The sequence below is a fragment of the Cynocephalus volans genome, chromosome X, assembly GCF_027409185.1.
Source record: "Cynocephalus volans isolate mCynVol1 chromosome X, mCynVol1.pri, whole genome shotgun sequence".
NCBI classification, from domain to species: Eukaryota; Metazoa; Chordata; class Mammalia; order Dermoptera; family Cynocephalidae; genus Cynocephalus; species Cynocephalus volans.
The window spans coordinates 130,139,444-130,211,532 of record NC_084478.1 but is presented as its reverse complement, the minus strand read 5'-3'; positions in this window follow the sequence as shown (position 1 = coordinate 130,211,532).

The window sequence follows — 72,089 nt, the reverse complement described above, 5'->3', positions numbered from 1 at the left end:
AGCAAAGTTGCAGGATACAGATTTAACATACAAAAATCAATTGCTTTGTTACATATTGGCAATAAACTAGGGAATTTGAAATTAAAACACAATACTATTTTTCTGGCTATTGTAAATAATGCTGTAAAAAACATGGGGGTACTGGTATTTCTTTGACACACTGATTTTAATTTCTTTGGATACATACCCAGAAGTGGGTTTGCTGAATCATATGTCAATTCTACTTTTAATTTTTGAGGAATCTCCATAGTGTCTTCCATAATGGCTGTACACTCCCACCAACAGTGTACAAGGGCTCCTTCTTCACATCCTCACCAATACTTGCTATCTTTTATCTTTTTGATAATAGCCATCAGGTCTGAGGTGATATCTCATTGTAGTTTAAATTTGCATTTCCCTGGTGATTAGTGACCTAAGTGCCCATCAACATATGAGTGGATAAAGAAAATATGGTATATATACACATACACAATGGAATATGAATACTATTCAGCCTTTTTAAAAAAGGAAATTCTGTCATTTGAGACAACACTGATGAACCTGGAGGAAATTACACTAAGTGAAATAAGCCAAGCACAAAAAGGCAAATACCATATGATCTCATATGTGGACTCTAAAAAAGTAGAACTCATAAATGTAGACTAGAATATGCCTTACCAGAGGATAGGAGAGAGGTTGGATGGGAAATGGGGAGATGTTAGTCAAAGGCAACAGAGTTTCACTTAGAAAGTAGAAATATATTTTAGTTATTTATTGCACAGTCTATATTTCAAAATTGCCAAAAGGGAGAAGATTTAAAAATTTCTCACCACAAAGAAATGATAAGTATGTGAGTTGATGAATATATTAATTAGCCTTTTTGAATAATTCCATAGTGTATACATATACCACAACATCACATTGTACCCCATAAATATATGCAATTATTATTTGTCATTGTAGGACTGGGCAAAGACTTTATGAATAAGACCCCAAAAGCACAAACAAAAAAGAAAAAATAAACAAATGGGATTATATCAAACTAAAAAGCTTCTGCACAGCAAAGGAAGCAATCAACAGAGTGAAAGGACAAACTACCAAATGGGAGAAAATATTCACAAACCATACAGCTGAAAAGGGTTTAATATTTGGAATATACAAGGAACTCAAATAACTTCACAATTAAAAAAACAAAAAATCCAATTAAAAAAATGGGCAAAGGAGCTGAATAGACATTTTTCAAAGGAAGACATACAAATAGCCAACAGATACATGAAAAAATGCTCAACATCACTAATCATCTGGGAAATGCAAATCAAAACAACATTGAGATATCATCTCACCCCAGCTAGACTGGCTATTATCAGAAAGACTGAGAATAACAAATGCTGGTGAGGATGTGGAGAAAGGGGAACCCTTGAACATTGTTGGTGGGACTGTAAATTAGTGCAGCCATTATGGAGAACAGTATGGAGGTTTCTCAAACAACTACACATAGATATACCATGTGATTGATCCATCAATCCCACTTCTGGGTATATACCCAAGGGAATAGAAATCATCATGTCAACGGGATACCTGCACTCCCATGTTTGTCACAGCTCTATTTACAATAGCCAAGATATGGAACCAACCTAAATGTCCATTGAGAGACAGCTAGATAAGGAAACTGTGGTATATATACACACTGGAATACTACTCAGCCATGAAAAAGAATGAAATTCTGCCATTAGCAGTGACATGGATGAGTTTGGAGAAAATTATGTTAAGTGAAAGAAGCCAGACACAGAAAGAGAAATGTCCTCACTGCATGAGGACCACATGTCCTCACTCATAAGTGGGAGATAAGAAAGAAAGACCATATAAAATTTTGAACTTTCAAAAGGAGAGAACAGACCTATAGTTACTAGAGGTGGGAAAGAGGGAGGGGGAAAAGGGTTAGGGAGTAATTGGATAAGGGACACAAAGGATAATTACGATTTGTAATAATATTGATTTGATCACATGTTGTACACAAATACTGATAGTTAACTCTGTACCCCATAAATATGTATAAATAATTAAATTAAATTGAAACACACACACACAATACCACTTACATTAGCACCAAAAATGAAACAATCATGCATAAATCTAACAAAATATGCACAAAATCTCTATTTGGAAAACTACAAATCTCTGCTTAAGGAAATTGAAGAAGATTTATATAAATGGAGAGATATTTCATGTACATGAAGAAGACTCAATATTGTCAAGGTGTCAGTCTTTCTACCTTGATCTATAGAATTCATGTGATCTTAGTTAATATTCCAACAGGTTTCTTTGTGGATATAGACAAACCGATTCTAATGTTTATATGGAGAGGCATGAGACGCAAATAGTCCACATAATATTGAACGAGAAGAAAAAACATGGTGGATTGACACTGTTTAATTCCAAGACGTACTATAAAACTACAGTAACCACAACATTGTTGTATTGGTGAAAGAAAAGACAAATAGATTAATGGGTTAAATAGAGAGCCCAGAAATAGACCCACACAAATATAGTCAACTGATCTTTGACAAGGAGCAAAGGCAATTCAAGGAGAAAAGATAGTCTTTTCAATAAATGGTGCTGGAACAATGGATACCCCCACTCCCCCCCAAAAAGAATTAGACAGAGATCATAGGTTTAAATGTGAAATGCAGAACTTTAAAACTCCTAGAAGATAACAGGATAAAATCCAGATGACCTTGAGTTTAACAATGATTTTCTAGATACAACACCAAAAGCATGGTAAATTGGATTTCATTGAAATTAAAAACTTCTGCTCTGCTAAAGACACTGTTAAAAGAATAAAAAGACAAGGCACAGCTTGGGAGTAAGTTTTTGCTAAACACATATTTGATTAAGGACTGGTATCTGAAATATATAAATAACTCTTAAAACTCAACAATAAGAAAATAAACATCTCAATTTTAAAAATAGGCAAAAGATCTGCATAGACACCTCACCAAAGAAGATATGCAGATGGCAAATAAGCATATGAAAAGATGCTCAACATCATATGTCATCAGGGAATTGTAAATAAAGATGAGATACCACTACCTACATATTAGAATAGCTAAACTTCAAAACACTGATAACACCAGATGCTGGAGCAACAGGAACTCTCATTCATTGCTGGTGGGAATGCAACATGGTGCAGCCACTTTGGAAAATAGTTCGGCAGCTTTTTACAAAACTAATCACACTCTTACCATATGATTCAGCAATTGTGCTCCTTGGTATTTACTCAAATTCGTTGAAAAGTTATGTCCACACAAAAATCTATGTACAAATGTTTATAGCAGCTTTACTAACAATTGCCAAGTCTTGGAAACAACCAACAGGTGAATGGATAAGTTGTGGCACACCCATAAAATGGAATATTATTTAGCAATGAAAAAGAAATGAGCTATTATGCCATGAAAAGAGCAACCTTAAATGCATATTGCTAAGTGGAAGAAGACAATCTGAAAGAACTACATACTGTATGATTCTGACTATATGAAATTCTGAAAAAGGCAAAACTATGAAGACAGTAAAAAGATCTGTGGTTACCAGGGATTTAGGGAAGGGACGGAGGGATTAATAAGTGGGGCACAGGATATGTTTAGGGCAGTGAAACTATTCTGTATGATAGTATAATGGTGGATACATGTCATTATACCTTTGCTGAAACTCATAGAATGTATAACAGAGTGAATCTTCATGTAAATATAGATTTTAGTGAAAATGGTATGTCAACGTTGGCTCAGAATCGTAACAAATGTACAATACTAATAATGCAAGATGCTAATAATAGGGGAATAATAATAATAATAATAATAATAATAATATAATGTGTGTGTTGGGGCAGGGTGGTGGCATAGAGAGGGTATATAGGAACTCTTGGTACTTTCCATTCAATTTTAGTGTATACCTAAAACTGCTCTAAAAAAAATAAAGACTACTAATTTAAAAATATTGTTGCTGAAACTTCAGACAACCCTGCCATTGTGAAGTTCTGCTTCTGTTATTCATACTGCAAATGGCACATCACTTACATAAGGAGTAGCCTTATCATATATTTTAATATATGTTTATAAATATTTCAACAAGCAAGCTGTACATGCATTTTACTAAAATATGCAAAGGTCATTTCTCAAGTTCTTCTGAAGTGCTTGAGGTGGTGTGGAAACACAACTGAGGTCAAAATCCTATCCTTTTTCTTGAGCTTTTGATGAAGCTCTTAGAAGAGGCAATCTCGGGCTTTCTGGAGGGTAGGTAATCAAAGGCATACATGGCCTAAGGACTTGGAGCTTTCTAAAGGGCAGAAGCTTTATAAGATGCAGCATTTGAGCTTTAATAAAACAGCCATGAATACATGTGCTGTTTCTTATTCTCCAGGGCTGAATGTGCTTTTGGTGTGGAAATTACATTGGCACCTGAGCAGCTGGGGAATTGGTATGCAGGGCTTTGTCTGTGGGCTTAAGTAGAGGAACAATAGGAATCATAAAGAACGTGTTTGGTGAGTTAGTTTTGTTCTGGGTCACCTGGAATCCCAAGGGTGTTCCAACTGCTTGAAGCTGTAAATGACAGGTTCTTTTTTCCACATTCTTACCTCTCTCAGTGAAATAAAAGTTCCTTGATTTGATACGCATGTTTTGAAATTGTGTTTTTAACAGATAATCTGTTAGAAATAAAAAACAAACAAAAAGAAAAAACAAAAAAATGCTGTAATGTGGAGGTGCTATAGAAAGACAGCTTCTATTGTCTTGTTTTTTCATGACCCCTCAAAGGCAAAGTGAAGGCAGCAGTGCCTAGAATAACTGCACTCTGCCAACAAGAAAATTGCTCCTGAGTTTTGGTATGTTTTATCTTATTTGTCCTTAACTTTTGAGATATGAAAATGAGCAAGTGTACAGCTAATTCACAGGTGCATGGTGAGATTATAACAGATAAAGACCAACAGAAAGTGAAGGTAAATGTTGTGAAGTATCCAAATCAAGTATGTAGGTAAAGTGAGCCCAAGATTCAGCTCAATTTAGCAAATATGTATTGAGCACCCTATTAGGTATTCACTAGGAAGCACAAAGTAGCTACCTTTTGGTTTGGAATTTCGAGTTGTGCTAATTTGTTTTTTGTCAAGCATCTAGAATGTGCCCTATGCAAAACGGTGATGTAGGTAGTTTGTTCTTGTGTCTCTCCTCCCAGTGTGTCCCCATACTACCTTCCTGCTGCTTCCTTTTTGACTGATATCTGGGCCTTTCCTTCACTGATTCTCCCAGATTTAAGGCCCCTGTGTTGAGTTGTGCCTTAATGGGACCTTCACTCTCAGCTGCATAAGAACTTGCTACTACCATGTTTCCTGGCCCCATTGAAACACACAAACATGATTCTCATATTCTCAGGACCAGACTCTGTACCTCCTTAAAGTAGCAGTTGTCTAATTTGAGAGACTATCATATGATTATAGTAGAATCCTGAATTGTAAGAATGGGGAGCCACCTCTCATTGGAGTGAATGTGACAAAAGTAGTTATATATCCCAGAATTTGTGGCAAGTACCCCACCATTCTGATGCCAACAATTATCTGTGCTTTGAGGAGTTAATTTTAGAACCTGGAGATTCTTTTAATGTGTATACTATTTCTCTAAGTGGCTGATGGTTTGATATAATCCCATTTGTTTATGTTTCCTTTGGTTGCCCGTGCTTTTGGGGTCGTATTCATGAAGTCTGTGCCCAGTCCTATTTCCTGAAGTGTTTCTCCTATGTTTTCTTTAAGAAGTCCTAAACTACTGTTTTTCTTCATTCTTTCATCATGCTTTCTAAATAAAAATCAGCAGTACTATAAACCTATCTGCTCCTCTTCCTGTGGCTTGCTAATTTGTCTGTTCAAATAGCCTCCTACGCCCCATTAATATGGTCCTACTGACTCCAGAATGTGTAAAATTTAGCTAGTTCCTGGTAGTAAGCAGGACACTCTCTTGCCACTTGAAACTGCTTCTAGAAATTCACTAATTTAATGTGCTAGATAGAGAAAAAGGAAATGAAAGCTTTGTGCTGGACTCTGTATAGCATGCTTTTAAAATTTATTAGCTCCTTTATCCCCTCACATCACATCTCTAAGGTAGGTACTATTATATACTTTAATTCATATGTGGGAAAACTAAAGCATAGAGAGGTCAAGTAACTTGGCCAAGGTTAAAAAAAAATTGGCAAAGTACTGTGGCAAAGATTTAACTGCTCATCAGGTCCATGTGCTCCCCCACATTATTCTAGGCTTTTTGCAGTTAAGCAGGACCATGCAATTAATTATGGTCTATGTGCTGCAAATAGAAGCTTGGGGGCTTCAGAACTGGGGCAAATTCATCCCTCCTGAGGCGTAACTGCTGATGTAAAGCCACTATTAAGGCTGGAGATTTTCCAATAGATTATCCATCCTATCCTTATTATGAGAGATTAATAAGGAAAGCACCTGATTACCTGTGAGCATATTTTCATATTTTAGATTAAAAAATACATTTTCTAGTCTCAAGCATTTTGTTTTTACATTGAAAATGCATTTGGACTACTGTACATTTTTATACTTTTAAAAAATTTGCTGCATTATAAAAAAGACTGCCATTAACAGCTTTAGAAAGCCTCCACTTTATGCATTTTGCTAGCTTCTTTCCACTAGGTCTAAATTAATCAGCTAGTTGATTGGGTGTTGCTTATTAAAAAGGAAGAAAATGTATGCAGTAGTTAGAAGACATCTTGGTGCATTTCTAAGCTGTGTTTGGGCATTGACCTGGCTCTGTTGATCTTCATAGAACTAACTCATTAGTAGAAAGCATTATTCTCAGTGAAACTAAGATATACATTTGCATAATTTTTAGATCTGTGCTTTTTATTTACTCAATTATATGTTGGCTTGATCACAAAGTTGTTAAGCTGTTTTCGAGAAGTATTTGAGAGCCATCTTTATGCCGTGTAGCTTAATCTTATTCTGAAGAAATTCAGTTATACTGACCATTAAAACATCACATAATCCAAAGTGTCTACAGTTGGTTGACAAAACAATCTGATTTTATTTATTGCTGGTGAATTGGTAATTTGTTGGTTAGCTAATTCAAGTGTCATGAATAGCCCTGTATGGGGATAGTAGTAAAATATGAGACCCAGTTCTTTCTTCTGAAGAATATTCAATTTAGAAAAATTTAAGAATTTAACAATGCTTTAGGTTTCTGTTACTTACTGAGCTGTTATTTGAGTTGGAAGGTGATGGCCACTCTAAAGAAAGGAATTTGGCTATTCGGGGTCTTTTGTTGTTCCATATGAAAGTTAAGATTGTTTTTTTCCATTTTTGTGAAGAATGTCATTGGTATTTTGACGGGGATTGCACTGAATCTGTAGATTGCTTTGGTAGTATAGACATTTTCACAATGTTAATTTTTCCAATCCAAGAGCATGGAATATCTTTCCATCTTTTTGTGTCTTCTTTAATTTCTTTCAGAAGAGGTTTTGCAATTCTCATTTTAGAGATCTTTCACCTCCTTGGTTCAATTGATTACTAGGTCTTTAATTTTTTTGTGACTGCTGTAAATGGGCTTACTTTCTTGATTTTTCTTTCTGTTAGCTGATTATTGGAGAATATAAATGGAAGAGATTTTGTGGTGTTTACATTGTATCCTCCAACATTACTGAAATTATTAAAGTGCTCTAAGGGTTTTTTGATAGAGTCTTTAGATTTTTCTATATATAGTATCACATCATCTGCAAATAGGGACAGTTTGGCTTCATTTTTTCCAATCTGGATGCCCTTTATTTTTTTCTCTTGCCTGATTGCTCTGGCTAGTACTTCCAGTACTATGTTAAATAGGAGTGGTGACAGTGGGCATCCTTGTCTTGTTCTTGTTCTTAAGAGAAAAGCCTTCAGTTTTTCTCCATTCAGAATGATACTGGTGGTGGGCTTGTCATAGATGGCTTTTATTGTTTGGGATACTTTCCTTCTATACCTAATTTGTTGAGAGTCTCTATCATGAAGGGATGTTGAATTTTATCAAATACTTTTTCAGCATCTATTGAGATAATCATATGGTCTTTGTCCTTGAGTTTGTTGATGTGATATATCACATTTATTGACTGTCGTATTTTGAACCATGCTTGCATCGCTGGGATGAATCCCACTTGATCATGGTGCATAATTTTATGTATGTGTTTCTGTGTTCTATTAACTAGTATGTTATTGAGGATTTTTATGTCTATATTCATCAAAGATATTGGCCTGGTGGGTGAGGGTGAACATCCTTTCTAGTGAGTCTTTCTTCAAGGGACAGTCCAGGGGTTGGCAGAGGGAAGGAGAGGATGTCACCAAGTCTCTACCAATGGCTGGGTAATGCCATACTGCTGCAATTCTGACAGCTTAGTAGATTTCTAGAGTGTTCCTCGGGTTCTGAGACAGTTGATGACTGACATTGCCCCTTTAGTTGTCTCACTGAGGCATTGTGCAGTCACGTCAGCAGCTGAAGATTGCTTACATTTCAACAAAATGCTCTGCACATTCTGTCTGACCTGCCCCAGCTGCACCTACAGTTTAAGTCAGAACTTAACTTGGGTGGCATTTCAGCTCATGGTTTGCAGCAATTAACAAGGAAATCTGCCAGTTACTGTTGTTGTTGATGGAAGGATTTCCTTCCTACAGGTAGCCAAAGGCCAAAGATGGATCCCTCCTTAAGCTCATTAGATTTGAGACTTGCTGTTAAAGAAAGGCCTTTTTAAGTAACTACAGTAGCTGTGACTCAACTGCCAGGTGCCTGGCTACTTCCTGTACATCCCATGGAATCCTCCCCACCCTGGGAAGCAGGTGTTACTGCTCTTATCCCTGTGAGGAAACAGAAGCCGAGAGAGGTTAAGTAACATGCCCAGAGTCACACAGCTAGGAAGTGGCTGGGCTGAAAGCCAGTGTCAGCAGTCCGCTTGCTGCCCCCTCCATCTTGCCCACTGTGCCAGAGTGCCTCGGGCCCTGGGGTCATGTTGCCTCAAGTGTGGAGGTGTTATGGTCTCATGAAAATCTCTACAAGGCCATTGAACTCTGTGCCTAGAATTGAGTGGGGGGAGTCCAAGGACAGGTGGCAGCATGTCTGGGGAAAATGCGATACAGAGGCTGCTTTGTGTGTGCACCTCTCTCCTGACCTCCCGGCACCGCACCCCAAAGGAATAACTGCAGAGATCAAATGCTAGGCACAAACCAACATGTGTCTCTATGAAGATGTCAGGGCTGAAAAGCCTCAGTCTTGTGCTGTGCTATGTGGGCAGTGGATTCAGACTGTGAGCTCAGGCCCTCCTTGGTGAGCACTTTACTGTGCTTCTGCCTGGCCCCAAGAGCCCCAGGACAAGAAGCCAGCTCACAGTCTCTGCACCTAAGGTTCGGCAGGTTACCCTGACACCAGTGTGTGCTGATGTTGGCTCTCCCATGATCTCAGTGCACTCTGTGTGGAACAGAATGTTGACAAGCTGACAGGTCACTTGCCTGGCTGGGCCCTTTGTGAGATCACTGGCTGGGTGTGTTCCCAAGCAACCTGAGCCCCTTTGTGATGTCCTACTGCTGGATTATCAAGGGGCGCTGTGGGACATACTGCAGTCTCATGTTTACATGAACAGAGGACAAGCCATCACTTAGTATGGCTAGTGATCCCAGAGGCCGGGGGCATGGCTTCAAAACAGAGCCTTTTCCTCCAGAAACAAGGGCTCCTGGGACAGACGCAGAGAACCATCATCACCAAGCAGATCCTTCCTGTGCCCAGTACTACTGCCCAGTACTAATGTCAGGTGGGAACTACAGCTTCGGGCTGCTGGTGGAAGAAACTGCTTTCCAGGCTTTGAAAGAAGAGCCTCAGTTCAGAGGGCGGGGACCTCAGCTCAGAGGGCCGGGACCTGCCCACGACATCCTGCCAGAGGCAGAAGATAGTTTCCCTTCTCTCCCCTTCCCAAAAAAGCTGTGGAGAATCATCAACAGCAACCAGTTTGCATCAATTTGGTGGGATGATGGTGGGACTTGTATAGTGATCAATGAAAAACTGTTTCAAAAGGAGGTCCTGGAAAGGGACAGCCCTAACAAAGTGTTTCAAACAAAGTGTATGAATAGCTTCATCCGCCAGCTAAACCTCTATGGCTTCAGCAAAATGCGTCGGGACGTTCGCATGTCATTCTGCCTCACCAATGTTTTCATCCTGGAAAGACCAGTCTATGTCAAGAGCAAGGTAATGAATGACAAACCTTCTAAGAGGCTAAGTCGGTGGGCTCTGGGGTTGGGTCGGGTGGAAGTGCCAGGACTGCCTCGTGGGATTTGGGTGACCTCGGGCCGGTACAGAACTGTTCCTTTACCTGTTCCTTTTCCGGGTGGTGGTGACAGTAACTTAAGAGTTAACGGCGTGGGGGTGGAGGGTGTGGCTGAGAATGGTGCCAGTCCATCTGGAGTGTGTAAAAGATTACAGCTGTTCAGTCACTCCTACCTGGGGACAAATGTCACCTTGGGGTTGATGTGCCCCCATGACTCCATAGAGCTTTAAACCGTAACGTAGGCTGGCGTGGGGAACCTTCCCTGTTGAAATATCAGTGTGCCCCCACCGGTGTTTGGAGAAATGCTAAGCCTAAAGTAGGCGAGGAAGCCAGTAGAAGGTGGCATGAATGTGCATGCTTGCCTAGTCACTGTCCTCCGGTGTGGAAGAGCCTGTGACCAGAGACTGCCAGTCAGGGGTTCACTCTGTGGCTGGCTGATGCTGCATGATGAAGCCATCAAATCTGCTTTACTCCCCATCTGCAGCTTCAATGTTCCTTTTCACTGGCCTTGTACACTTTCTAATTTGCCATGTTAGGCATTTTCCAAGGATGCAGTGCTCGCCATACATGGCCGAGTCTTGAGGATGTAAAAACTAGTCCCCAGCTTCCTTTTGGGACTGTGACCTTTTCCTAAAGGGCCTCCCAGGACCACTAGAGTTGTGTTGCACAGGGTCGTAGATTGTTGATGGTTGCAGTCAATTCTTGTGACTCAGAGTTTCCTTTTCTTTTTCAACTTTGAATCTCAGTTGCTGTTCTACTGTAATCCCAACTTCAAAAGAAACTCCCCTCACCTCCTTGTGAGGATGAAGAGAAGGGTGGGTGTTAAATCTGCATTAAGGCAGAAGGGGAGCCAGCCAGAAGCCCTGGAATCCCCTCCAGCACTTACAGCCACCGAGCAACAAGATCCAGCATCTCCAAATGAGGATAATGAAGAGATACCGAAGAGCCAAGAGTTTGACAGTCCTGCCACCCAAGTCAGGAGTGACTCTGCTCCGCAAGGAACTCTTGTGACAGCGCCCGAGCCCACCATGGCAAGTGACGATGATCCAATAACCCAGCCAGCCATCAGGCAGCCCGAAAGCAGCCAGAGCCACATTACTCCGTTGGGGGATGTCACCCAGATGGATTCCTATAGGCCAGTGGTGGGTGTGCCTGCCTTGCCCCCCAGGATTCTCAACGTGCACACTGCACAGCTTCCTTTGCCTGGACTGCTGCCTTTCTGCCATCACTGGGTGGCTGTGCCCGCCGTGGCTCCTGGGCCTGTTGCCTTCATGTCTGTGTTGCCTCAACCCCCAACACCAGTTTACTGCTGTCCCAACTGCCATTGTGTGTTAGAACTCATGCCAGCCACTGGCAGGCCCCAGGGGTACCCAGAGCATGCAGACTAACACGGGTAAGGAGAGCATTTGATGACAACATGTGCTGGTCAATAAACACGATCAGAAAATGAGTCATTTTCTGTCTGCTCAAAACGGTTGCTCGTCTCTGTCATTTTTCTTCTTCCAGAGTCAAGGGCCCCCTCAGGTGTCTTTTGCTTGCCTGGTAAAGACTTGAGAATAACCCCACTCCCTGGCATAAAGCAGGTGCCCAGTAGATACTCAGGCAGGATGTAGGTTTAACTGAGCCTCTCGCACATCCTGCCTCCACTCACTAAAAGGTCTTTGCAGTGCTTGGAAAGTGCACACACCCAGCGGCAGTGGCCAGATGTACACAATGACAAGTGCTCCTGGCCATCCAGACACAATTCCCTGCCATGCTGCAAAACATCTTCTGGTTGCCAGTGGCCCCTCCTCCTCCCTGGAGAGCTTCTTCCAGTACTTTCCAGTTACCAGTTTGTATTTTCAGCCTCTCCACTCCTTAATAGAGCAGCAAATCACACATCATTTTACTGTAAGGCAGAAAGGAATAGCTGCTGGGATGGCTGATGCGTAAGTCTGTAAGATCACAGACTCCTTTTCTGACCTTTTTCATGGATACTTCTCTGAAGTGGGTTACACGTCTCCTTGCTGTCATAAATAGGAGAGATGCTACACCACTTGTTCTCTCCTTAATGATCTGTGACCTGGTGTTTTCTGGGCAATGATGGCTCAGGGACCCCCCCCACCCACAGTGGCCACTGAGACATGTCAGCACATTGGGTGGATGATCAGCCTAAGGCTCTAGGCCTTTCTGTCAGCTGCTACCAAACCACCTTCGGTGGCTGGCCAGTTTTACACAAGATTCAGACAGAGCCTGAGGACTAGGCATGGCATGGTACACAGACATGGCTGACTGACAGCGATGCTTTGTTCTGAAAATGTGCTGTGTCTCAGCCGAGTGAGACCTTCATAAGCCTGCCTGCTAGATAAGGACACAGACAGTAGAATCACTGCATTAGGGAGCGTGAAGAGCACGGGAGGAGAGAGGGAGCACCAACAGCTGACACGAGGCTGCAGAGGGGAGGCAGAGCGAGAAAGGGGAAGAGCCAGGCTGGAACTCCTGGGCTTTCAGAGGGACAGGGTGGTACCAGTGGGCACATTCACAAGTACTGCCAAGGAGGGGGTGGGAGGACGTGGGTGAGTTGAGCAGAAGTACAGGGAAGGCTCTGTCCCCCAGCTCAGCAGCTCTGCTGTGTTCCTGGTGATGGGTGGTCACATCACTCTTCTGTTGGTCACAATCCAACAGCTAGTGGAGATCAAGTGGATCTTTTGAGAACCCAACGACATAGCCCCAGAGTGAAGGAAACAAAAACTGACAGACTTGAAGCAATAGTTCTACAGTAGTAGTTGGAGACTCCAATACCTCATGTTAGGAGCTAAATTGTGTCCCCTTCCCCCAGTTCGTATGGTAAAGTTCTAAACCCCAATGTGACTGTATTTGCAGTTAGAGTTGTCAGGGAGGTAATTAAGGTGAAATGGGATCCTAAGGTTGGAACTCTATTCCCATAGAACTAGTGTTCTCGTAAGAAGAGGAAGAGACACCAGATTTCGACTTTTCTCTCTCCACCGCCCTCCCCACACACACATTAGAGAAGAGGCCACGTGAAGACACAGTAAGAAGGTGGCCATCGGCAAACCATTAAGAGAGGCCTCACAAGAAACCAGATTTTCTGGCACCTTCATCTGGTGCTTCTGGCCTCCAAAGCTGTGAAAATATAAATTCTTGTGGTTTACACCTCCCACTCTGCTGAACTTTGTTATGGCAGCCCTAACAGACTAGTTCACCCTACTCACAATAATGGATAGAAAAACTAGACTGAAGATCAACATGGAAAAGGAAGGCTAGAACAACACTATAAAATAACTAGATCTCACAGACATCCATAGAACACTCCACCCAACAGCAGCAGAACAAATTTCCTCTCAAGTGCACTGCATTAGTCTGTTTGTGATGCATATACATGAAAACCTAAAACTGAGTGATTTACAAAGAAATGATATTTATTTCTTTTAATTTCAGAGGCTGGGAAGACCAAACTCCAGGGAACACATCTGGTGAGGGCCTTTATCTTGGTGGTGACTCTCTGCAGGATCGCATGGTAACCAGGGTGTCACATGGTGAGAACGGGCTGAGCAAGAGAGAGCTAATCTTCTCACTCTCCTTATAAAGCCATCATAACCACACTCATGATCACTCAGTTAACCAGCAGTGCATTAATCCATTCCCAAGGGTACAGTCCCCACCATTCTGAAGGCCCACCTTTCAGTTACCATAATAGGAATTCTCACCCCCTTAACACTGTTACAGGGGAGACTAAGATTCCAATACATGAACTTTTGAGGACACATTTAACCCATAGCATGAACCTAGAACTTCCTCCAGGATTTGCTTCTTTCTCCATATGTCACACCATGAAACTTTCTCCACATGTTACACCATAAAACACCCCTCTGTAAACTTGAAAAGGTTCCACTTGTACAAAGTATGTTCTTTGACCAAAATGGAATGAAAATAAAAATCAATAACAAATGGAAATTCAGGGAATTTGCAAAAATAATAGAAATTAAGCAATACAACATCTGTTTTTATGCTAATACCATGCTGTTTTGGTTACTACAGCTTTGCAGTATAATTTTAAGTCAGGTAGTGTTATACCTCCTGCTCTATGTATTTACTTTTATGTTCAGAATTGCTTTGGCTATTTGGGATCTGTTCTTGTTCCATATGAATGTTAGGATTATTTTTTTCTATTTCTGTAAAAAATGTCATTGGTATTTTGGTGGGATTGCATTGAATCTATAGATTGCTTTGAGTAGTACAGACATTTTCACAATGTTAATTCTTCCAATCCAAGAGTATAGAATGCCTTTCCATCTTTTCTATTCTTTTTAAGGACATCTTAATCTCTCAGCAGTGATTTATAGTTCTCATTGTAGAGATCTTTCACCTCCTTGGTTAAATTGATTCCTAGGTGTTTTCTTTTTTTGGTGACTATTGTAAATGGGCATCCTTCTTGATTTCTTTTTCTTCTAATTCATTATTGAAATATAACAATGCTACTGATTTTTGCATGTTGATTTCATATCCAACAACTTTACTGAAATCATTTATTAGCTCCCTACAATGAATACACAAGAGGAAAGAAAACCCACTTGTAAAACAAAAATGCAACCAAGAAAATGAAAGAAATGATATCTTACCAACCCAAAAAACCAACGAACATTGAAGACAAACCATAAACAGGGAAGTAAGGAACAAAAGATATTTACAACTTCCAAATGGAAATAGATAAAATGCCAGGAGTAAGATGGTACCTTTCATTAACAACCCTAAATGTAAATAGATTAAATCCCCCACTCAAAAGACACAGACTGACTGATTAGATTAAAAAGGGAAAACCAACTATATGCTGTCTTCAAGAGACTCACCTCATCTGTAAAGACACATACAGACTAATAGTGAAGGAATGGAAAAAGATAAACCACACAAATGGAAATCAAAAAAGAGCAGGAGTAAGTATTCTTATATCAGATGAAATATACTTTAAACCAAAAAACATAAAAAGAGACAAAAAAGCTGCTATATAATAATAAAGGGATTTATGCACCACAAAGATATAACAATCATAAATATATATGCAAGCAACACTGGAGCACCCAGATATATATAGCAAACACGATTAGACCTAAAGAAGGAGATAGCCCCCAAGATGATGATGGTTTTTGAGGAAGCTGTGAGGCAGACAAGCACATCTGTGATGATGGATCAAATGTATGGATCAATTTGTTTTCCTCCAGCTGGAGATGCTTAGCCACAGCTTATATAAATCCTCTCACATGCTGCCCAGGGATCTTTTGTTAAGCCGTGAGCTCCAGGCTTGTTCCTCACCCTTTGGAGAGGATGTCCTCCAGGGCTAGCTATACTGAGGTCCTGGGTTGGTCTAAGCTCATGGAGGACAAGGAGGGCTGTGCCAGGCTGAGGCCTTAATATCACCTTTCCAAAACAAACAAACAAACAAACAAATAAACAAAAACCTTCATTCAAGACTTGTGGTTTCTGGTCTGTCATTGAAGGAGCTTGGAAATCATCACTCTCCTCCTCACGGCAGGGAAAAAAGCTGAACAAACAACAAATCAATAGCTCTTCTCAGATTTATTAGAGAAGTGAGGTTACAGGGCAAACCACTGCCCCCAAAATTGGAGCGACAGACAGGTGGATACAGAGAATCACAGCTTACCAGAATAGAAGCCCAGAAGCAGAAACCAGTTATGGAGCCAGGGGTGGGGCAGAAAACTTAAAATGTCATTAATAAGTTGCTGGAAAATCAGTGAAAACAAGCCTGAGAGTTAAAAACTCCAAGGGGCCCCAGTCTTAGGTTGTTGTTTTATTAAACTTTATTGAGGTATAATTTACATACCATAAAATTCACCCATTTAAAATGTACAATTCATTGGTTTTTAGTAAATTCACCAAGTCATCCAACCATCATCACAGCCCCAGTTTTAGAACATTTCCTTCACACGATAACATCCTGTATGCCCACTTATAGTTAATCCATGTTCCCAGCCCATGCACATGCAAGCACTAATCTACTTTCTATCTCTAATGATTTGCCTTTACAGAAAATTTCATATGAAATGAATCATACCGCATGGCTGATTTGTTTGATCCACGCTGTACCATGTTCCTGTAGCTCTTTCCTTTTTATGCCTGAGCAGTATTCCATTGCTAGGATATAGCATATTTTGCTTATCCATTGACCAGTTGATGAACATTTGGGTTGTTATCATTTTTGCAATTATTGTGACTGTGTTGTTTTGAACATTCATGTACAAATCTTCGTGTGGACATATGTTTCTTTTCTCTTGCGTAGTGGAATTGCTGGTTGCATGGTGATTTCATGTGCAAATTTTGAAGATATTTGGTTGTTTGTCTTACAAGGATACTTCAAAAGTTCATGGAAGGATTCATATTTTTTTAAGGAATTTATTTTTTAATTGAAGCATATCGATTGTACATACATATGGGGTAAAGAGTTATATTTCAAAACATGTGTAGCATGTGTGATGGCCCAATCAGGGTAGTTAGCATATTCATCATCATAAAAATTTATCATTTCTCTGTGGTAGGAACATTTTATATGCTCTCTTCTGTCCATTTGAGAATATACAATAATTTATGGTTAATTGTAGATGGCTAGCAATACTGTGCACCACTAGAACTTATTTGTCCTATCTAGCTATAATGTTGTGTCCATTTACCATTGTGTCCATTAATTCCCCTCCCTACTCCCCTTCCCACCTTCTAGCAACCACAATTCTACTCTGTACTTCTGGAAGTTCAACTTATTTTTTTAGCTACCACATATGAGTGGCATACATCTTTCTGTGCCTGACTTATTTCACTTAACATAGTGTCTTCCAGGATCATCCTTGTTACCACAAAAGACAGGATTTCATTCTTTTTCATGGCTGCATACTATACCATTGTGTATATATACCCCATTTGACTTCTCCATTCATCTGTTGATGGACACCTAAAGAGATTCCATATCTTGGCCATTGTGAATAATGCTTCAATAAACATGGGGTGCAGATATCTCTTCAGTAGGCTAATTTCCTTTCCTTTGGATAAATACCCAGCAGTGGGATTGCTGGATCATATGGTAGTTCTATTTTTAGTTTATTGAGAAACCTCCATGCAGTTTTCCATAATGGCTGTACTAATGAACATTGCCACCAACAGTGTATAAGTGTTCTCTTTTCTCTGCATCCTTGCCAGCATTGGTTGTTCTCTGTCTTCTGATAATAGCCAGTCTAACTGGGGTGAGATAATACCTCATTGTGGATTTGATTTGTGGTTTTTTTTTTTTTATAATTAGTCATATTGAGCATTTTTCATATACCTCTTAGCTACTTGCATGTCTTCTTTTGAGTAATGTCTATTCAGGTCATTTTTAATCCATTTTTAAATTGGAATTTTTTTTTTCTTTTTCTGTTGAGTTGTTTAAAGTTTTTGTATATTCTGGATATTAATCCCTCATCAGATGAATAGTGAGCAAATATTTTCTCCCATTTGGCTTGTTGCCTCTTCACCCTTGATTGTTTCCTCCACTGTGCAGAAGCTTTCTAGTTTGATATACTCCCAGTTCTTTATTTTTGCTTTTGTTGCTTGTGCTTTAGAAGTCCTCTCCAGAAAATTTTTGCTCAGACCAATGCCTTGGAATGTTTCCCCTAAGTTTTCTTCTAGTGGTTTTATAGTTTCAGTTGTTACATTTAGTTCTTTAATCCATTTAAATTTGATTTTGGTATATGGTGAGAGACAAGGGTCTAGTTTCTTTCTACTGCACATGAATATCTAGTTATTCCAGCACCATTTATTGAAGAGGCTGTCCTTTCCTCAATGTGTGGTCTTGGTGCTTTTGTCAAAGATCAGTTGGCTGTAGATATGTGGATTTATTTCTATGTTCTGTACTCTGTTCCATGTGTCTGTTTTTATGCCACTACCATGCTGTTTTGATTACATTAGCTTTGTAGTATATTTTGAAGTAAGTAAGTAAGTATAATGCCTTCAGCTTTGATCTATATGCTCAGGATTGTTTGGCTATTTGGGTTTCTTAGAGGTTCTGTATGAATTTTAAATGTATTTTTTCTTTTTCTGTGAAGAATGTCATTGGCATTTTGATAGAGATTGCATTGCATCTGTAGATCACATTGGGTAGTAAAGTCATTTTGACAATACTCATTCTTCCAATTCATGAAAATGGAATGTCTTTCCATTTTTATGTGTGTGTCCCCTCTAATTTCTTTCATTAGTGTTTCGTTGTTTTATTGCAGAGATCTTTCACTTTTTTGGTTAAATTTTTCCAAGGTATCTTATTTTTTTGTTAGCTATTGCAAATGGAATTGCTTTTGTATTAGTCTGTTTTGTTTTGTTATAACAGAAATACCTGAGACTGAGTAATTTATAAGGAAAAGAGATTTATTTGGCTTATGATTCTGGGACAGCTGCATCTGGCATAGGCCTCAGGCTGCTTCTACTCATGGCAGAAAGTGGAAGGCTGCCAGCAGGTACAAGCAGATCACATGGTGAGAGAGGAAGCAAGAGAGAGAGAGAGGAGGTGCCAGGGTCCTATAAACAACAAGCTCTCACAGGAACTAATAGAGCTAGAACTCACTCTTTACCCGCCCCCCCCCCCTGGAGAGCATTAATACATTCATAAGGGATCCACCCCCATGATTCACTCAGTTTCCAACACTGCCACATTGGGGATCAAATTTCAACATGAGTTTTGGAGGGAACAACACATCCAAACTCCATCAGCTTTCTTGATAACTTTCTCTACTAGTTCACTTTTGGTGTATAAAAATGCTATTTATTTTTGAATGTTTATTTTGTATCCTGCAACTTTACTGACTTCATTCTTGAGTTCTGTGAATTTTTTGGTGGAGTCTTTATGTTTTTCTGTATATAAGATAATGTCATCCACAAATGGGAACAATTTGTCTTCCTCTTTTCCAATTTGGATGTGCTTTATTTGTCTCTCTTGCCAAATTCCTCAGGCTAAAACTTCCAGCATCATGTTAAATAAGAATAGTAAGAATGGACAACTTTTACTTTTTGCTGTTCTTAAAGGAAAAGCTTTTGTCTTTTCCCCTTTCAGCATGATGTTAGCTGTGGGTTGGTCATATGTGGCCTTTATTTTCTTGAGATACTTTCCTTCAATACTTAATTTGTTGAGATTTTCTTATCATGAAGGGATGTTGAATTTTATCAAATGCTTTTTTCTGCATCTATTGAGATAATCATATAATTTTTGTCCTTCATTTTGTTGAAGTGGTATATTACATTTATTGATTTGCATATGTTGAACCACCCTTGCATTCCTGGGACAAATCCTACTAGATCATAATGTCTAATCTTTATGAAGTGCTGTTGAATTCTTTTAGTGAGTATTTTTGGAGAGTTTTTGTAATTATGTTTACCAGTGACATTGGCTTGTAGTTTTCTTTTTTCATTATTTCCTTGTCTGTTTTGGTATCAAGATGATGCTGGCCACCTAGAATGGGTTTGGGAGAATACGTTCCACTTCAATTTTTATGAATAGTTTGAGAAGAAATGTTATTAATTCCTTAAATCCTTGGTAGAATTCATCAGTGAAGCTCTCTGCTCCTGAACTTTTCTTTGTTGGGAAACTGCTGATTACTGAATCAATCTTGTTACTCATTATTGGTTTGTTCAGGTTATCTATTTCTGCTTGGTTCTGTCTTATTGGTGGTATGTGCCCAGAAATTATCCTTTTCCTCCAGATTTTCCAGTTCATGGGCATGTAGTTGTTCATAATAGTCTCTCATGATTCTTTGTATTTCTGTGGTGTGAGTTGCAATGTCTCCTTTTTTTTGTTTGTTTCTGATTTTTGTTATTTGAGTCTCTTCTGGTTCTTAGCTGACTGTGGTCAGGTGCTTCACTTCTCTTTCTTTCCCATCATTCCAAGTTTCTGAATCTCAGGGGAGGTTTCCTCACATTTTCGCTGAACTCTGGTATTTTCTCCCAGGAACTCTATTTAACATGTGACTATCCACTTGTGGATTTGGGCATTTTTGTATCAAGGGTGAAAGCTGGTTGCCTCTAGTCAGCTATCTTGAACCTTCTCATTCTGTCTTTTAATTCTATTTTTCCATGAACTTTTTTTGAGGTACCCTCATATTATTGAGTTTAAAAAGTTTTTACATCCTGGGAATAAGTTCTCTATTGGACATATAACTGAAAATATTTTTTCTCAGTCTGTGGCTTCTCTTTTTATTTTCTTCATTGTGACTCTTCCAGTAAAAACAGTTTTAAATTTTGATGAAGTACAATTTATTGATTTTTTTTTGCATCAATTGTGTTTTTGGTGTTGTATTTAATAAAACTTTGCTTAAGCCAAGGGCATGAAGATTATCTCCTATGAGTTAATTTTTAAATATGGTCTTAGGTTATGATACAAATTCATATTTTTGCAGACTAATACCCAATTTTCCAGCACCATTTGTTAAAAAGACTACCCTTTCCCCATAAAATTAGCAAATTTAAAATTGTTGAAAATTTCAAATCTTCAATTTGAAAATTATGTACATTTTCAAATTTTTGAAAATCAGTTGACTACAGAAATATGTGGGCTTATTTACGTCTTGTCAATTTTGATACACTGATCTATAAGTGTACTCATGCCAAAACTATATTGTCATGATTACCATATCATTATCCTAGATTTTGAATCAGGAAGTGAATGTTCTCCAACTTTTATTTTCCAATATTTTGAGACTCTTCTGGGTCTTTTGAATTTTAATATAAATTTTAGAATCACCTTGTCAATTTCAGCAAGAAAAGTCTGCTAGAGTTTTTATAGGGATTGTATAGAAAGAATTGACATCTCGACAACATTGACTGACTCATGTACAAGGTGAGTATCTCTCTTTAGGTTTCTTTCAACTCTTCTCAGCAATGCTTTGTAGTTTTTTTTTTTTTTTTGGGTATTTTTTTATTGTGATAAAATAAGCATATGATAAAATTTACCATTTTATCATTTTTAAATGTACAATTCAGTGGCATTAATTACACTAATGTTGTGCAACCATCACTGCTGTTTCCAAAATGTGCAAATGTTTTATTTATTTATTTATTTTTTATTTTTACTTTTTTTTAAATTTTATTTTGTCGATATACATTGTAGCTGATTAATGCTCCCCATCACCAAAACCTCCCTCCCTTCTCCCTCCCCCCCTCCCCCCCAACCATGTCCTTTCTGTTTGTTTGTTGTATCAACTTCAAATAATTGTGGTTGTTATATCTTCTTCCCCCCCCCCCGGTTTGTGTGTGTATGTGTGTATGTGTGTGTGTGAATTTATATATTAATTTTTAGCTCCCACCAATAAGTGAGAACATGTGGTATTTCTCTTTCTGTGCCTGACTTGTTTCACTTAATATAATTCTCTCGAGGTCCATCCATGTTGTTGCAAATGGCAGTATTTCATTCGTTTTTATAGCTGAGTAGTATTCCATTGTGTAGATGTACCACATTTTCCGTATCCACTCATCTGATGATGGGCATTTGGGCTGGTTCCAACTCTTGGCTATTGTAAAGAGTGCTGCGATGAACATTGGGGAACAGGTATACCTTCGACTTGATGATTTCCATTCCTCTGGGTATATTCCCAACAGTGGGATGGCTGGGTCGTATGGTAGATCTATTTGCAATTGTTTAAGGAACCTCCATACCATTTTCCATAGAGGCTGCACCATTTTGCAGTCCCACCAACAATGTATGAGAGTTCCTTTTTCTCCGCAGCCTCGCCAGCATTTATCGTTCATAGTCTTTTGGATTTTAGCCATCCTAACTGGGGTTAGATGGTGTCTCAATGTGGTTTTGATTTGCATTTCCCGGATGCTGAGTGATGTTGAGCATTTTTTCATATGTCTGCTGGCCATTTGGATATCTTCCTTAGAGAAATGCCTACTTAGCTCTTTTGCCCATTTTTTAATTGGGTTGCTTGTTTTCTTCTTGTAAAGTTGTTTGAGTTCCTTATATATTCTGGATATTAATCCTTTGTCAGATGTATATTTTGCAAATATTTTCTCCCACTCTGTTGGTTGTCTTTTAACTCTTTTAATTGTTTCTTTTGCTGTGCAGAAGCTTTTTAGTTTGATATAATCCCATTTGTTTATTTTTCCTTTGGTTGCCCGTGCTTTTGGGGTCGTATTCATGAAGTCTGTGCCCAGCCCTATTTCCTGAAGTGTTTCCCCTATGTTTTCTTTAAGAAGTTTTATTGTCTCAGGGTGTATATTTAAATCCTTAATCCATTTTGAATTGATTTTAGTATACGGTGAGAGGTATGGATCTAGTTTCATTCTCCTGCATATCGATATCCAGTTATCCCAGCACCACTTGCTGAAGAGGCAGTCCCTTCCCCAGTGAATAGGCTTGGTGCCTTTGTCAAAGATCAGATGGCAGTAAGTGTGTGGGTTGATTTCTGGATTCTCTATTCTATTCCATTGGTCAGTGTGTCTGTTTTTATGCCAGTACCATACTGTTTTGGTTATTATAGCTTTGTAGTATAGCTTAAAGTCAGGTAGTGTTATGCCTCCAGCTTTATTTTTTTTGCTGAGCATTGCTTTGGCTATTCGTGGTCTTTTATTGTTCCATATAAATGTCTGAATAGTTTTTTCCATTTCTGAGAAAAATGTCTTTGGAATTTTGATGGGGATTGCATTGAATTTGTATATCACTTTGGGTAGTATGGACATTTTCACTATGTTGATTCTTCCAATCCAAGAGCATGGAATATCTTTCCATCTTCTTGTATCCTCTCTAATTTCTCTCAGCAGTGGTTTGTAGTTCTCATTATAGAGATTTTTCACCTCCTTGGTTAACTCAATTCCTAAGTATTTTATTTTTTTGGTGGCTATTGTAAATGGGCAGGCTTTCTTGATTTCTCCTTCTGCATGTTCACTATTGGAGAAAATAAATGCTACTGATTTTTGTGTGTTGATTTTGTATCCTGCTACTGTGCTGAAATCATTTATCAATTCCAACAGTTTTTTTGTAGAGGTTTTAGGCTGTTCGATATATAGGATCATGTCATCTGCAAACAGGGACAGTTTGACTTCATCTTTTCCAATCTGGATGCCCTTTATTTCCTTCTCTTCTCTGATTGCTCTGGCTAGTACTTCCAACACTATGTTGAATAGGAGTGGTGAGAGTGGGCATCCTTGTCTAGTGCCTGTTCTTAAAGGAAAAGCTTTCAGCTTTTCCCCATTCAGGATGATATTGGCAGTGGGTTTGTCATATATGGCTTTAATTATGTTGAGATACTTTCCCTCTATACCTAACTTATACAGGGTCTTTGTCATGAATGAGTGCTGAATTTTATCAAATGCTTTTTCAGCATCTATAGAGATGATCATATGGTCCTTGTGTTTGAGTTTATTAATATGGTGTATCACATTTATTGATTTGCGTATGTTGAACCAACCTTGCATCCCTGGGATGAATCCCACTTGATCGTGATGAATAATTTTTCGTATGTGTTGCTGTATTCTGTTTGCTAGTATTTTAGTGAGGATTTTTGCATCTATATTCATCAAGGATATCGGCCTGTAGTTTTCTTTTTTGGTTATATCTTTACCTGGTTTTGGTATCAGGATGATGTTTGCTTCATAGAATGAGTTTGGGAGATTTGCGTCCGTTTCAAACTTTTGGAATAGTTTGTAAAGAATCGGTGTCAATTCCTCTTTGAATGTTTGGTAAAATTCTGCTGTGAATCCATCTGGTCCTGGGCTTTTCTTTGTTGGGAGCCTTCTGATAACAGCTTCAATCTCCTTTACTGTTATTGGTCTGTTCAGATTTTCTACGTCTTCACGGTTCAGTTTTGGGAGCTTGTGTGTGTCCAGAAATTTATCCATTTCCTCCAGATTTTCAAATTTGTTGGCGTACAGTTCTTTATAGTAGTCTCGAATGATTCCTTGTATTTCAGATGAATCAGTTGTAATATCGCCTTTTTCATTTCTCATTTTTGTTATTTGAGTCTTCTCTCTTCTTTTTTTTGTTAGCCATGCTAATGGTTTGTCAATTTTATTTATCTTTTCAAAAAACCAACTTTTTGATTCGTTGATCTTTTGAATTGTTTTTTGGTTTTCAATTTCATTCAGTTCTGCTCTGATCTTAATGATTTCTTTCCGTCTGCTAACTTTAGGATTGGATTGTTCTTGTTTTTCTAGTTCTTTAAGGTGAAGTGTTAGGTTGTTCACTTGCCATCTTTCCATTCTTCTGAAGTGAGCATTTAATGCAATAAATTTTCCCCGCAATACTGCTTTTGCAGTATCCCACAGGTTTTGGTATGATGTATCATTGTTTTCATTAGTTTCAATAAACTTTTTGATTTCCTGCTTGATTTCTTCTTGGACCCATATGTCATTAAGTAGAATGCTGTTTAATTTCCATGTGTTTGTATAGTTTCCGGAGTTTTGTTTGTTATTAATTTCTAGTTTTAATCCATTGTGGTCTGAGAAGATACATGGGATAATTCCAATTTTTTTGAATTTATTGAGACTTGATTTGTGACCTAATATGTGATCTATCCTGGAGAATGATCCATGTGCTGATGAGAAGAATGAATATTCTGAGGTTGTTGGGTGGAATGTTCTGTAGATATCTGCCAATTCCAATTGGTCTAGAGTCTTGTTTAGATCTTGTGTTTCTCTACTGATTCTTTGCCTAGATGATCTGTCTAATATTGACAGTGGAGTGTTCAGGTCCCCTGCTATTATGGTATTAGTGTCTATTTCCTTCTTTAGGTCTAATAGAGTTTGTTTTATAAATCTGGCTGCTCCAACATTGGGTGCGTACATATTTATGATTGTTATGTCTTCTTGATGGATCAGTCCTTTTATCATTAAGTAGTGTCCCTCATTGTCTCTTTTTATGGTTTTTAGTTTAAAGTTTATTTTGTCAGATATAAGAATAGCCACTCCAGCTCGTTTTTCTTTTCTGTTTGCATGGTAAATCTTTTTCCATCCTTTCACTCTTAGTCTGTGTGAATCTTTATGGGTGAGGTGGGTCTCTTGTAGGCAGCATATAGTTGGGTCCTGCTTTTTGATCCAGTCAGCCAGTCTGTGTCTTTTAATTGGGGAATTTAAGCCTTTAACATTAAGAGTTGTTATTGAACGGTGTTGATTTATTCCTAGCATTTTATTGGTTGTTTGGTTGTCTTAGGTGTCTTTTGTTCCTTGCTTTCTGATTTACTGTTTGGTTTCTTTGTTTGTTGGTTCCTTAGGTTGTAGATAGTGTTTTTGTTAGCTTGTTTTCTCTTCATGAATGCCATTTTTATTGTACTAGCGGGTTTAGATTTTTCTTAGGTTTTTATGGCAGTGGTAGTTATTTTTCAGGAACCAAACCCAGTACTCCCTTGAGGATTTCTTGTAAGGGTGGTCTTGTGGTAGTGAACTCCCGCAGTTTTTGTTTGTCTGAGAAATATACTATTTGCCCCTCATTTCGGAAGGATAGCCTTGCAGGGTAGAGTATTCTTGGCTGGCAATCTTTGTCTTTTAGTATTTTGAAAATATCATCCCATTCCTTTCTAGCTTTTAGGGTTTGTGATGAAAAGTCTGATGTTAACCTGATTGGGGCTCCCTTATAGGTGATTTGACGCTTCTCTCTTGCAGCTTTTAAGATTCTCTCTTTGTCTCTGAGTTTTGCCAGTTTGACTATGACATGTCTTGGAGAAGGCCTTTTTGGGTTGAATACGTTTGGAGATCGTTGAGCTTCCTGGATCTGAAGATCTGTGATTTTTCCTATACCTGGGAAGTTTTCTGCCACTATTTTTTTGAATATGTTTTCAATGGAATCTCCATTTTCCTCCCCTTCTGGAATACCCATGACTCGGATATTTGAGCGCTTGAGGTTGTCTGATATCTCTCTCAGATTTACTTCCATGTCCTTGATTCTTTTTTCTTTCTTTTTGTCTGCTTCTGTTATTTCAAACAGCCCATCTTCAAGTTCAGAGGTTCTCTCTTCAACTTCGACAAGCCTGCTGGTTAAACTCTCCGTTGTGTTTTTTATTTCGCTGAATAACTTCTTCAGTTCAGCAAGTTCTGCTACATTTTTTTTCAGGACATTGATTTCCTTGTATATTTCCTCTTTCAGATCCTGTATACTTTTCCTCATTTCATCATGATGTCTAGCTGAGTTTTCTTGTATCTCATTCAGTTTCCTTAGAATTATCACTCGAAATTCCTTGTCAGTTATTTCAAGGGCTTCTTGTTCTATAGGATCTAGAGTATGAGATTTATTAACTTTTGGTGGTGTACTTTCTTGATTTTTTGTATTTCTGGTGTCTTTTTTTTGGTGTTTATTCATTGTTGCAGGGGGTTTCACAGTCCACCGGTTTAAGACTAATGACTAACTAGGATGTTGCTGTGGTTGCCAATTTGGTATGGCTCCCGCCGTGACTGCTCAGTTGGCCTCTAGTGTCTTGTGTGTGTGGTTGCCTCGGGTCTTGGGCTTCTCCGGGGATCCACCTTTCTGGTCAGCTTGTACTCTGCTGGGCTGGTGGATCACGTACCACAGGGTGTGTGATCTCTGTTGAGCTTTCACTTTCTGTACAGGACTTCTCCCCGTTCCGTGTGCTCTGGCCCAGGCTGTTAGATCGTGCAGTGGCGACCCCACCGGGTGTGTGGTTTCTGTCCAGTCTCCGCCTCCCTGGCCGCACGTCTCCCCCCTCTGTGCACACTGTGCTGGGCTGGGGCGTGTCTTCTGCACCCCTCGTCTATCAGCTGGGCCTTCAAGACCCTGCTCAGCACCGCCTCGCCCAGGAAGTCTACCAGGTTTCTGCTAGGCACAGACGACTGGTCTCTCTGGGTGCCTTTGTAGCACTGTGTAGATCTTTCTCGGGTCTTGTTCACCTTTGTATCCCCCCGGTATAAACCGAGTCTAGTGCCCGCCTGCAGCCTGCTCTCCGGCAGGTTCAAGCGGACCTGGGAACTCTCCTACCACACTATTCCCAACCAGAAATTCGTTAGGCTTTTTTCCAAACTGGTGGTCGCAGAGATGGTATCTGCCTCCCAGTAACAGGAAGTTTACCGGGGCCGGAGTCCAGGGTGTGGTGGAGTGACAGTCGGCCCGCCCGTACTTCCTAGCCCTCCCAACACTGGTCCGGACGCCCCACACCCCCAGCCCTGCCAGAGAACCGCGGAGGGAGTGGGAGAGGAGGTCGGCCCGCAGGGTCCGGAAAGCCCCGCGCCAGGCCAAGCAAATGGGCTCAGTGATGGCCGAGCAGGGCAGAGCTGCCCGCACCTGGGAAAATGGAGGCAGCACCGGGGCAGTGAGTGGCCTGGTGGTGCAGGCGGGGAGCCGCGTGGGCATCCACTCCCTGAACAGAGCTGTGCCAGGGATCACTCACAGTGCTGTGCCAGGTCGGGCGCTCGCTCTGTCTCTGGTTTGTTGCCTTCCGTGTTCTCGGCGCTGCCGCCTCGGGCTGTTCAGTCGCGGCGGCGCCGCTCGGGCACTCCCAGGAATCTTCTTTAATGCCGGCCTGAAACCTCGAATCCTGAATAGGGCAGCTGGCCGCCTTCAGCGCGGCCCCGGCCTCCGGGATCCTGGCTGCATCCACAGCAGCCCTGGCGCCGTGTTCCCTGTTTCAAGACTCACTTTTGCAGCTAAGAATCAGTTCTTTTCCTGCTCCACACTTCAAAGCTGTTGCCTGTAAATGAGGCAGCCTCTCCTGCCGGGGGCAAAGTGGTGTTGAGCCCCCACGACCGGCCAGCAGCAGCAGTCCTCCCTTAAGAGATGGCCAGAGGAAGGTCCACAAGTTTCCCGGCTGCCTGAGGCCCAGTGGCCACCTTTTCCACCTCAGCTACTCCGCGCCAGCTGCTGCAGCCGCCGCCATCTTGAAACTCTCTGCTTTGTAGTTTTCAGTGTATGAGCTGTGCACTTCTTTTGTTATGTTTCTTCCAAAGTATTTTATTATTTTTGATGCTATTGTGAATGGAGTGGTTTTCTTCATTTTGCTTTGGTATTATTTATTGCCAGTATATAGAAATGAAGTTAATTTTGTATATATCAATGTTATATCCTGCAACCTTGCTGAACTCTTTTAATGGTTCTAGTAGTTTTTGGCGAATTTGTTAGGGTTCTCTACATACAGAATCATGTTGTTTATGAATAAAATCAATTGCACTTTTTCTTTCCAAGTTTTATTAAACAGTATCAATTCAAACTTCACTGGCTACACTCACCCATGCGTGATATGGGGTCTCTATGCTCTTGGAAACATGACCCAAAAAGTGCTCCAGTGAAATTTATACTTACTTCCCTGGTCTAGACCTTGGGAAGCCATGGAAGGCCAGGGCCTACAGCAGCATCTGTGGTCCGTAAATTCTGGCACTGGAGATGTGTAGGTGCTAAATACAGAGTTCCTATTCATTGCAATTCCACCGAAAACTGGAAACTTATGGCCACCTGACCCTTTGGTTCAGGAGATGGTACATAAGCAAACACTCTCCACACTAGTCATGTTCCTCCAAGGACTGTCCTGCAGTGTCCCTGTTTCCAGTACCTGGCTTGTCTCCATCCTAGAGTGGTACACACAGAACTGTCCCTGTCTTTTTTTTTTTGACACTGCCTGGTTCATGACACAGTCCTGGGCTCCATCTCAGCCCCATTCTGCACCCATGACCCTACCTGGCCTGGATGGATCCAGTGGGCACTCCTCCTTATGTCTCCCCTAGGTCAGCAGATCCTCACCACAACCTACATCCCTCAGGGAAACAAATGCTCTCTCCTGCCTGTCTCCTTTCCAAATATTAATATGAGTCTTGGTGTATTCTGAGAATGGGGAAGTGTTCTGTTGACCAACACATCTGCCATCTGCTACAGCCTTTATTCTGCTCAGACTTTCTGTGTGCAGACAACATGGCCCTAGCTGGTTCTGTTCATGGCTGACATGACACCCCTGACCCACTTCTCTGGATCAACCTCAGAAACCAAGCTCTTATAGTCACCCAGTTAAGGTGATCAGTTAGTCTAAGGTTGGGCATTACAAAGGGGATCATAATCATAGTGATTTGTCACTCATTCACATGGCAATGGTTATTATTTGCCAACCACTAGGAGACGCACCAAAAAGCTAAGTCTTCTCTTGCCAGTTCTACCTGAAATGCAATACCATGGTAGGGGATTCCTAACTGGGAAATTTCAGTGAAAGATAACTACACGTGAGCATCAGCCCCAGGTTCTGAGCAGGACTTAGTGGGGAGACAGGAAGAGCCAAGCCCCAAGTGGGCAGACTGAGGCTGGATACGAGAGTGTGGGCACAGCAGTAGGGGTGATGGGAGGTCAGGGATGGGCCCAGAAGAAACCCCCAGCCCCAACAGGTCATTTGGACTGTTGGACTCCACCTTGTGGGGACTACTGTGCTGACTTGCAGATCCAAGTAAAATGAAAAGAGCTACAGGGCATCGGGGGGAAAGATCACAAATGCCTTCTGACAGAAGAGAGTGTCCAGACAGCCATGGGTGTTTGAAGCCCTGCCATGCTGACTTCCCCAAAATGCCAGGAGCACAGCCCAGCTACTGGAACAGCAGGTCTCTTCAGTTCCCTTTAAGTTCAATTGCCTGGCTGGCTCACAATCCAACAATTAGAGGGTGGTGGGAAACATTCAAACTTTGGCTGTTTTGGTAGTAAGGGAGGCATGAAAATGCCATGGGGGTTTGATGCAGACAGGTTCTGAATACTAGGCTCTTGGAGCTGGCAGCTCTTCATTTTTTCCACAAGGGAATACTGAGCACGTACTATGTCCCGGGCACTGCTCTAGGATCTGTGGATACGGCACCGAGCTCGTTCTCTACCTCCAAGGAGTTTCTACTCTAGTTGGGTGGTGAGGGGGGAGGGCATAGTAAAGGGTGCAATAGTTTTCATGGTGATAAATGCTATGGAGACAAACTGAATCTGGAGAGCTAAGTAAGAAGTGTTAGGGATGGGGAAGGAAGAGGGATTACGATTTTACAAAGGGTATTCATAGAAGGTCTCCCAGGGAAGGAGACACTGGGAGGGAGACCTGAGGATGTGTGGGCAGGGGTACTAGCAGTATTACAGGAGCAAGTGTCAGAAAAGCGCGAAGGCATGCAGTAGCTCAGATCCCTGCAAGAGAGAGTAAGAGGCAGGGGTCCAGGGAGGCTGGTCTGAGGGTCTGGCGAGCCAGGTGAAGGTTGTGGCCTGGCCCTCTGAGCAATGGGCTGCCTCAGAGCCAGGTCAGCTGCCCTGTGCCATGAATTGGCATATTGGATGCAGGTTTCTAGCCCAGGTTTTTTAAAATTTAATTTAATTTAATTTAATTTAATTTAATTTTATTTTTTTAAATTTTATTTTGTCGATATACATTGTAGCTGATTATTGCTCCCCATCACCAAAACCTCCCTCCCTTCTCCCTCCCCCCCCCAACAATGACCTTTCTGTTTGCTTGTTGTATCAACTTCAAATAATCGTGGTTGTTATATCTTCTCCCCCCCCCCGCTTTCTGTGTGTGTGTGTGTGTATGTGTGTATGTGTGTGTGTGAATTTATATATTAATTTTTAGCTCCCTCCAATAAGTGAGAACATGTGGTATTTCTCTTTCTGTGCCTGACTTGTTTCACTTAATATAATTCTCTCAAGGTCCATCCATGTTGTTGCAAATGGCAGTATTTCATTCGTTTTTATAGCTGAGTAGTATTCCATTGTGTAGATGTACCACATTTTCCGTATCCACTCATCTGATGATGGGCATTTGTCTAGCCCAGGTTTTTGACTTGACCTGGGGATTGGAGACAGAATGTAGGTCTAGGTATCCAGAGACCACTCTTTTGGGTTTAAAGATAGAGAAGGCACTTTTGTCATGGAACAGGCAAGGCTGCTGGCCTGCCACTGTGGCACCACTGTGGTGGGCAGGAAAATGATGCCTGTCTTGTAAAGACGACACAGAACAAAGCAGATGCCATCTGGCGACGCCAGGTACTCTTGTTACAGAGCGGACCCTGTGTCTTCACCAAGGGGCCAGCCACTTTAACCCAGAGCCAGACTTCTATCATTGGAAATTCACCTCATGGGAAGACCAGAAGCAGGTTTAACTTTTGGGGGTTAAAAAGTAGTCAGAGGTGGCGCTGTGTGCTTCCTACTGCACTCCAGCAAGAGGCATATAACTTCTGGTCTTTCCCGTCTAGATCAGAGTGTCACTGATCAGTGAGTTCAGATGCTGACAGCCTGATTCCTCCGCTGTAGAGTCCTTCACATACCTTTCACCAAACAGTTTCATACATTGATCATCACGGACTGCATCAGTTATATTGCTGGGTGTTGCAGATGCATGCTTCTTGTTTCTTGATTTGTTTTGTTTTGTTTTTCTATTACTTCTTTCACTTTCCTCAGCTGGAATTATCCAGTAAGGAAGAATTTTCCCTTATCAATTATGGCTATTGTGTTATCCTGAAATACAGTTAGCACATGAAAAGCAAAACAAGAGTTTAATTCTTTCCCCTGAATGGTCAATTCTCAGAGTAATGAGAATACTTACTTACCCTTGTTATTTCAGATGGAGTCCAATGGATCATTTTTATGAATAATTATTTTTTGGAATATTGGAGATCTATATGCAGAAGAATGAAGCTAGACCCCTACCTCTTACCTATACCAAAATCAACTCAAAATGGACTACAGACTTAACTGTAAGATCCGAAAGTATAAAATTTCTAGAAAAAAACATAGGGGATACACTTCAGGACGTAAGTCTGGGCAAAGACTTTATGAATAATCCTTCAGACGCACAGGAAACAAAAGCAAAAATTAACAAATGGGATTATACTGAACTACAAAGCTTCTGCACAGCAAAGGAAACAATCAACAGAGCAAAAAGACAACCTACAGAATGGGAGAAAATATTTGCAAATTATGCAACCAACTAGGGATTAATATGCAGAATATACAAAGAACTCAAACAACTCAATTGTAAAAAAAAAGAAAAAAAACTGATTAAAAAATGGGCAAAGGAACCAAATAGACAATTTTTGGAAGAAGACATACAAATGGTCAAAAGGCATATGAAAAAGTGTTCAACATCACTAATCATCAGAGAAATACCAATAATGAAAGCCACAATGAGATACCATTTCACCCCTTTTTGGCTATTATCAAAAAGCGAGAAAATAACAAATGCTGGTGAGGATGCAGAGAAAGGAAAACTCTTATACATTGTTGGGTGGAATGTAAATTAGCACAGCCATTATGGAAAACAGTATGGATATCTGTCAAACAACTATACCTAGAAGTACCATATGATCCAGCAATCCCACCAGTGGCTGTATTTCCAGAGGAATGAAAATCCGTAAGAGAAGGGACACCTGCACTCCCACATTTATTGTGACTTTCTGCACAATAGCCAAGAGCTGGAACCAACCTAAATGTCCTTCCACAGATGATTGGATAAAGAAAATGTGATATATATACATAATGGAATACTGCTCAGCCATACAAAAGAATGAAATTCTGCCATTTGCAGCCACATAGATGTATTTGGAGGAAATACATTAAGTGAAATAAGCCAGGCATAGAGAGAGAGAAAGACCACACGTTCTCCTGCATATGTGGAAGCTAAAAAAGTTGATATCATAGAGGTAGAGAGTAGATTAGTGGTTACTAGAGAGTGGTGGGGGGAAGAGGTAGGGGACACAAAGCACAGTGTATCTTTGAATAACTAGTCAAGATGATAGTAAATGTTTCTAACACAAGGGAGTGACAAATGTTTGAGGTGATGGATGTACTGAGCACCCTGATATGATCATTGGAGACAGTAAAAATGTATCCAATTATTGTATTGTACTCCATAAATCTATACAATTATCGTGGGTTGATTAAGAAAAATAAATTAAAAAGAGAAAAAAGAGACAGAGAGTAGAATAGTGATTACCAGGTTCAGGGAAAGAAAGTGGGAAGGGGGGTGCCAGGGAAAGGTTGGTAGACTGGTTCAAAGTTACAAAGTTACAATTAGATAGGAAGAATAAATTCTGGTGCCCTAGGGTGACAATAGCTAATAATATTGCACTGTATATTTCAAGAAAGCCAGAAACAAGGATCTTGAATGTTATAACCCCAAAGAAATGATAAATGTTTAGGTGACAGATGTGCTAATTATTCTGATTAAATCATTATACAATATATGTATGTATTGAAACAAGAAATTGTACCCTATAAACATGTACAATGAAAAAAACAAAAATTTAAAAAAGTAGATTTTTTTTTTTTTTTTTTAGAGAAGGTTTAGGTTTACAGCATTATTGAAAAGATAGTACAGGGAATTCTAATTTATTCCATACCTAGTTTCGCCTCTTACTATCATCTTATGTTAGTATTGTGCTTTTGTCACAACTGATAAAAGAGAAGACAAAAACAAGGACACTAGAGGAATTTGAAAGCTTTGGTACCTATAGCTAGAAGAAATAAAGTCCAACTTCTATCCAGAATCACATACTTCCTCACAACAGAATTCTAATTACCGCTGTTTCTATCACTCTATACAACACGTGTGGTTCTCTACAAAAAAATTGCAAGTGACACCAGAAGGTAAGAAAATACAATGTCTAAAGAGACAAGGCAAGCATCAGAACTAGATTCAAATATGGCACAGATCCTGGAATTATCAGACAGGGGACTTAAAATAACTATGTTTAAAATGTTTAAAAAAATGGGGCTGGCCAGTTAGCTCAGTCAGTTAGAGCACGGTGTTATAGCACCAAGGTCAAAGGTCCAGATCCCCACCGGCCAGCCACCAAAAAATAAAATAAAATAAAATAAAATGTTAAAAAGCCTTACTGGAAAGTGTAGACAACATGGAAAACCAGATGGGTAATGCAAGGATAGAAGTATTGCCTTCAGAAATGTCCAGAGTATGGGGAACTGGACAGAACACAAGGCATGTTTTTATTTTCAACTAGTAAATTCCAAAAAAAGAAGTGATGTGGGGGAAATCTATAGACTTAAAAAGACTTAAGGGACATCAACAATCACAATGTATAGATCCTATTTGCAAATGGATTCAAAGAAACTCCACTTAAAAGAAGTATATGAGCACAAGATACATGTGACAAATAAAAGAACACTTGGTTATATTAATGACTAACTTGAATGTTTAGAAATGATAACCATGCTGACTTTATGTTTTATAAAAGAGTAGATATCTTTAGAAATATGTACTGATGTGCTTAGAAATGAAATCCTATGGTGTCTTGGATTTGCTTCACATTATTCTAGCTTCTCAGATGCAGAGGAGGTTGGTGTATAGTTGAAACCAGATTAGCCATGTGCTGAAGATTATTGATGATAAGTTTCTGGTATATTGGATTCATTATACTATTTGATCTACTGTTACATGTTCTTGAGACTTTTTGTTTTTCTTACAAATATGATATTAAATTTGAAATCCTAAATAAAATGGATTATTGTAGTGGATTGAATTTCTGTCACCCCAAAACTCACTGAAGCTTGAATTGTGTCCCCTAAGTTCAATGTGTTAGAAGCTTGGCCTCCACTGCGACTTGTTGAGAGGGTGGGAAATCTTATTATGAAAATCCTGTTATGGTAATTTATCCTAAAAAGGTGGAGCCTAGAAGAAGTGATTGGATTGTAGGACCATGCTGTAGCGAATGGATTAAAAATGGTGGTTGGGGCGTGGCTCTGAGGGCTTTAAAAGAAGAGGAGAATCTCTCTCTCTGCTCTCTCTGCTTCCACCATCCTGCAATGTGAGACCCCTGGGTCACTGTCGCCACTACCAGATGGACTTTGGACTTTCCCGGCTCAGAAACTGTAAGCAATAAATTTCATTTTCTTTATAAATCACCCAGTCTCAGGTATTTTGTTATAAGCAACAAAAACGGACCAACACAATTGTATTTTAGAAAAATAAAGTACAGGAATAAATTGGTTCACAAAGAAAGGAAAACTTTTAAGCAAACAATGCAAAATAAAACCATTCTAAGTTTAAGCCATATTCAAAAGTTCTTGGACAAGGCAGCTTTGCAAGTCAGTTCTACAAAGTTGTCAGGGAAAACTCATTACCACCTTAAGTAAATATTTCCAAAGCATACGAAAAGTTGGGCAATTATTCAACTCATTTTCCCAGGCTAGCTGTCTTCCATTCAAATACCAGAAGAGGACACCACCTTGAAAAGAACACTTGAGCCAAGCACACACATAGAGATAAATATCTAAATTAAATTAATGGCATATTCAATACCTCAGTGAATTAACAGGCTGTATCCAAAGAACAAAAATATGATTTAATGTTAAGAAAATATTTTTAATTATAATTTCCTACATTAGCAATTGAGCAGAGAAAAAAAAAAACCATTTGATTTCATCAATGAGTATAGAAAAAGCTTCTGAAAGAAATTCAACACAAGTTCATGGTAAAAATTTTCAGCAAAATAAGAATAGAAGGGGATTTTCCTCAAATTGACGGCCAATACACATAAATATAAAATGTTACAAGCATTCTTGTTAGGTACTTATGCTATCACCTCTGTTTTGAGAGTCCTAGACAAATTGGGGTTCCAGTACCAGTGTAGCTAGCAACACTGCTCTAATGGGAAATGAAAAAGAGCTAGATGTGGGTGTTTGCAGTGCGCCATTTACAGGATACCTCTTTTACCTGGTGGACAGTCTAGTACCTAGTTGTCTGACTAGGTACATGAACAGGGAGTCCCTCACGTACACACTTGTTTGCACTGGCAAAAGCCATTGTGGCTATACAAGGACTGATAGATTAAGATCACATGTACCGTATCCACTGATAGGAATGGAATACTGCAAAAATGTCAATTACCCTTTTTTAGAGATTTACAGATTTAAGGCCCTAATTTGCCAAGTTGACAGTCAAACCTGGGCTTCTGTCTTCCACTCCCAAAATCAACCCTGGAAAATCATAAAAGGCAGAATAAAACAAACAAACAAACAAACCAAAAACAGTATCAATAACAAAATGTAAACAACAGAACAGGAGAAAGCTCTGGGGAATAACAAAGACTGTTGAACTGGTACTTGTGCTTGGGGTGAGGAAAGCGGCAGGGAAGGTGGGAGGTCCGCAGACTGCATAGACGACACGTGGCAGGACAGGTAGGAAAAATGTTTAAACTTCTGCTTGTATTTCATTGTGGAGAACTCAGGTGGTGCCTCAGACCACAGGGGCCAGTTGTCATGTGGTCAGGAGGCAAATAGATTTGATTGAGGCAGTATGGCTCTAGAGTCTGCACTAATAACCACATAAAACCACCTTAGCAGGTGAAGATTGGCCTTTTTCAAAATGATCATGTTCATGGAAGATAAAGAATGGACTAGAAACAGAGTACCGAGCATTGGAGTGAATCAGACACAGTAAGGTTAGGCATGATTTCTGACTCTGAATGAGAGTGAAAAAACGGAAATCACTGCGCTGAACTATGAAATGTTAGCCCCGACTTAAAAAGAGCAGAACCTCCCCAAATCCCCTCTGGTGCTCAGAGTCCTCAGTGTAAAAATAATCTTTTAGAAGGGAAGGGCTCCGGAGTCTGCGTCTGTCTGGAGAAGAGACCCCGTGGGAGGGAGGGGTGCTGCTCCTGCGACAGCACACCACGGTCACCGGCACATGGAGCCCGGGACCCACAGGCGTTCTCCGCAAAGGTTGCAGCTGGTTACATGCTCAGAGTGGCAGGGCCGGGGCATTTCCCGCCGAGCATTTAATCAAGGAGCCAGGCGCTGAGATGAGGACCCTCGAGAGTGAGGACTGAGGGGCACACCCGCCCCAGATACAGAGCCCCACCATACCCAGCTCAGCCCCTGCTGTCAGCCCTAAAGACCCCGGAAGAGTTGTCAGGTTGACCACTCCCCTCCTCCAAGGGCACCTCAGGGGACTCTGGGAGTCAGAGCCTTGGTCTGAGGTGAGAACACTCAGGTGGGCAGAGGACAGGGCTCCAGGCTCTGCCCAGAACCAAGGTGAGGCCCCTGAGGGTGAACTAAGGGGACCCACAGAGTCCATTCCAGCCCGGCACTCCCCGGGCATGATGCCAGAAGTGACGTCCTCTGACTTCCGCCTTGGGGCTGTGAGAGAGGGAAGGACCTTGTTCTGAGATGTGCCCTACAGATCTGCCAAGGGGACAGGGCCCAGACCCTGCAGGAGTGAGGTGAGATGCTGAGGGAGGACCGAGGGGCTCTGAATCATCCAGCTGTGCCCCTGCTGTCATCCTGGACCACCCAAGGCAGACTTGTCAGGCTGAGCCCCCCTCCCACTTCTGCCTCGGGAGATTCTGGCAGTCAGAGCTTGGTGTGACCAGGCCTACTTGAGTTGAAAGAGGAAGGTGCCCAGGCCCAGCTTGAGTCAAGGGGAGGACCCTGACGGTGAACTGAGGCAACCCACAGAGTCCCGTTCCATCCCTTCTGTCAGCCTGGGAAGCCGCAATCATGGAGTGGATGGGAGGTCTTCTGACTTCCGCTTTGGGGTGAATGAGAAGGAAAGGCCTTGGTCTGAGGTCTGTGTTTCAGATCGCTGGAAGAGAGAGAGGGCCCAGGCTCTGTAGGAGTCAAGGTGAGACACTGAGGGAGGACTGAGTGGACCCACTCCACCCTACAGGGGCCCCGGCAGAGTCCCGTTCTGCCCTGCTGTCCTCCTGGAAAGGCCTGGGAGTGTTGCCTGATGTATCGTCCTCTGACTTCTGCGTTGGGGATCAGGGAGAGGGGAAGGCCTTGGTCTGAGTGCGCCTACAGGTCCGAGAGGGGAAAGGTTCCAGGCTCTGTAGGAGTCAAGGTGAGACGCTGAGGGAGAACCCAGGGGCCCTGAACCATCCAGCTGTGCCCCTGCTGTCATCACTGGACAACCCGGGGCACACTTCTCACCCTGAGCCACCCTCCCACTGACACCTCATGGGACTCTGGGAGTCAGAGCTTGCTGTGACCCTGCCTACTCGTGTAGGGAGAGGGTGGATCCCAGGCCCAGCCAGGCATCAAGGTGAGGACCCTGAGGGTGAACTAAGGGGAACCACAGAGGCCATCTCGCCCTTGCCGTCAGGCTGAGAAGCCCTGGGTACGGTGGTGGATGTGACATCTTCTGACTTCCACGTTAAGGGCTCTGAGAGAGGGGAGGGCCTTGGTCTGAGGTGCGCCCTTCAATTCGGCTGAGGGCAGAGGGCCCAGGCTCTGCAGGAGTTGAGGTTAGATGCTCAGGGAGGACTCAGGGGCCCAGAGATTTATCACTGCCACTGCTGTGAGTCTTGGGAAGCCCTGGAGCATGGCGGTCTAATGTGATCTCCATGGATTTTCCATGAGTTCTCAGGGTGGTGAGGGCCTTGGGGTGAGGGGGCCAGACTCAGATCAACAGATGGCAGAAACTGAGACTGTGCCAGGCACCAAGGAGAGAATGCAGAGAGAAGAGGAAGGGCACATTAGACTCCAGAACAAGGGGGACCCAAAGAAGCTTGCCCCTGCTGTCAGTCTTGGAGCCCCTAGACCAGATGTCCTAATAAGGCACCTCCTGAATGTGACATCAGGAATCTAAGGGTGGAGGACTCAGGTCAGCAGATGGGAGGGGCCCATGCCCTGCGAGGAGTCAAGGGGAGGACTCAGAAGGAGGACTGGGGGGACATTAAACTACAGAACAAAGGGGGACCTCCTCCACTGTTTTGGCCCTGGGGGTCCCCCGGTAGTGTTGCCAGATTGACTGCCTCTTTGTTTCTGCCTTCATAGGGTCAGGGAAGGAAGGGAAATGGTCTGAGGAGTGTGGTCTCAGGTCAACAGATGAAGGAGCCCCAGAACCATGAGTGAGGACTCAACAGACCCCCCCCATCCCAGACATAGAAAGCACTCCAGATCCTTGTCCCTGCTGTCAGCCCTGGGAATCCCTGGGTGGGACTGTCGGGAAGAGATGTGGCCTTCCTCTTCCTCCTCAGTGGTCTCATGCAGATAGTGGCTTTGGTGTGCAAGACACACCCACATGTCAACAGAAAGGAAAGGGCCCAGGCCTGTCAGGAGTAAATACGAACACCTTGAGGACTATATTAGTCCATTTCTGTTGCTTATAACAGTATTTCATTCTTTTTTATAGCACAGTAGTATTCCATTGTGTAGATATACCACAATTTCCATATCCACTCATCTGATGATGGACATTTGGGCTGGTTCCAAATCTTAGCTATTGTAAAGAGTGCTGCGATGAACATTGGAGAACAGGCATACCTTTGACTTGATGATTTCCATTCCTCTGGGTATATGCCCAGCAGTGGGATAGCTGGGTTATATGGTAGATCTATCTGCAATTGTTTGAGGAACCTCCATACCGTTTTTCATAGAGGCTGCACCATTGTGCAGTGCCACCAACAATGTATGAGGGTTCCTTTTTCTTCACAACCTTGCCAGCATTTATCATTCAAGTCTTTTGGATATTAGCCATCCTAACTGGGGTGAGATGGTATCTCAGTGTGATTTTGATTTGCATTTCCCGAATGCTGAGTGATGTTGAGTATTTTTTCATGTGCCTGTTGGCCATTCGTATATCTTCCTTAGAGAAATGCCTATTTAGCTCTTTTGCCCATTTTTAAATTGGGGTACTTGTTTTTTTGTTGTAAAGTTGTTTCAGTTCTTTGTATATTCTGGATATTAATCCTTTGTCAGATGTATGTTTTGCAAATATTTTCTCCCATTCTGTTGGTTGTCTTTTAACTCTGTTAATTGTTTCTTTTACTGTGCAGAAGCTTTTTAGTTTGATATAATCCCATTTATTTATTTTTCCTTTGGTTGCCCATGCTTTTGGGGTCTTATTCATGAAGTCTGTGTCCAGTCCTACTTTCTAAAGTGTTACGCCTATGTTTTCTTTAAGAAGTTTTATTGTTTCAGGGTGGATATTTAATTCTTTAATCCTTTTTGAGTTAATTTTAGTATACGGTGAGAGGTATGGGTCTAGTTTCATTCTCCTGCATATTGATATCCAGTTATCCCAGCACCATTTGCTGAAGAGGCGTTCTCTTCCCCAGTGTATAGGCTTGGTGCCTTTGTCAAAGATCAGATGGCTGTAGGTGGGTGGGTTGATTTCTGGATTGTCTATTCTATTCCATTGATTGGTGTGTCTGTTTTTATGCCAGTACCATGCTGGTTATTGTAGCTTTGTGGTATAGTTTAAAGTCAGGTAGTGTTATGATTCCAGTTTTATTTTTTTTGCTCAGAATTGCTTTGGCTATGCGTGGTCTTTTGTTATTCCATATAAATGTTTGGATAGTTTTTTCCATTTCTGAGAAAAATGTCATTGGAATTCTGATGGGGATTGCATTGAATTTATATATCACTTTGGGTAGTATGGACATATTCACAATGTTGCTTCTTCCAATCCAAGAGCATGGGATATCTTTCCATCTTCTTGTGTCCTCTTTAATTTCTTAGCAATGGTTTGTAGTTCTCATTATAGAGATATTTCACATTCTCGGTGATGACGCAGAGGCAGAGAGGGAGCCGCCTGACCCGGCACAGCCCCATGAGTGACCCCCAGACCGGCCCTGCTTAGGGGGGTGGACACCCGCCTGGCTTCTGCCTGCCCCACTGGGCCACTCACCGGCCCCGGGGCTGCCTCCATTTTCTCAGGTGGTGGCACCTCCGGCCCGGAATGGCCAAGCCTGTCCTCCTCGCCCGGCTCGGCTCCTCACTGGGCAAGGAAGTACGGGCTGGGCCGACTGTCACTCCACCGCACCCTGGGCTCCGGACCCCAGTAAACTTCCTGTTATCGGGAGTCAGATACCATCTCTGTGGCCACCAGTTCGGAAAAACGCCTAACAGATTTCTGGTTAGGAATAGTGTGGTTGGAGAGTTCCCGAGTTCACTTCAACCTGTGGGAGAGCTGACTGCGGGTGGGCACCGGACTCTGTCTGTGCCGGGGGGATTCAAAGGTGAACCGTGTGCTGTGGGCTCCTCCCCCGAGGAGCTCACACTCTGGTGTGGGAGATAAGACAATTACACAAATAACCGCAATACCAGGAGGAAAGTGATAAGTCCCGAGAAAGATCTACACAGTGCTACAAAGGCACCCAGAGCGACCGGTCGTCTGCGCCTAGCAGAAACCTGGTAGACTTCCTGGGCAAGGCCATGCCGAGCAGGGTCTTGAAGGCCCAGCTGATATAAGAGTGTTGCAGATGACACGTCCCAGGCCAGCCCAGTGCGCACAGAGTGGGGAGACGTCCGGCTAGGGAGGCAGAGACTGGACAGAAACCACACACCCTGCGGTACCGCCCCGTGATCCAGCAGCCCAGCAGAGTCCAAGCTGACCAGAAAGGTGGCTCCCCAGAGAGGCCCAAGACCAGAGGCAACCACACACACAAGGCACTAGAGGCCAACTGAGCAGTCACGGAGGGAGCCATACCAAATTGGCAACCACAGCAACATAGTAGTTAGTCAATAGTCTCAAACTGGTGGACTGTGAAACCCCCTGCCACAATGAATAAACATCAAAAAAAAAAAAGATACCAGAAATACAAAAAATCAAGAAAGTACACCATGAAAAGTTAATAAATCTCAAACTCTAGATCCTATAGAACAAGAAGCCCTTGAAATGACTGACAAGGAATTTCATGTGATAATTCTAAGGAAACTGAATGAGATACAAGAAAACTCAGCTAGACATCATAATGAAACGAGGAAATGTATACAGAACCTGAAAGAGGAAATGTACAAGGAAATCAATGTCCTGAAAAAAAATGTAGCAGAACTTGCCGAACTGAAGAAGTTATTCAGTGAAATAAAAAACACAATGGAGAGTATAACCAGCAGGCTTGTCGAAGTTGAAGAGAGAACCTCTGAACTTGAGGATGGGCTGTTTGAAATAACACAAGCAGACAAAAAAAAAGAAAAAAGAATCAAAGACATTGGAAGAAAATCTGAGAGAGATGTCAGACAACCTTAAGCGCTCAAATATCCGAGTCATGGGTATTCTGAAAGGGGAGGAAAACGGAGATTGCACTGAAAATATATTCAACAAAGTAGTGGCAGAAAACTTCCCAGGTATAGGAAAAATCACAGATCTTCAGATCCAGGAAGCTCAATGATCTCCAAACATATTCAACCCCAAAAGGCCTTCTCCAAGACATGTTATAGTCAAATTGGCAAAACTCAGAGACAAAGAGAGAATCGTAAAAGCTGCAGGAGAGAAGTGTCAAATCACATATAAGGGAGCCCCAATCGGGGTAACATCAGACTTTTCATCACAAACCCTAAAAGCTAGAAAGGAATGGGATGATATATTCAGAATAGTGAAAGACAAAGATTGCCAGCCAAAAATACTCTACCCTGCAAGGCTATCCTTCCGAAATTAAGGGCAAATAGTATATTCCTCAGACAAACAAAAACTGCGGGAGTTCACTACCACACAACCACCCTTACAAGAAAACCTCAAGGGAGTACTGGGTTTGGTTCCTGAAAAATAACTACCACTGCCATAAAAACCCAAGAAAAATCTAAACCCACTAATATAATAAAAGTGGCATTCATGAAGAGAAAACAAACAAACAAAAAGGCTATGTACAACCTAAGGAACAAACAAACACAGAAACCAAACAGTAAATTAGAAAGCAAGGAACAAAAGACACCTAAGACAACCAAACAACCCATAAAATGCTAGGAATAAATCAACACCTTTCACTAACAACTCTTAATGTACAAGGCTTAAATTCCCCAATCAAAAGACACACACTGGCTGACTGGATCAAAAAGGAGGACCCAACTATATGCTGCCTACAAGAGACCCACCTCACCCATAAAGATTCACATAGACTAAGAGTGAAAGGATGGAAAAAGATTTACCATGCAAACAGAAAAGAAAAACGAGCTGGAGTAGCTATTCTTATATCTGACAAAATAGACTTTAAATTAAAAACTATAAAAGGAGACAATGAGGGACACTACTTAATGATAAAAGGACTGATGCATCAAGAAGACATAACAAACATAAATATGTACCCACCCAATGTTGGAGCAGCCAGATTTATAAAACAAACTCTATTAGAACTAAAGAAGGAAATTAACAATAATAACATAATAGCAGGGGACCTGAACACCCCACTGTCAATGTTGGACAGATCACCTGGGCAAAGAATCAGCAGAGAAACACAAGATCTAAAGAACACTCTAGACCAATTGGACTTGGCAGATATCTACAGAACATTCCATCCAGGAACTTCAGAATATTCATTCTTCTCATCAGCACATGGATCATTCTCCAGGATAGATCACATACTAGGTCACATATCAAGTCTCAATAAATTAAAAAAAATTGGAATGATCCCATGTGTTTTCTCAGACCACAATGGATTAAAACTAGAAATTAATAAGAAATAAAACTCTGGAAACTATACAAACACATGGAAATTAAACAGCATTCTACTTAATGACATATGGGTCCAAGAAGAAATCAAGCAGGAAATCAAAAAATTTATTGAAACTAATGAAAACAATGTTACATCATACCAAAACCTGTGGGATACTGCAAAAGCAGTATTAAGGGGGAAATTTATTGCATTCAATGCTCACCTCAGAAGAATGGAAGGATGGCAAGTGAATAACCTAACACTTCACCTTAAAGAACTAGAAAAACAATAACAATCCAAACCTAAAGTTAGCAGACAGAAAGAAATCATTAAGATCAGAGCAGAACTGAATGAAATTGAAACCAAAAAAACAATACAAAACATCAATGAATCAAAAAGTTGATTTTTTGGAAAGATGAAAAAAATTGACAAACCATTAGCATGGCTAACAAAAGAAGAAGAGAGAAGCCTCAAATAAAAAAATTAGAAATGAAAAAGGCGATATTTCAACTGATCCATCTGAAATACAAGGAATCATTCGAGACTACTATAAACAACTATACACCAAAAAATTTGAAAATCTGGAGGAAATGGATAAATTTCTGGACACAAACAAGCTCCCAAAACTGAACCATGAAGACGTAGAAAATTTGAACAGACCAATAACAATAAAGGAGATTGAAGCTGTTATCAGAAGGCTCCCAACAAAGAAAAGCCCAGGACCAGATGGATTCACAGCAGAATTTTACCAAACATTCAAAGAGGAATTGACACTGATTCTTTACAAACTATTCCAAAAGATTGAAATGGACGCAAATCTCCCAAACTCATTCTATGAAGCAAACATCATCCTGATACCAAAACCAGGTAAAGATATAACCAAAAAAGAAAACTACAGGCCAATATCCTTGATGAATATAGATGCAAAAATCCTCACTAAAATACTAGCAAACAGAAGACAGCAACACATACGTAAAATTATTCACCACGATCAAGTGGGATTCATCCCAGGGATGCAAGGTTGGTTCAACATACTCAAATCAATAAATGTGATACACCATATTAATAAACTCAAACACAAGGACCATATGATCATCTCTATAGATGCTGAAAAAGCATTTGATAAAGTTCAGCACTCATTCATGACAAAGACCCTCTATAAGTTAGGTATAGATGGAAAGTATCTCAACATAATTAAAGCCATATATGCCAAACCCACTGCCAATATCATCCTGAATGGGCAAAAGCTGAAAACTTTTCCTTTAAGAACAGGAACTAGACAAGGATGCCCACTCTCACCACTCCTATTCAACAAAGTGTTGGAAGTACTAGCCAGAGCAATCAGAGAAGAGAAGGAAATAAAGGGCATCCAGATTGGAAAAGATGAAGTCAAACTGTCCCTGTTTGCAGATGACATGATCCTGTATATTGAACTGCCTAAAACCTCTACAAAAAAAAACTGTTGGAATTGATAAATGATTTCAGCACAGTAGCAGGATACAAAATCAACACATAAAAATCAGTAGCATTTCGTTTCTCCAATAGTGAACATGCAGAACGAGAAATCAAGAAAGCCTGCCCATTTACAATAGTCACGAAAAAAATAAAATACTTAGGAATTGAGTTAATCAAGGAGGTGAAAAATCTCTATAATGAGAACTACAAACCACTGCTGAGAGAAATTAGAGAGGATACAAGAAGATGGAAAGATATCCCATGCTCTTGGATTGGAAGAATCAACATAGTGAAAATGTCCATAGTACCCAAAGTGATATAGAAATTCAATGCAATCCCCATCAAAATTCCAAAGACGTTTTTCTCAGAAATGGAAAGAACTATCCAGACATTTACATGGAATAATAAAAGACCACGCGTAGCCAAAGGAATGCTGAGCAAAAACAAATGAAGCTGGAGGCATAACACTACCTGACTTTAAGCTATACTACAAAGCTATAATAACCAAAACAGTAAGGTACTGGCATAAAAACAGACACACTGATCAATGGAATAGAATAGAGAATCCAGAAATCAACCCACACACTTACTGCCATCTGATCTTTGACAAAGGCACCAAGCCTCTTTACTGGGGAACGGACTGCCTCTTCAGCAAATGGTGCTGGGATAACTGGATATCCATATGCAGGAGAATGAAACTAGATCCATACCTCTCACCGTATACTAAAGTCAACTCAAAATGGATTAAGGATTTAAATATACACCCTGATACAATAAAGCTTCTTAAAGAAAACATAGGAGAAACACTTCAGGAAATAGGACTGGGCACAGACTTCATGAATACGACCCCAAAAGCACCGGCAACCAAAGAAAAAATAAACAAATGGGATTATATCAAACTATAAAGTTTCTGCACAGCAAAAGAAACAATTAACAGAGTTAAAAGACAACCAACAGAGTGGGAGAAGATATTTGCAAAATATACATTTGACAAAGGATTAATATCCAGAATATATAAGGAACTCAAACAACTTTACAAGAGAAAAACAAGCAACCCAATTAAAAAATGGGCAAAAGAGCTAAGTAGGCATTTCTCCAAGGAAGATATACAAATGGCCAACAGACATATGAAAAAATGCTCAGCATCACTCAGCATCCAGGAAATGCAAATCAAAACCACACTGAGATACCATCTAAGTTAGGATGGCTAAAATCCAAAAGACTATGAACGATAAATGCTGGCGAGGTTGCGGAGAAAAAGGAACTCTCATACATTGTTGGTGGGACTGCAAAGTGGTGCAGCCTCTATGGTAAATGGTATGGAGGTTCCTCATACAATTGCAGATAGATCTACCATATGACCCAGATATCCCACTGCTGGGAATATACCCAGAGGAATGGAAATCATCAAGTCGAAGGTAGACCTGTTCCCCAGTGTTCATTGCAGCAGTCTTTACAATAGCCAAGAGTTGGAACCAGCCCAAATGTCCATCATCAGATGAGTGGATATGGAAATTGTGGTATATCTACACAATCTAATACTACTCAGCTATAAAAACGAATGAAATGCTGCCATTTGCAACAACATGGATGGACCTTTAGAGAATTATATTAAGTGAAACAAGTCAGGCACAGAAAGAGAAATACCACATGTTCTCACTTACTGGTGGGAGCTAAAAATTAATATATAAATTCACACACACACAGACACACACACACACACACGCACACGCACACGCACACGCACACGCACACACACACACAAACCGGGGGGGGGGGGGAAGAAGATATAACAACCACAATTATTTGAAGTTGATAGGACAAGCAAACAGAAAGGACATCGTTCGGGGGAAGGGAGGAGAGGGAGGAGGGAGGGAGGTTTTGGAGATTGGCAACAATAATCAACCACAATGTATATTCACCAAAAAAAAAAAAAGAAAAACGGGTATTGGCAGTGCGTTTATCATATATGGCTGTAATTTTGTTGAGATACTTTCCATCTATACCTAACTTACAGAGAGTCTTTGTCATGAATGAGTGTTGAATTTTATCAAATGCTTTTTCAGCATCTATACAGGTGATCATATGGTCCCTGTGTTTGATTTTATCGATATGGTGTATCACATTTATTGATTTGCGTATGTTGAACCAACCTTGCATCACTGGGAAGGATCCCACTTGAACATGGTGTATAATTTTGCATATGTGTTGCTGTATTCTGTTAGCCGGTATTTTATTGAGGATTTTTGCACAGATATTCATCAAAGATATTGGCCTGTAGTTATCTTTTTTAGTTGTATCTTTACCTGGTTTTGGTATCAGTATGATGTTTGCTTCATAGAATGAGTTTGGGAGAATTGCCTCTGTTTCAATCTTTTGGAATAGTTTGTAGAGAATTGGTATCAATTTCTCTTTCAATGTTTGGTAAATTCTGCTGTGAATCCATCTGGTCCTGGGCTTTTCTTTGTTGGGAGCCTTCTGATAACAGCTTCAATCTCCTTTATTGTTATTGGTCTGTTCAGATGTTCTATATCTTCTAGGCACACTTTTGGTAGCTTGTGTGGGTCTAGAAATATATCCATTTTCTCCAGATATTCAAATTTTCTGGCATATAGTTGTTCATAATAGTCTCTAATGATTCCTTGTGTTTCAGATATATCAGTTGTAACATCACATTTTTCATTTCCAATTTTTGTTATTTGGATCTTCTCTCTTCTTTTTTAGTTAGCCATGCTAATTGTTTGTCAATTTTATTTATCTTTACAAAAAACCAACTTTTTGATTCATTGATCTTTTGTATTGTTTTTTGGGTTTCAATTTCATTAAGTTCTGCTCTGATCCTAATGATTTCTTTCTGTCTGCTAACTTTGGGTTTGGATTTTTCCTGTATTTCTAGTTCTTTAAGGTGAAGTATTAGGTTGTTCACTTGGCATCTTTCCATTCTTCTGAAGTAAGCATTTAATGTGATAAATTTCCCGCTTAGTACTGCTTTTGCAGTATCCCACAGATTTCAGTATTATGTATCATTATTTACATTAGTTTCCATAAATTTTTTGGTTTCCTGTTTGATTTCTTTTTGGACCCATATGTTGTTAAGTAGAATGCTGTTTAATTTCCATGTGTTTGTATACTTTCCAGAATTTCATTTGTTATTGATTTCTAATTTTAATCCATTGTGGTCTGAAAAAAATACATGGGATAATTCCAATTTTTTTGAATTTATTGAGACTTGATTTGTGACCTAATATGTGATCTATCCTGGAGAATGATCCATGTGCTGATGAGAGGAATGAATATTCTGAAGTTGTTGGATGGAATGTTTTGTAGATAACTGCCAAGTCCAATTGGTCTAGAGTGTTGTTAAATCTTGTGTTTCTCTGCTGATTCTTTGCCCAGATGATCTGTCCAACATTGCCCGTGGGGTGTTCAGGTCCCCTGCTGTTATGGCATTAGTGTCTATTTCCTTCTTTAGGTCTAATAGAATTTGCTTTATAAGTCTGGCTGCTCCGATATTGGGTTTGTATATATTTATGATTTTTATGTCTTCTTGATGGATCAATCCTTTCTCCATTATGTAGTGGCCCTCATTATCTCTTTTTATGGTTTTTAGTTTACAGTCTATTTTATCAGATATTAAAAATAGCTACTCCAGCTCGTTTTTCATTTCTGTTTGCATGGTAAATCTTTTTGCATCCTTTCACTCTTAGTCTATGTGAGTCTTTATATGTGAGGTGGGTGTCTTGAAGGCAGCATATAGTTGGGCCCTCCTTTTTAATACAGTCATCTAGTCTGTGTCTTTTGATTGAGGAATTTAATCCTTTTACCCTAATAGTTGGTATTGAAATGTGTTGATTTATTCATAGCATTTTATTGATTTTTGTTTGGATGTCCTAAGTGTCTTTTGTTCCTTTCTTTCTGATTTACTGTTTGTTTTCTGTATTTGTTGGCTCCTTGGGTTGTAGATACACTTTTTTTTCCTTCTTCATTGTTGCCATTTTTATTTTACTAGTGGGTTTTTACTTTTCTAGAGTTTTATTGCAGTGGTAGTTATTTTTCTGGTACCAAACCCAGTACTCCCTTGAGAATTTCTTTTAAGGGTTGCTCTGTGGTCGTGGACTCTGGCAGTTTTTGTTTGTCTGAGAAATATACTATTTGCCCTTCATTTTGGAAGGATAGCTTTGCGGGGTAGAGTATTCTTGGCTGACAATCTCTGTCCTTTATTATTTTGAATATATCCTCCCATTCCTTTCTGGCTTTTAGAGTTTGCAATGAAAAGTCTGATGTTAGTCTTATTGGGGCTCCCTTATCGGTGATTTGATGCTTCCTTCTTGCAGCTTTTAAGGTTCTCTCTTCATCTTTGTGTTTTGCCAGTTTTACTATAACATGTCTTGGAGAAGACCTTTTTAGGTTGAATATGTTTGGGGATCTTTGAGCTTCCTGAATCTGAAGATCTGTGTCTTTTCCTATACCTCGGATGTTTTCTGCCACTGTTTTGTTGAATATGTTTTCAATGCAATCTCCTGTTCTGGAATACCCATCACTTGGATATTTTAGCACTTAAGGTTGTCTGATATCTCTCTTAGATTTTCTTCAATGTTTTTAATTCTTTTTTCTTGACTGCCTGTGTTATTTCAGACAGCCCATCTTCAAGGTCAGAAGTTCTCTCTTCTGCTTCTGCAAGCCTGCTGGTTAAACTCTCTCTTGTGTTTTTTATTTTGTTGAATGAATTCTTCAGCTCAGCAAGCTCTGCTATATTCTTTTTCAGGGCATTGATTTCCTTGTAGATTTCTTCTTTCACTTCCTGTTTAGTTTTCCACATTTCATCATGTTGTCTAGCTGAGTTTTCTTGTATCTCATTTAGTTTCCTTAGAAGTATCACTCGAAATTCCTTGTCAGACATTTCAATGGCTTCTTGTTCTATAGAATCTAGAGCTTGAGAGTTATTACTCTTTGGTGGTATACTTTCTTTATTTTTCATATTTCTGGTATCTTTCCTTTGATGTTTAGTCATTGTGGCAGGGGATTTCACGGTCCACTGGTTTGACACTATTGTCTGGCTAGGATGCTGCTGGGGTTGCCAATATGGCATGGTGGCCTACGTGTCTGCTCAGTTGCCTACTAGTGCCTTGGGTGCATGGTCGCCTTGGGTGTGGATCTTGTGTCTCCTCAGGGAGGCGCCCCTCTGGTCAGCATGCACTCAGCTGTGCTGGGGATTGAGTCAGGTGGTGGTGAGGCCTACCTGCTGGGTTGAGCGCTGGCACCACAGGGTGCGTGGTCTCTGCCGATTTTCTGCTTCTCTGGCAGGGCACCTCTCTGATCGGTGTGCCCTTGGCCAGGCTGGGGATGGATTCTGGCGGTCCTGGCGAGGCCTACCTGCTGGGTCTCATGCTGGCATCACAGGGCATGTGGTCTCCACAGATCTTCCACTTCTCTAGCTGGGTGCCTTTCTGATCAGCATGCACTTGGCCGGGCTGGGGATGGAGTCCACTAATCATTATTTATATCCACTGTTCTATTATTCAAATCAATTCATGTGTGTTGACTGACTTCTGTTAAAACTTTGTTTTTTCTGGAATCATTTATTTAAATCTTAAAATTATCTCACCAGTGATGTCTTTATAAACCCAGATTTATGGCTAGAAAATGCACAGATTTTTAAAAAAGAAAGTAATGATAAGAAAGGTAAAAAAGTTTAATGTAAGCATGGTTGAAACAGGCGCTATTAACAGATTTGATTTCTACTGGGTCTGCTCTCAGAGAAGTTCATAGCTCAGCACATCTGTTAAAACACATCCATTCAGTGTTCAATGTAAGAAGTAAGACAGAAAGAAAGGAAAAGATGAATGAAGGGCAAGTAGTTGTGTAAAAATAACAGACATGGTTTGGAAATAAACATAAAAGTAGCTAAAAGGTAATTTCTGGCCTCTGGCGAGAAGCCTGCCCTTGGCTCATATTTCCTGAACTGTCCAGTATTATGATAAACAATGGCATTATATTGTTTCTTTGCCCAAGGACACAAACAGGTCTTGGGTTTTAATCTGATAGGGAACAACTCAAAGGGGATGTGTCTGTTTTCTTTTTCACTAGACTTTAAAAAATATTAAAAACTTGATACTTTATATGACAACTTTTCAGCACTCTCAAAATCTTTCCCCCATAGATGTGCTATCACATAGTTTACAAAATAATATCATGGTTAACTGAGGAGAAGGTGGGGTTTCTCATAACTTGCATTTTCCTCTAAGAAAATAAGGCTGTATCTTCTGGCCAAAAAGTCATCCACAGTCTTTAAATCACCACAACTGCTGATTTAAAATCTTGAAACCCTATATCATTAAGTATTTTCGCTATGTTTTCTTCTATTAGTTTCATAGTTTGAGGTCTTACATTTAAGTCTTCAATCCATTTTGATCTGAATTTTGTATATGGTGGTGCTAGGAGTCCAGTTTCATTCTTCTGCATGTGGATATCTAATTTTTCCAGCACCATTTATTGAAGAAACTGTCCTTTTCCCAAAGTGTGTTCTTGGTAATTTTGTAAAAAATTAGTTGGCTGTAGATGCCTAGATTTATTTCTGGGCCCTCTATTTTGTTGGATAAGACCTCAAAAGCAAGGTAACAAAAGCAAAAATAGACAAATATAATTACATCAAACTGAAAATCTTCTGCACAACAAAGGCAACAATCAACAGAGTGAAGAGGCAACCTGAAGAATGGGAAAAAATATTTTTAGGCTCTACATCTGTCAAGGAGTTAATATTCAGAATATATAAGGAACTCAAACGACTCAATGGCAAAAAAGCAAATAATCAGCTTAGAAAATGGGCAAAAGACCTTAATAGACATCTCCCAAAAGAAGACATAAAAAATAGCTAACAGGTATATGAAAAAATGGTCAACATCACTAGTCATCAGGGAAATGCAAATCAAAACCAAAATGAGATAATCAAAACCACAATGAGATATCACCTCATACCTATTAGAATAGCTATTATAAAAAAGATAAAAGATAGCAAGTGTTGGCAAGGATGTGGAGAAAAGGGAACCCTTACATACTATTGGTATGAAAGTACATTAGTACAGCTATTATGAAAAACATTTTGGATCTTTCTCAAAGAATTAAAAATAGAACTAACATATTATCCAACAATCCCACTACTGAGTGTATATCCAAGGGAAAGAAAATCAGTATGTCAAAGAGATATTTGTACTCTCTTGTTCATTGCAGCATTACTCACAATAGCCAAGATATAGAATCAACCTAAGTGTCCTACAAAGGATGAAAAAATTAGAAAATATGGTTATATACACAATGGAATAGTATTCAGCCATTAAAAAAATCACAAAATTCTGTCATTTGCGATAACATGGATGGACTTATATTAAATGAAATAAGCCAGACACAGAAGGACAAACACCACTTGTTCTCACCCATTTGTGGAATCTAAAAGAGTTGATCTTATAGAAGTAGTGAATAGGATAGCAGTTACCAAAGTCTGGGGAGGGGAGGAGAGAGGGATGAATGGGAGAAAATGGCCAATGGGGACAAAGTTACAATTAAAAAGAAAAAAATAAGTTCTGGTGTCCTACTGCACAGTAAGGTGACTATTGTCAATGAAAAGGTATTATATATCTCATAATCACTAGAGGATAGGATTTTGAATGTTCCCACCTCAAAAAAGTGATAAATGTTTGAGGTGATGGACATGATAATTAGCCTGATTTGATCATACACAATGTATACATGTATTGAAACATCATATTGTATCCCCCAAATATAACAATTATTATGTGCATATTAAAAAACATAATTTAAACAATATTGAACCTCATTTTGATTTATTAATAAAGCCAAAGACTGCCAGAGCATCCCAATCTCTCTTGTGCTACATCAATAATTTTCCAAGGTATTTGTTATTGAAAGAATTCAGAAGAATAATGTGATTTATACAACATACAAATAATTTGCCCTTTAAAAATTCTTTCCGGATATAACCTTAAAAATGGAGTAGGTAATTTATTTTTCAAATGTGTACTGATGTTCATTATGTGTCAGGGACTATGTTAATTGCATCCGTCTTAAACGTTCTACTGGCTGAAATAGACAAATACATTTAAGGCTAAATGGGTTGATTTTTTAGTCTTCTCAAAATAGTTTTCATTTCTCCATTTCACTTTAGCATATACTGTTGGGCCTTCTCTATCTGTCTCCAGCCCCAGTGATAGGCTAAAGAAATGTGTCGTCCGTAGAAAGATCTTAAGTATGTATCTTTGGCTTGGATCCCATCTGTTTCTTACCTCATCAGGATTGAGTGAACCTGAAATCCTGCTTCACATACCCTAGAGATGTGTGTCATATGTAATTTTCCATAGGAATGCACTGTACCCAGGAATATTTTTATAACTATTGATCAGTGCAATTTTATTCTAAAAGATTGCCAGATTACAATATAGCCTTCACATATTGCAATTCAAATGGGCAGTCCAGCTCTCCCAGCAGAGACCAATGGACTAGCATTTAAGGAAGACAGGAACCATTTGAGGGATGGTAGGCAGGAAGAATCAGTCTGGAAACAGATAGAGACAGAATCAGATGTGATAAGGTTAGTTGACTTAAATTAGGCAAGCAGTGTGAAAAATCCAGATGCCAAGGTCAAAATCATGAAGTATAGATTCCTAAATTCATAAAGAGATTGTGTCAATGCAGTCGAGTGTCTGGTGGGTCGCCTGCATGGTGGCTGTGGCTACTGCTGTGGTGTTGAGCTGCTTTTGCAGCAGCCATGGCTATGGCGGTGGCTGTGGTGGGCCACTGATGCAGAAGTGGTGTTTTCGGAGTGCTCCTTGCGTGCTTCCAGACGGAAGGGGCTGCCAGGTAAAGAAACAGTTTACAGCTGAAGAAACAGATGAAGGGAAATTAACTGGCTCAGGAAAGTAAAGAAACACACCTGGGAAAGTTAATTGACTTGGCCTAAGTCATATCACTTGAAAGTAATGTAATTCTGATTTATTGAGTGCCTGGTACTTGGTATCCATCCATTTTCTCAATTCTTATAATAGTCCTGTGAGGTAGATAGGTATTACCTCTATTTTATAGGTGATGAAATGTGAGTTCAGGACGTTGGGATAAATTACTTATGGTCACATGGTAAGTGGCAGAGGTGGCTGTTGAACCCAGTCTATCTGGCTCTAGAACTTGCACACTTAACCTCTGTGCTGTGTTACTTCCTGTTTTCATAACTACCATTTCACCGTTTCCAAGATAATTTGTATTGCACTTCATTAAAATTCCTAGCATTGTGAAGCCCTTTAAATTTAGTGATAGCTGGGCTGCTCCCGGCCAGGCTAGTGGCATCAATTCACAGATGTTGTTTTTCCTTTATAGTCTACATGCAGGGAGGCAGGTGTTCCAACACTGCATTTCCTACAAAGTCATAGATCTCTGCAAATCTCACAATCTGTATATTTTGTCTCTGGGATGTTTTTCAGAAGATGCATATGGGACCAGGACTTTCTTAGGAGGAGGCAGAGTGGAAGAGCATGCTGTGATTTGAACTTTTTCATAGCATGCCTGGTGAACTGAAATCCAATCAACTTTTGAGTTTTGAAGATGATATTAGGGAATGTGGGACCTTAGTGAAGGGAAATAAAGAGAAGAAAAGGCAAAGTTCCTATATTTCATAATTTTGTCTGGGGACAGCCCTTCACGGAAACCATTTGGTTTCCAATGTCTGTAGCGGGATATATGAAGGGATGAAAGAAACACAAGTTGATGACATTGACATGACTCACAAAACATATGGCTATGAATAATGAGACCCTTTATCTTAGAGAAGAATCTAAAGGGCATGGGAGAAACCCACATATAAGTCACTTTAAAAAATTAAAGCTGTACCATTTCCTTTCCTAAACTGTAATCTCTTGGTCTTTTTCAGATTTCGTGCCAAGAAATAAAAGCTGAGGGGTTGGTAGAAATAGCATCAATTCATTAGGGAACCTCTTGACGGTATAAATATTTGCCATTAGCCTTCTGTTTCTGGCTGCTAGGGAGCCAAGAACATTGGAAACCATTAAATTATTTTTTAAAATAAAAAAAAAATACCTTAGTTCCGATGTCACAGCTTCTGTGGAAATGACATTATCTGTTAGTTAAAATATTATTGAGAAAATGAGTAAATCATGACGTGGTGGTGGGTGAGGGGAGCAAAAGTGAAAGGAGAAAGTTTTAAAAGCTGTTGATAGCCTTCTCAACGTGAAGTCTGTTCATTAAGAGGCTCTAGCGTAGACTCTTATGTCCTTCCTAAGTTAACAAAGAGCCTCATTTATCTGAGTAAGTCCTCTGACTCAGGACTTGACTGTTTACACTAGGGTTGGTTTTCTATTGGCTCTTGAGTTTATCTGGATCAGGAAGCCATGCTTTAAGTCACAAATAATGAAACCTGGGCAGAGCTGATGTGGTGGTGTGGCATTGGTTGGGTGGTGGTGGGATAATGGTGGTGGCGGAGGGTGGGAGTGAAGGTGTGGTGGAGAGGGATATGCTAAAATGTATATTAAGGGGAAGTGTGTGCCCTCATGCTCAGATAAAATGCTAAGGTTGTGATATCACTGTAAGCAAAAAACAAACAAACCAAAAAGAAAATATGATAAGGGATTGTGAATAAATCACTGCCCGAGGTGCTTGTCCTAAACTGGAGTTCATGTGACCCAATGACTGTTCTAGAAAAAAAAAGCACTGCCTGAGAACTAGTAGTCAGTTCCTGATGTTGGAGGTTAGCCCTGCTTGAGAACATGCTTTGAGTCCTATAGTACATAGAGATCTAAGCAACATATGCCTGTGAAAGAAACCTCTGGGGACCATTTCCCACATGCTAGCCAGTTATCTTTATGTCTTGAAGGTCCTGAAATTTGTGTGTCTCATTCATAATTATTTCCTAGGCTTTCCTCTGGGTCAGGAGTTAGTGTTACACTAAATGTGGACAAGAATGTTTTCACGTTTCATACCCTAGGGATTCTCTTTAGTTTCTGACTCAGCTTTTGTGATACAGAGGTGAATCTCTTGGGTCTGAAATTCTCCAAGTCCCTTAATGAGTCCTTACAAACAGAAATTACATTTGCAATCTACCAGACCCAGTTATATTTGATCATACTTAACAACAGGCCATAATGCATTTTGGCCAAAAGTTTTCTAGTCTTACCTGTGATTTCCTCCCAAATTCTTGGGTTAGAGACCTTCTAGTTCTGACAATTTATCTATTGTATATTGCTAATTTGGCTTAGGACATCTTCATTATTGACCATTGCTTGACCCAATTCTACCAGCTTGTGCATTTTAGAGACAACAGGAAAGTAGAAATTACTTAAGTGCTCATCTCTCTGTAGACTGATGTAAGAAATTTTTACAATTTGCTGCCCATTACTCTAAAGTACCTTCTCTGTCAACAGTCACCAAGGGAACACTTTCAAATTCTCTCTAGCTTTATGTACCCCTTTGATATATTTTAAAACTCTGTTTCTTGTTTGTGTTATTCCTGGCCAAACTTTCCTCAGAGTTTTTATTGGGCTTTGTATTTTGTTTATGTTTAATCTGCCATATTTTATAGGTTTTCCTGTACCTTCCCACTAGGGTATGTTCTTTTAAACATGCCTCTCTTCCTTCCAAAGCTATTTACATTATTCTAGTTAGTGTCAGGACCCAGGGCTGGCTGGCACTGAGACCAGCCAGATCATATATGGTCAAACTTAAGGGTCAGGCCTGAGAGGTGAGACACTTTTGCCAAGCCATAGCAGGCAAATCTAGAAGGTCATGACAAGACAGACAGTTTGGAGAAAGCATCAAAAAAGTGTGTGACAGCTAGCCATGGGCAAAGGTCCATGCAAGTAAGTAGTAAGCACTCAGGCTATGAAAATGTTTTGTATTTACTGGTGGAATCTCAGTTGTAGGGCTTCTAGTAAAAAGCAAGGCAGGATTCCAAGACCAGAAGAATCAGATCAGGATCCTAAATAGTTACTTATCCTGGGTGAGAAACAAGGTTGGAAGGGCATTGTCAGTAGAACTGGGCCATAAAGTCTTCGTTGGGCCCACACCCAGTTTCTTTAGTGTGAAACTGCCAAGCTAATTGTATAAGAGCATTAAAATTTCCCCTGATTAGAAAAAGGCAGTGTTTGAACCCTTGTAGTCAAAGTGAGTTTACAGATAAGGAATTCTATGTTTGGAATATTGGCGAGGTATGGGAAATAGGTCCAGATAGTCACAGGGCATTTTTGGTGGGAGATGGGGAGAATCATTAGTATTTTGAGTCCTTAAAATACATGAGGGTACTTCAAAAAGTTCATGGAATAAATGAATAACCAGATAATACGAATCTATCCATGAACCTTAAAGACCCCTTGTATTTGTTTTAGATTTTAAATTTGTTTAAAGATATTCCAGGTTTCCAGTGATTAAAGACTTTCCTGTTTCTCAGTTTTTGGCATCCCCCCCCCAATGTTCATATTTTGTCTTAAATCCCTTTTCCAAAATTACGTATTTGTGTGATTGATTTCATAGGTTTCTTATCTTCCATCAGCATGCCAAATTCAATTGCCTTGTGATCTTTATTGTAGTAGCCCATTCAAAGTCATCTTTGTGTTCAGAACCAATTTCAACATACTGTAGTTTATAATTTTCATTGTTTTTGGTACTGTGTAAACTAGAAACATGTCTTTGCCCTGTTGAAAGAACTTTTCCCAGCTTTTCATGTTCAAAAGGCATTTCTTCATTCTTGTTTAGATAATTAAAATACCTAGCTGTTGGGAAAATAGGATAAATTGATCAGGCTTCCATCGCATCATGGCCAGATAGGGGCGATTCTGTAAACATTGTGTGTGTGGATGGAGTAAGTGTGCCCGCACGGCACAGCTTTGGCTGGTGTTTACTGCCTCGGGTGCCCGCCCTGCGCTGCCATGTTTTTCCAGACCTGCAGCTTCCAAGGACCGTGTGGCCGGTTGCCTAGCTTATAGACCTGCGTGAAGGGTTCTAGTGACCCAGCCTGGCATGAAGGGGTCTCGTGACCCAGCCTGGCATGTGAAGGGTTTGTGACCCAGTCTGTGAATGGGCTTGAGGGGTCTGGAAGCTCCAGACCCAGCCCGAGCTTAACCATCGACCCAGTTGGTGCAGGATTACCGGCAGGTAAAAGAGCCACAACAACTAGCGTGGTCTCCTAGCCTTACAATTGGTGTTATGAACAGGATTAAAAGAGCTAGACAATTGGCACTGTGAGCAGGATACGCGACATCAGCCTTAGCCTTAGCCTTGCAGTAGCATGACAAATTGGCATAGTTGGGCAGTATTACGCCACTTTTGGCGTAGCCTGCGACAGGACTCTGAGCAGGTACAGGAGCTAAAAGCCCTTGGAAGAAGGAAGAAATGTGGCCATCTTTGAGCGTGCGGTGCCCAGTGGCCACTTTTCTGCTGACTGGAGCCTGGCTGCTGCTAACTCTGCTGCAAGTTGATCAATATTTGAAGTGGAAAGCAGAGTTGTTGGTGGATGATGTATAGCTACTGGCATATTTGAGGCAGAAAGCAGAGTTGTTGGAAGCAAGGATGATTATCCTGGAGGATGATGTGCAGAGACTGGCCACTCCTGCCCCTCACACCAGGGAAGATGACCAACCCAATGGTTAGTTGGGGGAAACTGTGCATCTCCAGGCACAACCTGTTGTGCACGAGAAATTGAGGCATGAGTAGCCTGTGGGACTGGATGGACAACCGGTGGGCGATCCACAGGTGACCCAGTTCACCACCTATGTCCTGTATACCCAGGTTGAGCTGCTTGACTTGGGGAGACAGTTCAGGCAGAAACATGGGGAGACCCTGGCTGCTTTGTTGTTGTGGTTATGGGACCTGGGGGTGGAGAGTGTAATGTGCTCTGGCGAGGAGGTGGAGAAATTGGCCTCCATCACTATGCACCCATCCCTGAGACAATGGCTGCAAAATAGCTGTAGATATGCCCAAGGGCAAGGTAATCTCTCCTTGATGGACTGGGTGAGTGCAGCTGCCCCAAATGTTTGGGCAAATGCTGGAGAACTGCCCAAGATTGTTAGTAAATGGCAAACGTATTCTGAGCTGGTCCAAATCATTCAAGTGCTGGACATGCAACAGTCCATGTTTAATGTGAACACTCATGGCCTGGAAGATGAGAACTTTACAGGCAGCATGAGGGACATAGTGCTGCAAAATGTCCTGTCAACGTCCTTTGGGTCACTGATGGCCATACTGGACCCATACATTGGTCGTCCTATACATGAGGTACTGACCATGATAGCCGGCTTCGGTGAAGTAGAGGATAGAAGATGAGTAAAAGGGGTCTGAAAGGTAGCTAAGACCAAACCCCCAAGAACTACTTGGTATTTTATCCCAAAGGGACCAAGCAAGACTAGCCGTAAGCAGATGTGGCTTGACTTGCTTGCAGCAGGGGTTGATAAAAAGAAAATGGACCAGCAGCCAAATGCAGTTCTATTTACCTTGTGGCAGCAATTGTGCCCTGAACAGCGTTTCAGTAAACATCGGGAAACAGGTAGCAAGGTACACTCTGTGGATTTAAAGGACTTTTTGGTTGCTCCCGAGGAGGCGGATGAACTGTTCCATTCTGCTTGGGAGCACGCCAAGGTACTCATCTTTTGGGGGAGGTGAGGACCAGAGGCCTCATGCTGAATTGGCAATATATTGGTCAAGGACAAATGTGCAGCATGTTTTGGCATTGGTGGATACAGGTGCAGAATGTAGCCTGATATATGGCAATCCAGATAAATTTCGAGTGGCCACAGTTCGTATAGATGGCTATGGAGGACATACTACTGAGGTCAAAGCTGTGTCATTGCCATTGGGCATAGGAAGATTACCCCCTTGTGTATATACTGTATATATATCTCCCGTAGCCGAATACATCTTGGGTATGGATGTATTTTATGGTTTGCACCTGCAAACAACAGTTGGAGAGTTTTGGCTGCAAATACGGACAGTAAAGCCTGTGTTACGAGGATATGCTAAACATGCCCCACAGGTGTTACCCAAGCCAAGACACGTAGTTAATGTAAAGCAGTATTGCTTACCAGGAGGACATGCAGAGATAAGTGCCACTATATTGGAATTAGAGAAAGTTGGTATTATTTGTCTGGCTCTGAGCCCATTTAATGCTCTGGTATGGCCAGTGAAAAAGCCTGATGGTACCTGGAGAATGACCGTAGATTATTGAGAACTGAACAAAGTAGTGCCTCCTTTGCATGCAGCTGTGCCTTCAGTTCACAACTTGATGGGTCAGTTGATGACTCAGCTGGGAACTTATCATTATGTATTGGACCTTGCAAATGCTTTTTTCTCCATTCCAATCTCAGCTGAGAGCCAAGATCAATTTGCCTTCACATGGGAAGGAAGACCCATGTGGACCTTTCAAGTATAGCCCAACCATCTGTCATGGTTTGGTGGCTGAGGACCTAGCCAAGTGGACTAGGCCCAGCATGGTTACAATGTTTCACTACATTGATGACGTGTTACTAATCCCTAATTCTCTTGCAGATTTAACCCAGGCAGCTCCAACTCTGCTAAGTCATTTGGAACAATGTGGGTGGGCCATGAACACAGCCAAAGTGCAAGGACCTGGGCTGTCAGTCAAATTCTTGGGAGCAGTCTGGTCGGGTAAGACGAGGGTCATCCCAAAAGCTAGTATACATAAGATACAGGCCATACCCTCGACCCTCAACTATAGCTCAGCTACAGACATATTTGGGACTTTTGGGGTATTGGAGAGCTTTTGTACCCCATATGGCCCAAATGGCATGCCCACTACATGCATTGACAAAGAAAGGAGCCCTCTGAGATTGGACTGAGGAAGTAGAACAAGCTTATTGGGCTACTAAAAGGGCAATACAGCAAGTACAAGCTCTACAAGTGGCCAACCCCACTAAGCCATTCGAGTTAGATGTACATATAACCCAGGAGGGGTTAGGATGGGGTTTTTGCCAGAGACAAGACCGATTCCATACACCTGTAGGATTCTGGTCTCAGCTCTGGAAGGGTGCTGAAGTGCACTACACCCTAATAGAAAAGCAGTTAGCAGCTGTGTATTCTGCCTTGATAGCCACTGAAGCTATCACAGGAACTGCCAAAGTCCTAGTGAGGATGACATACCCCATAACAGGTTGGCTGTGCACGTGGGCAACCAACCCTAAAACGGGTGTAGCTTAGACTTCCACTCTGTCTAAATGGGGAGCATAAATAGAACAAAGGAGCATCGTGTCAACGAGTACTCTGTCCAAAGAGTTGCAAGCTGTGCTAGGCCCAGTAGAGGTTGTGGAGGAAACTTTGACACAACCTTTACCCATGGAGGTGGAGGCCACACCTTTCCATGAGGGACAGGGACCTATCACAGAGCAAGCTTGGTAAACAGATGGCTCTAGCATGGGACCTTCAATATCATGGACAGCAGTTGCTATCCAGCCCTTAACAGATACCATGTAGTATGAAAATGCTACAGAGCAAAGCAGTCAATGGGCTGAATTGAGAGCAGTATGGATGGTGATGAAGATTGAGCCTGGGCCATTAACCATCTGTACTGACAGCTGGGCTGTGTACAAAGGTTTAACCCTTTGGATTTCTACTTGGAAGTATCAATGGTGGATGGTAGGCCACTGACCCCTGTGGGGACAAGCCATGTGGCAAGAGTTATGGGAATTGGGGCATGAGAAAGAAGTAACTCTTTTCCATGTCACAGGACACTTCCCCTTAGCCAGTCCAGGAAATGATGAAGCTTATGCCTTGGCTAAGTTAAGATGGCTGGAGAGAGCCCCAGCTACTGATGTAGCCCAGTGGTTACATCGACGAATGCAGCATGCTGGCAGTAAAACCATGTGGATAGCAGCTCAAAGATGGGCCTTGCCTATAAAATGGGAAGATATAGTGAATGCCTGTCGTGCTTGTCCAGTATGTGCTCGAGAGAGTCCACACCCCTGGTGGATACCCCATACAGATGGGCAAATAACTCGAGGAGGGGTGCCCCTGACTTGATGGCAGGTGGACTTTGTCAGACCACTGCCAAGGTCAGAGAATTTCAGATACATCTTCACAGCTGTTGATATGGCTACTGGTCTCCTGTTTGTATGGCCTTGTAGGGCCCAAGACCAGGTAAACACTGTGAAGGCACTGAATAGCCTTATGGCTATGTATGGTCAGCCTGTAGTCATAAAGAGTGATAATGGAACCCGCTTTACTGGAAATGGGGTTCAGAGGTGGGCCTCCCAGTTGTCCATTCAGTGGAAGTTATATGTGCCATATCATCCCCAGACAGCGGGAATAATTGAACGGTACAATAGCCTTTTAAAAAAAGGGACTAAGGCTATCTACCCAACCCCCATCCCTGAAGGGGGATGTTTGTTCTACTAAGCTTGTTCTACTTCATCAGGGCACAGCGATTATAGCTGACATTCAGAATTCTAAATGACAGACCCTGCAAGAGCAGACCCTCTCCAGTGGAAGCCCTTCTCCATAGGGCTGCAGCACCTATACAGTTGCAAATCACTACTAAAGATAAGCTTCTGAAGCCAGGATGTGGTAAGAATGGAAATATTCTCTTACCAGTCCCAATCTGTTTGCAACAGGGACAGACAGTACAATGGGAATGGGCTTGGAGAATAAAAGCCCCCCATATACGCTGGGTATGTCTAATAGGGCCTTGGGGAAAAGGATTAGAGGAAGACTTGCAAGTTTCACCTTGGGTGACAAGTACCTGGCCTCCTCGAGTAAAGGCAACATGGTCTGGAACAGATAAGTGCTCTATTCCAAAGGGCACATTTGTATTATCATTATGGCCAATTATGAGTTCCCCTATACAGTTATATGTAGAACCTACAGATCCAACAGTGTTAGCAGATAATGTATGGTATCATAAGGCAGATAAGATCCTACTCCTGCAGCCATCCTTTCTCAGGATGGTAAACTGGCATGTATCTTACCAGAGGGGTGAGAACTTTCCCTATTGGTACCAATAACTCTTCTGTCTTTTCACCCGTAGTGTTCTGGCTGCAGGCACTGCACCAGAGTCCCATGATCAATGTGTCGCCTGCTGAATATGCATTGAACTTCCCATCAGTATGACTGCAGGATTTGCATGGAGGATCACACCAGTGGTGAATACTAACTGGACATATGCAGCTGACAGTTAAAAGGACAAAGCCTCAAGCCTTAAGGCATATTGAATGGACAATAGTTTATGTAAATGTAAGAGACATTTATCCTTATTAAGGGAACATTGTGGAAGATTCTGAATGCATAGATTGTATGGCAAGGGACCCTGAAGAGGTGGATTGTTGGGAAAATAGGATAATTTGATCAGGCTCCCCTCGCCTTAGGGCCAGATGGGGCGGTTCTGTAAACATCGTGTGTGTGGGTGGAGTATGTGTGGCCACATGGCACAGCTTTGGCTGGTGTTTACTGCCTCGGGCACCTGCCCTGCGTGGCCATGTTTTTCCAGACCTGCAGCTTCCAAGGACCATGTGGCTGGTTGTCTAGCCCAGTCAGTGCAGGATTACCAGCAGGTAAAAGAGCCACAACAACTAGCGTGGTCGCCTAGCTTTATAATTGGCATCATGAATGGGATTAAAAGATCTAGACAATTGGCACTGCGAGTAGGATTCAAGACATTAGCCCTGCGGTAGGTCTTAGCCATAGCTTAGCAGTAGCCAGACACTAGGCATTTTAAAAATCCCTTAAAACCCACTTAATGGATATTTAATAGTCAATAACATCCAAATAGTTTTCTCTGTCAGTCTTATTATTAGGTCAAAACTGAAGCTGGGAAAATGTAGATACAGTGAACTCACATGTTGATAACTTCCTCAATAGGACTAACCACTAGCACCTTAGCACATGCTGGCATATACCCTAAAACATTATTTGAAAAAATGAGAACAGCACCTCCCACTGAGGATCTTCAAGGAATTTTTCTCTTAACTTCTTCATTCCTAATTTTCATTTTTTAAAAATTTTGTTTTTAATTGACAAATAATAATTATATATATTTATGGGGTACAATGTGATGTTTCAATACATGTATATATTGTGGAATAATCATATCAGGTTAGTTAGTATATCCATCACCTCACATAGTGTGGTGGACTGGATTATGTCTCCCCAAAATTCACTGAAGCTTGAATTGTGTCCCCCAAGTTTTATGTATTAGAAACTCATTGTGACTGTTGAGAGGGTGGAAAATCCTATTATGTTAATTGAAAGATGGAGTCTTGATGAGGTGATTGGGTTATAGGACCATGCAGTAGTGAATGGATTAAAACTGGTGGTCAGGGGCATGGTTCTGAAGGCTTTAAAAGAAGAGTCTTTCTTTCTCTCTCTGCTGCTCTCTCTCCTTCCACCATCATGCAATGTGAGACCCCCTGGGTCACTGTCGCAGCCATCAGGTGGGCTTAGGACTTCCCAGCCTCAGAAACTGTAAGTAATAAATTTTGTTTTCTTTATAAATCACCCAGTTCCATGTAGTTTGTTATAGTAGCAGAAATGGACTAATACACATACTTACCAATTCTTTGTGGTAAGAACATTTAAAGGATTCTTAATTTTCTCAGTCTTCTGGCTTAGATGATGTTAAAAGATCAATTTTTCTTAGATATTATAATTGTCATCTCTCAAAATTTCCTTTGCTTCTTTTATTTTTATTTTTGTTCTTATGAAGCTCATATCTTCCATTAAATTCTTGAGCATATTTAAAATAGCTATTTTTCCACCCTGGATATAGGTGACATTTTGCCATATTTTTCACATTTTGATAAGATGTGGAAGATGGTAAGTTTACATTGTTAGGTGTTAAATTTTAATGTTTTATTTATTTATTTGTTTATTTTATTTATTTATTTATTTATTGTTTTATTTATTCTTATATTTTATTGTTTTATTTTAAATCATGGCAGACCCTGATCCACAAGCAGTTATCTTTGGATTAGTTTGATTCATTAGAGGGTTTTTTTTTCTTTTTTAAGCGTTGGTCGGACAGATCTAGAGTACCTTCTTCTAGAGCAACTTTAGCCTTGCCACTGAGGTGTGATCCTCTGGCATCTCTGTGGAATTAATTCCCTGTTTTACTCTGTTTCTGTGAATGTCTAATCCTTGTGGGATCAGCTTATAGATCTCTGGTCATTTTAACTATCCTCATGAAGGTTCACCCAACACATGTGAAAAAAATCAAGAACCATAGGTGGATTTCTGAACTTCTGATTCTGAGTAGCTCTCTTCTCTATGGTACTCTGCTTTATATATTCCAGCTGTCTCAGCCTCATTTAACCTCTGTGTCAATTACCTGTACTCAGAAAGGCCACTGTATTTGCTTTTTGGGTTTCCGTCCCAGCAGCAAAGTCCACAAAGCACATCTAGAAAGAAAGCTGGAGTGATTGCAGTATTTACTGTACAATATCTTTTCTCAAACTACATAGCCCCGTACGTGCTACTGTTTCCCCCTTTTTTTTAACTTATTTTAAATTTTAATTTATCAAAACACAGTGCAGCTGATTTTCATATCCATTTACTAAGCCCTCCCCTCCCCCAACACCCTGCCATGAACATCATATGTGTTCATTTATCTTAACAAGTTCATGGAATTGTTGTGATTGTTCTGTCTTCTTCCCCCTCCCCCCATTTATTTGTGTATTTATTTATTTATTTTTATTAGGTCCCACAAATAAGCGAGAACATGTGGTATTTCTCTTTCTGTGCCTGACTTATTTCACTTAATATAATTTCCTCTAAGTCTACCCATGTTGCAGTGAATGGTAGTATTTCATTTCTTTATAGCAGAGTAATATTCCATTGTGTAGATATACCACATTTTCCTTATCCATTCATCCAGTGATGGGCATTTAGGTTGGTTCCAACTCTTAGCTATTGTAAATAATGCTGCAATAAACATGGGAGTGCAGGTATCCCTTCAACATGGTGATTTCCATTCCTTTGGGTATATACACAGCAGTGGGATAGCTGGGTCATATGGTTGATCTATCTATAATTGAGGAGCCTCCATACCATTTTCCATGAAGGCTTCACCATTTTGCAGTCCTACCAACAGTGTAGGAAGGCTTCTTTTTCTCTGCATCATCACCAGCATTTATCATTCTGTTTTTTGGATTTTAGCCATCCTAACTGGAGTGAGATGGTATCTCAAAGTGGCTTTGATTTGCATTTCCTGGATGCTGAGTGATGTTGAGCATTTTTTCATGTGTCTGATGGCCATTTGTATATCTTCCTTTGAGAAATGCCTATTCAGCTCCTTTGCCCATTTTTTAATTGGGTTACTTGTTTTTTTGCTGTTAAGTTGTTTGAGTTCCTTGCATATTCTGGATATTAATCCTTTGTCAGATGTATATTTTGCAAATATTTTATCCCACTGTGTTGGTTGTCTTTTTGCTCTGTTAATTGTCTCTTGTGTTGTGCAGAAGCTTTTCATTTGATCTAATTCTGCTTGTTTATTTTTCCTTTGGTTGCCTGTGCTTTTGGGTTCATATTCATAAAGTCTATGCCTAATCCTACTTTATGAGGTGTTTCCCTTATGTTTTCTTTAAGGATTCTTATTGTTTCAGGACATATATTTAATTCTTCAATCCATTTTGAGATGATTTTGGTATACAGTGAGAGGTATGAGTCTAGTTTCATTCTTTTACATAATAATGTCCAATTTTCCAACACCAGTTACTGAAGAGGCAGTCTCTTCTTCAGTGTGTAGTCTTGGTGCCTTTGTTGAAGATCAGATGGCTGTAGGTGTGTGGATGGATTTCTGTATTCATTATTCTGTTCCATTGGTCTGTGTGTCTGTTTTTATGCCAGTACCATGGTGTTTTGGTTACTATAGCTTTGTAGTATAGTTTAAAGTCAGGTAGTGTTATGCCTCTGGCTTTATATTTTTTGCTAAAAAAGATCAATATTTCTTAAACCATATGTTAGTTTTATGTGTATATCACATTTCTATGCCTGAAAGCTTTGCTACCTCGTAGAGGGACCCTGTCCTATCTCTATTCTTCCTTATAGTTAATGTTTTCTCCCTAAGTCTCTGACAAAAAATTGAGGCCATAATTTGCTACCAACTGTTCCACTTTATCTGCTTCCTCTTTTGGGATTTTAGCAATGGAATAGAAAATTGCTATTGTCTGGTTTGATTTTAGTATTCCTTGCCATACACATCGATGTCCTGTTTGATGAACCAGGATTTTCCCTTTCTATTCATTTCTAAGCAAGCTTAGAGTTGCCTGTCCAGTTGCTCCAGTGGGTTTTCTTTTTCCCAACTGGCTGACTCCTCTTCCCTCCTCATGGTCCTGTGGAATTCTGTGCACACCCAGATTAGGATACATAGCTTAATGAAGCCTCTGTATCATAATCATCTGTTTACAAGTTTTCTCTTTACCACCCTAGATTGTGAGCCTCCTAAGGAACCATATCATATTCATTTTTGTATCTGCAATGACTAGCACACAGCAGGCAGTCAATAAATTTTTCTTGAAGTGACTGAAATTAAAGAGGGGAATTTTGACAAGGACGATGTAGGTGTCATTCTTCAAAACTTAGCTGTTTTCAATTGCTGTCCTCCAGTAAAAGGAAGTAATGTGATAATATAGTACATAATTTTGCAGTAGAAATCTAAGAGCTAAAATACATTTATAGATGAAATAATTTTTCCCAGTTGAATTTGAAGATTATAAGTAGTACACTCATGGGTTATTCAAACCTGGGAGAAACTGAAAACTTTGAGGCCTTTTGTTAAGAATTTTTATTTTTTACCCACTTCTTTCTCAAAAAATTTTTAGCACACCTGATCTTTGTACATATATTTTTCCAGCTTCAGTTTTTCTATTGTGGTAAAATATACACAACATAAAATTTGCCATTTTAGTCATTTTTTAAGTGTGCAGTTGAGAGGTTTTAAGTACAGTCACCTTGGTTTGCAACCATCATCACCATCCATCTCTAGAACTTTTTTAATCTTCCCAAGTAAAACTTCATATCAGTTAAACAATAACACCCCATTCCTTCCTTTCACCCAGACCTTGGCAACCACCATTTTACTTTCTGTCCTTATGACTGTGATACTCTAGGTACCTCATATAGGTGGACTCATAAAATATTTACACTTAAGCGAATGGCTTATTTCATTTATTATAATGTCTCCAAGGTTCATCCATGTTGTAACATAAGTCAGATTATTTTTTCCTTTTTAAGACTAAATAATATTACATTGTTTGTATGTGCCACCTTTTGCTTATCCATTCATTCATTGATAAACACTTGGATTGCTTCCATCTTTTGGCTATTGTGAATAATGCTTCTATGAAGACCAGTGTACATATTGTGTTGTGTTGGGTATATAACAAGAAATAGAATTTCTGGATCAATAGTAGTCTTATTTTTAATTTTTTGAGGAACCATTTGACATAGTGGCTTCACCATTTCCCACTAGTAATGCACAAGGGTTCCAGTTCTTCACATCCTCACCAACTCTTGTTCTTTTCTCTCTCTATATATTTTTAATAAAGTCAGTTTGGACTGCTATAATGAAATACCATTGGCTGGGTAACTTATACACAACAGGAATCCATTTCTCATAGTTCTGGAGGCTGGAAAGTCCAAGAATAAGATGCCAGCAGATTTGGTGTCTGGTGAGGGCCTGTTTCCCGGTTTATAGGTGGTGCCTTCTCACTGGGTCCTCACATGGTGGAAGGGGCTAGCTAGATCTCTGAGGTCTCTTTTATAAGAACAACAAATTTATTCTCACGTATTTCATTTTTTTGATAAATGGAATCATTTTCTTAATTTCCTTTTCAGTTTGTTCATTGTTAGTGTATAGACACATAACTGATTTTTGTGTGTTGCTTTTATATCTTATAATTTTTTGAATTTGTTTATTAGGTATAACATTTTTTGTGTGTGAAATCTTTAGAGTTTTCTACATGTGAGATATAAATGGAGATCGTTCTATTTTTTCCTTTCCAATTTAGGTGTCTTTATTTCCTTTTCTTGCCTAAATGCTCTGGCTAGGACTTCCAGTACTATGTTGAATAGATGTGGTGAAAGCAGGCATCCTTGTATGGTTTCTGATCTTAGAGGGAAAGTTTTCAGTCCTTCACCATTGAGTATGGTGTTAGCTGTGGGTTTTTCATAGATAGCCTTTATTATGTTGAGGGATTTTTTCTATATTCCTTGTTTGTTGAGTGTTTTATTATAAAAAGATGTTGAATTTTGTCAAATGCTTTTACTGAATCAATTGAAATGCTTATGCACTTTTTGTCCCTCATTCTATCAATGTTTACATTAATTGATTTTCATATATTAAACTGCTCTAGTATTCCAGGGATAAAGCCCAATTAATCATGGTGTATAATTCTTTTAATATGTTGCTGAATTTGGTTGCTAGTATTTAGTTGAGAATTTTTACATTAATATTAATTAGGGATATTGGTATGTAGATTCTTTATTTTGTAGTATCTTTGTCTGGCTGTCTGGCTTTGGTATCTAGGTAATGCTCTCATCGTAGACAGGAAGTTTTCTTTCTTCAATTTTTGGAAGAGTTTGAGAAAGATCAATTTTAGTTCTTCTCAAAATGTTCTTATACGTTTTTTTTTTTTTTTTTTAAATATTTGTCCTTTACTGGAGGACTTTGAGTTACTGTCTGGAGTTCTTTCATCCCAACTTGGAGACTTTAACATTTCTTATAGGGCAGGTCTAGTATTAATGAACTTCTCCAGCTTGCGTTTATTGGAAATGTCTCAATTTCTTCCTCATTTTTGAAGTACAGTTTTACTGTATACAAAATTATCAATTGATGGTTTTTCCCTTTCAGCACTTCATATAAGTAATACCATCACCTCTGGCCTGCAAAGATTCTGCTATGAAATCTGTTGATAATCTTATTGCGGATTCCTTATACGCGATGAGTTGCTTTTCTATTATTGCTTTTAAGCTTCTCTCTGTCTTTGGCTTTCAACAGTTTGATTATAACATGTCTTGATGTCTTTTTAGGTTTTCCTACTTGGAGTTTGTTGAGCTTCTCATATTTGTATATACATGTCTTTTCTTCATTTTTTTCCTCCTCAGACAATAATTTCAAATGACCTATTTTCGAGTTCACTGATTCTTTTTTTTTTTTTTTTTTTTATTAATTTTATTTTGTCGATATACATTGTAGCTGATTAATGCTCCCCATCACCAAAACCTCCCTCCCTTCTCCCTCCCCCCCTCCCCCCAACCATGTCCTTTCTGTTTGTTTGTTGTATCAACTTCAAATAATTGTGGTTGTTATATCTTCTTACCCCCCCCCCGTTTGTGTGTGTATGTGTGTATGTGTGTGTGTGAATTTATATATTAATTGTTAGCTCCCACCAATAAGTGAGAACATGTGGTATTTCTCTTTCTGTGCCTGACTTGTTTCACTTAATATAATTCTCTCGAGGTCCATCCATGTTGTTGCAAATGGCAGTATTTCATTCGTTTTTATAGCTGAGTAGTATTCCATTGTGTAGATGTACCACATTTTCCGTATCCACTCATCTGATGATGGGCATATGGGCTGGTTCCAACTCTTGGCTATTGTAAAGAGTGCTGCGATGAACATTGGGGAACAGGTATACCTTCGACTTGATGATTTCCATTCCTCTGGGTATATTCCCAACAGTGGGATGGCTGGGTCGTATGGTAGATCTATTTGCAATTGTTTAAGGAACCTCCATACCATTTTCCATAGAGGCTGCACCATTTTGCAGTCCCACCAACAATGTATGAGAGTTCCTTTTTCTCCGCAGCCTCGCCAGCATTTATCGTTCATAGTCTTTTGGATTTTAGCCATCCTAACTGGGGTTAGATGGTATCTCAATGTGGTTTTGATTTGCATTTCCCGGATGCTGAGTGATGTTGAGCATTTTTTCATATGTCTGTTGGCCATTTGGATATCTTCCTTAGAGAAATGCCTACTTAGCTCTTTTGCCCATTTTTTAATTGGGTTGCTTGTTTTCTTCTTGTAAAGTTGTTTGAGTTCCTTATATATTCTGGATATTAATCCTTTGTCAGATGTATATTTTGCAAATATTTTCTCCCACTCTGTTGGTTGTCTTTTAACTCTTTTAATTGTTTCTTTTGCTGTGCAGAAGCTTTTTAGTTTGATATAATCCCATTTGTTTATTTTTCCTTTGGTTGCCCGTGCTTTTGGGGTCGTATTCATGAAGTCTGTGCCCAGTCCTATTTCCTGAAGTGTTTCCCCTATGTTTTCTTTAAGAAGTTTTATTGTCTCAGGGTGTATATTTAAATCCTTAATCCATTTTGAGTTGATTTTAGTATATGGTGAGAGGTATGGATCTAGTTTCATTCTCCTGCATAACGATATCCAGTTATCCCAGCACCACTTGCTGAAGAGGCAGTCCCTTCCCCAGTGAATAGGCTTGGTGTCTTTGTCAAAGATCAGATGGCAGTAAGTGTGAGGGTTGATTTCTGGATTCTCTATTCTATTCCATTGGTCAGTGTGTCTGTTTTTATGCCAGTACCATACTGTTTTGGTTATTATAGCTTTGTAGTATAGCTTAAAGTCAGGTAGTGTTATGCCTCCAGCTTTATTTTTTTTGCTGAGCATTGCTTTGGCTATTCGTGGTCTTTTATTGTTCCATATAAATGTCTGAATAGTTTTTTCCATTTCTGAGAGAAATGTCTTTGGAATTTTGATGGGGATTGCATTGAATTTGTATATCACTTTGGGTAGTATGGACATTTTCACTATGTTGATTCTTCCAATCCAAGAGCATGGGATATCTTTCCATCTTCTTGTATCCTCTCTAATTTCTCTCAGCAGTGGTTTGTAGTTCTCATTATAGAGATTTTTCACCTCCTTGGTTAACTCAATTCCTAAGTATTTTATTTTTTGGTGGCTATTGTAAATGGGCAGGCTTTCTTGATTTCTCCTTCTGCATGTTCACTATTGGAGAAAAGAAATGCTACTGATTTTTGTGTGTTGATTTTGTATCCTGCTACTGTGCTGAAATCAT